Source organism: Manis pentadactyla, chromosome 12 (assembly GCF_030020395.1).
Source record: "Manis pentadactyla isolate mManPen7 chromosome 12, mManPen7.hap1, whole genome shotgun sequence".
Taxonomy (NCBI): Eukaryota; Metazoa; Chordata; class Mammalia; order Pholidota; family Manidae; genus Manis; species Manis pentadactyla.
This window is the reverse complement of record NC_080030.1, coordinates 16,083,581-16,155,294: the sequence shown is the minus strand read 5'-3', so window position 1 is coordinate 16,155,294 and position 71,714 is coordinate 16,083,581. Positions and strand designations below refer to the sequence as shown.

The window sequence follows — 71,714 nt, the reverse complement described above, 5'->3', positions numbered from 1 at the left end:
ACCTTGGCAAGGCTGGTCAAACTTTGTGCTAGACATAAATTGGGCTAAACTGACTAACACAGCGAAGCCCCAAATTTTATGTGAGCTTTAAGTATTACACCCAGTTTGCTCGATATCAGGCCCAGGTGCTGCAACTAATGTTTCCGGCTTCATCTTCCCAGTTACTGAAATATTTAATGCAGTCTCTTCCATTTTTAGACATCACCTGTCCTTGCTCTTTGGACACTGGCCTCTGAATATCAGTAAAGCTTTATTCATTCATCGCTTTCTCATTCCAAACTACACTTTGCACATATTCCTGCTGGAATGGCTCCCTTAATAAAGCCTTTCCTTACTAACATTTTAAGTGGCTTTTTATTTAATTTGACAACCTAATTCTAAACTCCAACTATGAGAAGCAGCTTCAAGAGACAGTACCAAAAATATGGGTACAAAGCCTTAAGGCATCAATGAACTGGGGGAGTTTGAAAAGTATGAAATATCCCTCGGGGGTGAGCTGAAGTCCACCGTGAAGAGCTCATCATGTGATCTTTTCCCAATGCTGTCTTCAGAAACTGCCCACTGGTGGCTTAAAATTGTGGTCTGAAAAATTTAACCATGGAAACGGGCCAGTGCTACAAATCAGAACTTCTACTGATTTCTCAGCAAACCATTGCCTCCAGTCATTGTTTCTTCATCTCCATTATGGGAAATAAATGGAACTTAACTCAGGTTGAAACAATTTCTTGGCTTGTTGCCAGGCAGCTGCGTCTGGGGTGGAGGGGGATCTCTCCCTGTGCACCCAGGTGAAACCTTAACCTGGATGGGGGAGGGTTCTTGACTCTGAATGAGAAAGAATTCTTGAGCAGGTCAGAAGAGTGCAGGTAAGGAAGGAATTTGTTAAAGTAATGAATGGCAGTGGCCTGGCAGGCAACTGAAGGCAGGAAAGTGCAGAGGTAGGGAGCAGAAGCTTGCTGAATTTCTCAGCATAGGGAAGTTTCCCTCACCAGCTCCTGAAGCCAGGGTCACGGGGCTTCCCATGTCCACTTGTATCTGTATAGCATGGGGACCAAACCCTACCACCCCAGGATTTGAGGAGCCACAGAGCATAATATGGAGTGAGATTATATTCTGAAAACATCTAAAAGAAGGGAGAGTTTCCAGCAGGCTACTGCAGCCACAGTTACATTAGGGTCACTTAGGCAATGGGAACTCACAGGCCCAAATCTGATCTCTCAGCAACCCCTCCCTACTTATCAGAGGTAAAGCAGAGATGAAGTGGAGACTTGGAAATAGAATGAAATAGCAAAGAAACGATGACACTTACTACTGGAAAGGTGCAGAGAGACATAATGGAATTAAGCTAAGCAGTGAGAAGGTTTATTTAAACTTACACACTTAAAGAGAGAAAAAGTGTGGGTGTCCTCAGGGAGGAGGCATGCTGAAAGATTTAGGGTGCTCTCATTTAAGCATTTTTCAGGAATGTGTCAAAGGGTTAGAGGTGTAGACTTGTTAAGAGGTCTTAAGGTGCTTATCTCTGGCAAAAACCACCATGTCTCCTTTCCTCTTTATTCCTGTGGCCAGTTCTGCAAAATAAACTTAACACAAGACACGTATGGATCTGCTTCCTCCCCAGGATTGGACCTTCTTTCTGGGAACATATCAAGACCACTTTCCCTGCCCCCCAAGGTGGGCTGAGTTATTGTCTGTTTGCTAAATAATATGTTAGGAATCTTACTTCCTAACTTGCTGCCTTTCAAAATAGAATTTTAGCCTTAAAATGGAATCTCTCCTGTTCTTACTATACTGTTTATATCTCAGCTTGTTTGGAAAAATTAAACATGATGCTTGTCTCAGGTCCCTGCCCTGTATCAGGTTCATACCAGGAACTTTGAATCAGCTCCTGTTTAGGTCTGTGTTAAGCCAGAAAGAGCAAAAACTGACAGTGCTTATTCTGTTGGACTTGTGATTTGCAGAGCAAAGTGAACTTTATTCGAATAATGGCCAGAGCTGTGGATCTCAGTAAAATGGCAGATAAATGCCATCAATGACTAGCACACCATATGGGAGAGCCCCAAAGCAAGACCCCACATCCAGGATGAATATTAGAGGAGGCGACCTGAGCAGATGCTCCTGAAACAAAAATCTAGAAGCTGTAGAGGAGCAATAATTAGTGTTTCCAAAATAGGATGCAGAGAGCTTTTTTTTTTGCCTTTTAGAACTCCATGTATTTGATTTTTTTTTGAAGTAAATTCCTTTGATGGTAAAGTGATTCCCATTTACAGAGTGAATAAAATAATAAATGTGTAAGGGCATCTTCTTTGCTCTTCCCTGATGTTTTTTTTTTTCTTTTTGAGAGGGCATCTCTCATATTTATTGATCAAATGGTTGTTAACAACAATAAAATTCTGTATAGAGGACTCGATCCAGAATCATTAATCTACCCCAAGCATAATTCTCAACAGTCTCCAATTTCTGAAGCATAATGAACAAGTTCTTACATGGTGAACAAATTCTTACATAGTGAATAAGTTCTTACATGGTGAACAGTGCAAGGGCAGTCATCACAGAAACTTTCGGTTTTGATCACGCATTATGAACTATAAACAATCAGGTCAAATATGAATATTCATTTGATTTTTATACTTGATTTATATGTGAATCCCACATTTCTCCCTTATTATTATTATTATTATTATTTTTAATAAAATGCTGAAATGGTAGGTAGATGCAAGATAAAGGTAGAAAACATAGTTTAGTGCTGTAAGAGGGCAAATGTAGATGATCAGCTGTGTGCCTATAGACTAAGTATTAATCCAAGCTAGACAAGGGCAACAAAACATCCACGGATGCAGAAGATTTCTCTCAAAACAGGGTGAGTGAGGTTCTAAGCCTCACCTCTGCTGATCCCCAATTTCTCACCTGATGGCCCCCCTGCGACTGTGCCTGTCTTAGGTTGTTCCTCCCTTGAGGAATCTTACCCGTCTCTGGCTAACCAGTCATCTTCCGGTGCCATACAGGGAAATGTAAAGTTGGTAAGTGAGAGAGAAGCAATATTGTTTGAAAAGGTTAGCTTTTTACGTCTTGGCAGATTTAAGCCCTGTGGCTTCTATGCCCAGCATTTGTCTTGAGGTATCTTTACCACTTGGAAGAATTATGATACTCGGTAATTTCGATATGAGGCATGAATTCTACTTAACGGTTGTAATTAGGAAGGAAGAAGAAAAGCTATAGAAGTAGCAGACAGAAGAAAACATGGGAAGATTGATTATTTCTTTGACATATCTTCTTGTAGAGTAACATAAGCATGGATAGGTTTTAAACTACTAATTAAATTGCATACACACATTAACATAATGGAATACAGCTACATAATCAAAGCAGACCTACAATTACCAGCCATCTCCAGTGAAACCAAAAAAACCAGTTAGGCACCCTAAGCATTTGTGAAAACTTATCAGTGATATGATGGATATTGTCTAACTGAATTTGAATAGTTTGAGAAAAATCAGACAAATTAAAACAACACATTCCTGGGAACTGTTCTCATCCCATATGTTCTTTTAACAGTAGATAGTCTATAGTCACAAGATTTTGGAACGCTGCAACTTGCACTCCTCCTAATTCTTGGTTGAATTCCAACAGTATAGATTCAGTCAAATTTGTTGTTTTACTGTATACACAGGCCAGCTTAGATGTCTCCTTCTTCATTCCATTGGAAAGTCCATGAACCGGTGGGATGAATGCAGCTACAACTGCGACAGCGCCAGTATCTTTGTTGAAGTTTTTTGATGATCATCTTCTGGAATGAGTCTTCCAGAGAATATTGATGTTGGAAGTTCTTCTTCATCGTATCTTAATTCATTTTCTGGGTAGCCAAATTAGGCTTTGATCCTCTGTATAAACACAAACAAACCCTTTGCCCGCACTTTGCTATGCCCTTTATAGCATTGTGAAGAACTTATTGGAGATCACCACACAGGAACTGCTTTTTTTTTTAAGAGAAAGGAATATTATCAGAGAAATGTATTTCCATAGCTGATCATCTGACACCCTTTAAATGATCAAAATTAGGATATTTAAAGCATGCATTAATCGTTGATTTACAGTTAGTTTTATCCTATGAGGGAGTAATCCCCCTTTTCTTTCTTTTTTTTTGGTTATCATTAATCTATAATTACATGAAGAATACTATGTTTACTAGGCTCTCCCCTATACCAGGTCCCCCCCCACAAATCCCTTTACTGTCACTGTCCATCAGCCTAGCAAAATGTTGTAGAATCACTACTTGTCTTCTGCAGAGAGCATTTTAAAGACTAAATGTTAAAATAAGTATTAGAAAGTATATCACCAGCATGCGCACAACAAAACGTCCTTACTTAGGACTGAACTGAGTTAAAAACTCTGGGGGGAAAATAAGATCCAAGCCTGCAGCAAATTACCTTTGAAGCCGAAATCAGTCAAAGAGAAAAATAAAGTGGGAGAGAGCCTTTTATTGCTTAAAAGTAGTCATCCACTTCTGATTGCCTGTGTCTCTTGCACACAGATATAAAAAAGGGCCCCACCCAACCCCTCTGGTCCAGATATGCACTCACTCCCCCTTGTAATTCCCGACTGATATGGAGACAGACTACTTCTCTCCACCCCTTCTAAACACCTATTCATATGGAGATGCACTAAGGTCAGATGAGAGATTCTGAAAATATTGCAATTTTACCCCCAGCCCACCCCTCCAGAAATCTCGCCTCACAATCTACTCATTCCTCATCTTCTGAAATGGCCCCTGTGTGAGAAAACTGAAGCACTGTAACCAGACTACTAGTAACATACAATTGTCGGGAGCTTTTGCCTCTTTTAGGCCTGTGACGGCCGCAGACTGGAGGTTTCCATCCTCCCTCTTACTTCTGCGTTCGTGGCCTAACTAACTTCCCATGCGTGCGCTCTTGGCCCTAACTCTGCCTCCCCACCTAACCCGAAACCTGCCTAAGGACCCTAGTAACAGATGAGATAATCAATTCCCATTGGTTTCTGTTACTTCCTTATCTTCCCCTATATAACTAAGCCTCTGATGGAATAAAGCTGAGTTTTGCTGCACCCTTGAGGTTGACACATCTCCCATCTTGGTGTGGTTTTGTTCTTCCCCGGATCTCAGCGGAGGGTGTCCTAGCCGCCGACACTTTCCCTCTCGCTCAGCCCTGGGGATAACAGGCCGGTCCTGTTTGTCCCCCCGCCTGCTTGTTGCTGAAGAGCAACAACTGGAGCCCCATGTGAGGAATGAGGAACTTCGCTGATGAGCTAATCGGACTATGGGTAAGTGTAATCCCATAAAATATGGGACATTCTTCTTCCAAGCCTGATACCTTTCTTGAATCCCTTAGGGTCCTCCTCTGAAGTAGAGGCCTAGAGCTCTCTGACATCCAAGCTATCAAAACCTGGGAGACCTTAGTTAAGGTCACCCCGTGGCTGCCTGCTAGTAATTTGTTTGACTGGGAAACTTGGGACAGGGTGGAGCAACTCGTACACAAAGCCCAAGTTAATTGGGGTGATATCCCCCCTCTGGGGACCTTCCCCACTTTAGCAGCCCTTAAGAGTTGCTTCCCTCCTCGGCCATCGAAGCCAGCTGCCAAGTACTTAATAGACAGGGAAACCACAGGGTTGAGAGCCCCTTCCCGGGGAGATTCTGATCCCCTTCCTCAGGCTGAGTCCATGCTGGCAGGACAAGAAAGCCATAAAGAGCCAGATGAGAATCGTGGCAATGGCACCCTCAACCCTTTTGATGCCACCCCCTGGCCTCCCAAATCCACGGCTCCTTTGTACCCACCACTTCCTGGTACTAGTTCCTCTTCTAACCCTTTCAAATCATCATCAGCTCCCCCTCCTCCATACCAATGAGCAGGGGTTTTGGCTCCTCTCCCATATAAGGACTCATGCTCTCCCATTGGCTGCCAACCCCAAGAGAATCCATTGTTCCACCAACAACCTAACCCAGGGCCATGTCAGCTATTTCTGGTCAACTTTAATCCTGGAGGTAACCGCCCCGCCCCCTGGTACCCTTGGGAGCCAGGTGACCTTAATGAATTAAAGAAGGCCATTCTTGAGGACCACCCCAATACTCCTTGGACTGAGACCATCCTCCAGGGACTTGCTCACCATCCGTGCACCGCCGCAGATTGGAGGGCTCTTGTCTGGGCGGTTCTCCCTGGCCCCCTTTATATTAAGTAGTGTGCTTTGTATAAAGAGGAATGCCAGCAACAAGCTGAGAGGAATCTGACATGCTCTTTTACATATATATGGATGATATCTTGGGGGCCGCTTGTTCCTGCAAATTAGACGACCTCTTCAAACGGTGCCTTTCCTTGCTCAAAAACTATAACTTTCAGATTGCCCCAGATAAAGTTCAACAGGTAGCTCCTTTAAAAATTTTGGGGACTACTTTGACGTTAGATGTTGTCTCCCCTGTTAAGCCCCAGTTATGTATTCAGGACGCATATACGCTACCACAGCTCCAGAAATTGCTGGGAGAAATCAATTGGATGAGGCCCTGGATTCCTGTACCCACAGCTGATCTTATCCCTGTTTTCAACCTATTAAAAATCCTTGATCTAGCTTCAACAGTGACTTTAAACCCTATACATAGAGATACATTAACAAAAGTTCAACATGCCATTGATAATGCTGCCTTAAAAAGATATGAACCAAACTGGCCGCTGGTCCTCTATATTATGGTGGGAGAGACCCTGCTCACTGCCCTTTTGGCTCAGAAGGGGGATCCCGTACATTGGATATATCTATCTGTGGGAGGGGCACCCCAAGTGTACTCTATAGTGGATCAAAAGGCCGACTGCATTGTCAAGGGACGAGATCTTTCTGTCCCTCTTTTTGGGTGTGAACCCCACTCTTTGACCATCCCTTTTTGGGTCAATGATTTCTCGTGGCTACAGAGAAATAATTCCAGTTTGGCAATGGCCATGGAGAGCTTTCCAGGGATAGTGGACTGTCACTATGGTCCCTATAAGTGGATGAGTTCTTTTAGCCAGTTGGCGTGGCAGCAGCCAGAAATGTTCCTCACTGAGGCAGACCCCTCTTTCCCCTCTGTTTTTACTGACGGGGGTAAACGGGGAGCCTCTATGGTAATGTTCCCCCCAGGCACAAGTGAGTGCCCTCCGGCTGTAACCCTCTTTCATGAGGTACAAGGCTCCGCCCAGTTTAAAGAGCTTTATGCTGTTGTTTTAGCTCTATCTGAGATCCAAGGCCCTCTTAATCTGTTTTCAGATAGCTTTTACGTTGTCAATCTACTGCCCAACCTTGTGGGCACACACGTCAGACTTGACGATAATCCCATCACTCCTTTGATGATTCAAACCCGCAATTTGTTAAAACAGAGACTAGTTCCCCTTTTTGTACAACATCTAAGGGGACATCAAGATTTGCCAAGCTTTTTGTCCAGAGGCAATGCTCTTGCCGACCAACTAGCTTCAGCCTACACAGTACAGGAGGCCACCTCTTTTCATCAACTTACACATGCTAATTGGAGGGGACTACACCATCAGTTCCCTCAGGTCCCTGTCAGAGACTTAAAAAAGATCATTAGGACATGTAAGTCATGCCAGCCTTTCCTACAAGTTCCTCCGCTTCAAAAGGGTGGAGTGAACCCTCGAGGCCTGAGGCCCAATAACCTTTGGCAGACTGATGTCACACATTTTGCCCCTTTTGGGAAGCTTAAATACATATTTCTAACAGTTGATACCTTCTCCCATGCTTGTTGGGCTACAGCCCATATGGGAGAAAAATCTAAACATGCCATAAGCCATTTTCTCCAGTGCTTTGCCGTTCTTGGCCTGCCAGATCAAATCAAAACCGATAATGGTCCCTGCTTTATTAGTAAATCTTTCACTGAATTCTTGAGTAAATGGCAAATTTCCCATACCACTGGAATTCCTCATAACCCTAAAGGACAAGCAATCGTGGAAAAACACAATCATACCCTCAAATGTCAAATAATAAAACAAAAAGAGGGAGCACTGCCCCCCCATGATCAACTAAAGATGGCATTATTTACTCTAAATATTTTAAATTTTGCCAAAGGTGAACACTTCTTGCCCTTGCAAAAGCACTGGACAACAACCGTTACTTATCGGACGATTAGAGCCCAATGGAAGGACCCCCTTACTGGAGAATGGAGGGCCCCAGACACCCTCATTACAGCTGGAAGGGGATTCGGCTGTGTCTTTCCAACCAATGAAAAAAGGCTGATCTGGGTCCCTGCAAGGGATCTCAAGTATTACCCCCCTAAGGAGGGGGAGTTCACTGATGTCAATGATGACCCAGAAGGTGCCCCACCTCCTGAGGATATCTCTCTTCTTTCTCTCTTTCAGGGTCTGCAATGAACCCAATGATGCTGGTCTTCCTGTTAATGGCAATAAATCTCCCATTAGCTAGGACAGGATTTGGAGATCCCGGTCAAGCAAGAGCCATACTACGAAAAACCATTGGAGACCCCTGCACAGTCTGCACTCACTCCAAGGCCCCTCCCACTGCACAGTGTTATACTTCTACCAAAACCTGCCCTAATGGGCAATGGCAGTTACACTTATGCAAGGGACAGAAAATGGATGCCCTGGGAGAGTTCTCTCTCAGCATTGTTGGCCAGGCCCCAAAAATATATCCACCCACCCAAGGGAAACCCCCTCTGAGTGTCCTTGCACCACTTTTCTTGCCTCCGTTCATGCTCAATGCTATCAGGAGGTTATCCCCTGCACTCACCGGAACAAAACATACTGGTATGCAACTCTGATAAAAGGCAAGGATGAATATGCTGACTGTCGAAAGAATAGGGGAGAGAACATCTGCTGGAATAAATTTGCCCCTATAGGTGCCTCTGATTGGGGCAGAGTCCAAGATCAGGCTCGACAGTACCAAAATTAAAAAACTGGTAGACAGGCTGATTGAAGACCAAAATCCCCTGGTTTACCACCCTCTTAGCCTCCCGGAGATCAGGGGAGAATTGCTTCTTGATCCTGAGACACAATCAATCATACAGGCTGCTTTTACCTTACTCAATAGAACCAATCCCAATTTAGCTAAGGATTGCTGGCTGTGCTTGAGGCCGGGACCATTACAAGCCAATTTTCTTTGGACCGAGTTACATGGGTGGTTGCCCTATATTCTGCCTTCCTTGGTCCTATCCTTCTTTTGCTCCTACTTTTCACTTTTGGGCCCTGCATTATTAATAAGATTATCCAGTTTGTCCAAAAAAGAATCAATTCAGTTGATGTGCGTGCAGGTACATTACCAGAGAGTTGCCACAGAAGCCAGTGACCCCTACAATTGCTGTGAACCTTATTATGAGGCCGTGTCCATTAATTCCCCCTATCTCCCCACGCGCCCATGACGGGTAAGATCTCCAAGGTGGAGACAACCTAAGACAGGCCTTAGAGGATGAGTAAACTTGGGACAACCGAAGAACTGCAAGGTACCCAGTGACAGGTAAGATCCCCAGAGGGGGACAACCTAAGACAGGTGCCTTGCCTGCCGGGACATCCCAGAGCATTTATAAAACAAAAAGGGGGAATTGTTGGTACCTTTTGCCTCTTTTAGGCCTGTGACGGCCGCAGACTGGAGGTTTCCATCCTCCCTCTTACTTCCACGTTCGTGAACTAACTAGCTTCCCACGCGCGCTCTCTTGGCCCTAACTCCGCCTCCCCACCTAACTCGAAACCTGCCTAAAGACCCTAGTGACAGATGAGATAATCAATTCCCATTGGTTTCTGTTACTTCCTTATCTTCCCCTATATAACTAAGCCTCTGATGGAATAAAGCTGAGTTTTGCTGCGCCCTTGAGGCTGACACATCTCCCGGCTTGGTGTGGTTTTGTTTTTCCCTGGATCTCAGGGGAGGGTGTCCAAGCCGCCAACACTTGCCCTCTCATTCAGCCCTGGGGATAACAGGCTGGTCCTGCTTGTCCTCCCACCTGCTTGTTGCTGAAGAGCAACATAAAATAACAACAGCAATAAAATCATGATAATCCTCAAGCTGGAGGATTCAGCTACATTCAAAGTCCTATGCAGATTAAGTCCATAGCTTGACCATTCCACAGGCAGAGAAGTCGTCACATGGCAGCTACAGCCAGCGGGTGGGTCCTGACCACAGGGATGGGAGAAGAAAATAACCTTAAGGGCAATAAGATACATGTTTTAATGGCACCAGCATAGACAAATCTTGTCCATCAGATGCATGCAAGAGACTGGTCCTGTGATAGGAAAATGGCAGGAATGGAATCTCATCTTAGTCTAGTATACCAGACATTCATCCCCTCCCTATGGGAGTTACAGATGAGTCAATATATAGGGCTATGGGAGGTACATGCACTGGCCATAAAGATAAAACAAAACTTCTCTGTAAGATACTCTTACCTCCTGGACATTTTGGGTTCACTACCATGATCTTTGGAGGCCACTCTGCTATTACTCCAGGAATACAGAGGAGGCCAGCTTCCAGGCCTTTCCCCCCAGGTGCCAGAAGGGCCAGCCATCACTTGTCCATGTGTCAAAATCTCCAGGGCCATGTCCACTCAACAGTCTCCAGGGTTTAGCAGTAGGGGCTGGCAGCAGGATGTTGCTCTGCTGGTCATATCCTGGCTTCAATAACTCCTCTTTGGTTTGCACATACAGTTGTATAGAAGAGGCAGCAATGTGTGTTAGCATGCCCACAGGGCTCAAGGTTACTTTTTGGGGCTTCTAATTCAAATGCCATAGCACTATCCATAAGCAAACTGACCAGACCCATAGATTATTGGTGTCTGACTTCAAACCAGATTTCAACAAACTATTGTACCTCCCCATCATGCCTGCTCAGGTAGGGTTATGTGGTACATGAAACTTCCACTTTATTCCTAATTTCTGCACCCATTCTTGTAATACATGAGCAGTAAAGTGGGTGTCTTGATCACTCTCAATCACCTGTGGCTGGCCAAAGGCTGCAAAGAGGCACTCTACACCCCTTTTGGGGGTTTGCTGATCTGCATGACATGCAGGAAAAGCAACCAACAGGTCAGTAGGTGTGTCCACACAAGCCATGGAATAGCAATATTCTTCTGATATGGGCAGAGGCCCAATATAGTATATCTGCCACCTGACAAGGGGTATTGGCCCCCATATTATTGTCCCATGTTGCTGCAGGACTCAGTTTAAGTCCCTCTTAGAGCACACAGGCACTCCTTCTGGGCTCTGCTGACTTCTTCAAAGATCAAAGGCAAGCCCCATTGATGGACTACAGCCCAAGTTGTCTTTTGTCCCATGTGCAACAAACGCTGATGTAACCACTGGGCTGCATAAGAGGCAGGCTTTCCTTCTAGCCAGCGCACCTGGGCCAATGTGTCTGTTTCGTCATTCCCTGGGGATGCCAAAGGCAAATGGCCAGTCACATAATATAAGGTAACTGTCTTAGTCTGACCAGAGGCCCATAGGTCTTGCCAAAAATCTAGCCCCAAAAGGGGCTGGTGACCAGTGATCCCGTTGGCATGGTTCCATGTTGGTAGCCACAGGGTCAAGCCCCGATAGACGGCCCAGTTGTCAGTACAGACAACTATCGGGGAAGGCTCCTGGGTGATCATGAGCCATACTGCCTGCAACTCAGCCCCTTGACTGCTCTTCCCCTCTCCACCCTGCATCCATATTCTCTCAGTCTTAGGATGGAAAGCCACAGCCCTCCACCTTGGGGGCTGCCCACACCTGGAGCAGCCTGTGTACCAAGCATCTTCAGGTATAGGGGTTTCTACCTCCTGATGAGGACTCTCGGCTACCAAGGACTGAAAAGCAAGTTTTTCCTGCTTTCCACTGCTATATGTCACTGACCCCAATAAGCATTGGAGTTCTCCACAATTCTAACAACATCCTACTGGGCTGCCCATAAAACCTTTCTTTCACTATCCCGGCCTTTATCAAATCAACACATATATGGGTCCTCAAGACCTTCATGGGGCCTTTTGCTCCTTTTCTTTCCGTCACAACCCATACTTCCTTCCATGCTTTTATTGTTTCAATCTCCCCCAGATCTGCTAATGTATCTTACAGGAGTGTGACTTGTCTTCTCAATACCTGTCCCTCTTTCTTAAGGCATCCCATATGTAATCAACCAGCTGCTCCAAGCAATGCTGAATTGTGTCTCCTGCCAAAGTCTCTCTCTCTTCTTGATAACCCTTACCACTATCTCAAGAAACAGACATCCTACTATCCTGGTTGCTATGTGGCACTCAGGGCCTCTAAGTAGTCTTCTATCTCATGAAGGGCTAATTTTTACAGCTTCTGGTGTCTCCACCTTCCCCAATTCTGGGGAAGGCCCCACCTCTCTAGAGGTGCTTTACACTAAACCAATTCCCCACTAGGGCCTCCCCAATTAGAAACCTCACAGATAGGGGGCTCCTGGGTGAAGCTGCCCCCTCCACTGCTGCAGCCATTGGGGCCTCCCCAACGTCCACAGGGCCAGCCCACTCAAGTGTCACACCTGTGAGACAGATTTCGGGTTCTGAGGTCCTGCCGACTACCACTAGATGTAACTCGGGGGGGAAATAAGTTTCCAGCTCAGGGCAAATTACCTTTGAAGCCAAAATCAGTCAAAGGGAGAAATAAAGTGGGAGAAACCCATTCATGGCCTACAAGCAGTTGTCCACTTCTGCTCGCTCATGTCTCTCATAACCTGGCTATAAAAAGGGGCCCCACCCAACCTCTCCAGTCCAGATATACCCTTGCTCCCCCATGTAATTACCCACTGATGTGGAGACGGACTACTTCTCTCCACCCCTTGGAAACACCTGTTGATATGGAGATGCACTAAGGCCAGGCAAGAGATTCTGGAAATACTGTAATTTTACCCACAGTGAGCCAATTAAAAGTCACTATAAAGACAGAGTATTGACAACAACAATGAAAAAATAATCAGAAATGACTGATGTTTGAGTACTTGTCTCCTGGAAAAGCAGATGATGCCTGATGACAGTGACTGTCTATGGTGTTGGGCTTTCTGATCAGCCCTGGACTATAAAGCTTGACCTCTGGAATGGAACCAGAGCATGTGTGCCCTCACTCAGGGTATTAGCAAGCCAGTAGTTTCCATGTTTATGCCTCAGAATTGGAATGAAGACGCAACAATTTGGCTAATGAGGAGCTTTGGAGATGAGGCCCCTAGGACCAGAAAAACACTATAATTAGACTCCTCGTCCCCTATAATGCAGTTTTCCACATACCACAAAAGAAAGGAAGACACCTTGTCACTTCTTAGAGAATGTGTCTTATCCATAAACTCTGCAAATGAATGTTTCCTGGAAATTTACAAGGGTTAATTTATCTTCAATTATCCACATCCTAGGGAGAAACTGAGCCTACCTACATGGTCTTCTGTGGGATCATCCTGGAGAAACAGAAATCTTTTGTAAGTTCTGGTGGAAAGGGGCAAATTACTACTGCTACTACATTTATTATTATTATTATTATTATTATTCCCACCTGGGGGTAGTCTTAGGTTAATTAAATAGGAAGTCTAAAGCAATGTTTCTCAAAATGTCCCCAGACCAGCATCCAGGGCTGGATTCATGGGTGTGTGATTCACACAGTTGTATAAGATTCCACCATGGATTTGATGTTTTGCCCTTGGTCACCCCTGTAATTACTCATTGATATGGATGTCACCATCTTGAAATTTTTCAACAAGGGGTCCTACATTGTCCTGTTGCCTTGGCACCTGAACCTTATGCAGTCCTGCCATGGTGTCATTACCTGGGGAGTTCTTTGAAATTCACTTTCTTGGGCCTCACCTACAGATGCTGCAACTCCACAGTGGTGCCCAGCAACCTGGGTTTTGAGATCAAAGCACTCCCGATGTTCCATAGTCCCAAGGTCCCTGGAGCTACACTCACACTTGCTTCTGGCTCTGATAAGTCCTTCCTCTCACCCTAAAATTGCAGGAGCTGATTCCCTAAAGGATTCAATACTTCCTGAAATGTTCTAAGGATTCCAGGCTGCCCCGAGGCATACTCATTTATTTTCTAGGGATGGAAAGAGGGACCTGTGCTTCTCTAGCCCTACATTGCAGGCTTTAAATCCAGTCCTTTAGAGGAGACCCTGAGATTCAGGGAAGGAGGTGAGTCTCCCCAGTCAATCAGCTCCTTGGTGTCATCCAGGGTCCTGGTGGAATTTTCAAAATGGTCTTCCCTTGAAACATTCAGGTGTTGCCCCATGGATGTTCTCCTTTATCTTCCTGCTATCCCAACACATGCCACTCAAAGGGAGGAATCATATCAGGATCCTCACAAGCCCCAGGAATGGTGATACAAATTGAACAATGAGGTTGGTCTCAGCTGTGTGCTTTCTCCCCCTCTATTTGCATTCCGGGGATGAGGTACCATATACATCTCATTAAGTGTGGGCACCACCATATAGCTGATGCTTCACTATGTTCCGAACCCTGAGACCTCATCTTGTTTAATGCACATAGCATCTTGTCCATCATTTGAAAGACACAAATCTCCTTTGAACTCTGCTCAACTTCTCTCCCATGAAGAGACTAAAGTCCTTCCTCCCTTGCTTCAGACACCATCCTATGGGTTGTGGTCCTGTCAAGTGGCCTGGATGTTAGCACTGGCTACTTCCCTAAGAGTTCTCTTCATCACTCCGGCCAGTGTAATGGCAGAAGGAGAAATGCTTGATCATCTTCCTTGCTCTCAGGACTCCATCCATCCCATCCTCCATCCACTTCTGTAATGCTTCCAACGCTCCCAGCCTGAGATAGTTTAGTGTTGATTAGAACAGGAAATGACGCATGTTCATGTAGACACCCCAGCAATTAACTTTTCTGTAGTTTAGTTCCTGCTTAAGCTTGATTTATAACCAAAACTAATCTAAGAGAAAAGAACAATATGTTCACTGCTTAAGTTGGATTAATAGCCAAAACCAATCCAACAGAAAGAACCAAGTGTTTATTCCTGGAATCTGGTGTGAGTGGTGAACAGTGCAGAACAGGAGCTGCAGACAGTTCCTGTGATCCTTCTGCAGCAAACCCGGAGGAGGAACATGCTGTGAAACTCACTAACCGGACGACTTGACTTAACACAATAGGAACATAAAAAACAGATCTAGTTCGCAGTTGGTTGATTTGTTGAGAAAGTGCTTTCAATATATTAACCAATGATTATTTCACTGCCTACTGTAACCTAATAAAGACACAGGGGCACGCTGACTCTGTGCTTAGTCTCCAAGGAAGTCTAAGCCCTCTGCATTAAACCTCATTCTGACTCAGTTTCTCATTTTCGCGGTCCCTGACTGCAACATTTTCATTACTCATGGATTTGCATACCAGCTCTTAAAATTAATCACTCTTGAAGATTTCTTGGCCCAATGGTGATACAGAGTGTCAGTTTTATGGGGTGACAGCTGTGAAAAGTACATCATCCTCTATGTAATTATTACATGAGCCAGATGATGGAAGAGGGGTAGATTTATTGGGTAGAATGCCTTTGAAGTGTTCCGTAAGGATGTGCTGGACCTTCGCTGGCAACTTTGGGAAATTTGTTCTGCAAAGATGCACAGCTTTGAAGGCGTTCAAGAGTATTTGGAAGGTGGGGGATATTTTCAAAAACCACTGCCCTGTGGACATGTCCTGGGAAGTGGCTAGCAAAGAAAAATTAGTTGAAGGAACTGTGTTATAAAATGACTGGCTCTCTAAACTTGGTCCACATATCTGGCTCTAAGCTTGAAATGAAAGAAAATTTTTCATAGCCAAAGAAATGAAAGAAACATGTGATTATAAGAGAAAATAAACCAGATGTTCAGAAAAAAAATTAGCCATTTTTGTTTTAAGGGACAGACAACAATTTCCCTATGGGTCTGACATTTTTACATTAGACACCATAGACAGACTCATTCAACTTTTTCTTGTCATTTTCTTATCTGTGACTGGTGACAAATGACAATCACAAAAGCAATTCTAGTGACTGAAACAATTCTTTGAAAATAGATGGTCCCCAATCTAGTGGTTTGATCTAACTGTGTAATACAGAATATTTAAAGGACTGGATTAATGATGTTATTTCTTACATTGAGACAATGATGTAATTTCTCACATTGAGACAGTAGAGAATACATGATTATAATTTACAGGAATACCTGATTCAGTAGAGTTGAGATTCTCTAAGTAAACAAAGCCATCTAACAATGTTTAATGATGAATGAAGAAATGACTAGAGTATAATCCTAGATTTTAAAATGGTATGTGGGCATGATAGTTCCTAAAAATAATAAATAATAATAAAATAGCACTTGCTGTCACTTTTAATTTTAGCGTTAGAAAAATATAGGATACAAAATGCATATCACTCAAAAATTATTGGTGAAGGTAGGAATGAATAAAATGAAGAAGAATTAAAGGAAAGAACTGTTTAAATATCACTAGAATTGAAGACATGGATAAAAGACTTCTCTCCAACAAGTGATGTCTGTGTGTTTGTTTCATTTGTCTATTTTCCAGAAAACTCATCCACAACATGGAATCTGAAAACAAGACAGGTGTCTCAGAATTCCTCCTCCTGGGCCTCTCAGATGATCCAGAACTGCAACCCCTCCTCTTTGGGCTGTTCCTGTCCATGTACCTGGTCACCGTCCTGGGGAACCTGCTCATCATCCTGACCGTCGGCTCTGACCCCCACCTCCACACCCCCATGTACTTCTTCCTCTCCATCCTGTCCCTCAATGATGTCTGTTTCAGCACCACCACAGTCCCCAAAATGCTGCTGAACATCAAGACACAGAGCAAAGCCATGACCTATACAGGCTGCCTCACCCAGGTATATTTTTTCATGGTGTTTATATGCATGGACAATTTACTCCTGACTATGATGGCCTATGACCGTTACGTGGCCATCTGCCACCCTCTGTATTACATGGTCATCATGAACTCCCGCCTCTGTATTCTACTGGTTCTTCTCTCTTTGTCCATTAGCATTGCCGATGCCCTGCTGCATAGCCTGATGGTGTTACATTTGTCCTTCTGCAGAGACTTGAAAATCCCCCACTTCTTCTGTGAGCTTGCTCAGATCCTCAAACTGTCCTGTTCTGATACCTTCATCAATAACATCCTGGTGTATTTAGTGACCAGCCTATTAGGTGTTGGTCCCCTCTCGGGGATCATTTTCTCTTATACTAGAATTGTCTCTTGCATCCTGAGAATCCCATCAACTGGCGGGAAATATAAAGCCTTTTCCACCTGTGGGTCTCACCTCTCTGTTGTTTCCCTGTTCTATGGGACTTGTGTTGGAGTCTATCTTAGCTCTGCATCCACATTCTCCTCCAGGAAGAGGTCAGTGGCCTCAGTGATGTACACAGTGGTCACCCCCATGCTGAACCCCTTCATCTACAGCCTGAGGAACAGGGACATGAAGGGGGCCTTGAGGAAACTTCTCTGAAACACTATCCTGTACATGATTCTGTCATCTGCCTTGGGTGTGGGCTCCTAGACTGGGTAAAAGGGAAGAAAATGTTTGGTATGCTGATGCTCCTATAACTCAATTCTTCTAGCAAAGTGCTTAATCATGGGTTTTCAAGTCAAATATCTTTGTATTATATCCTGATTTCTTACTAGCATCTAGATCTTTGGTGCTTCCAAGGTACATTTTTGAAAATGTGCATACACCACATGCAGATTTTTCATTGTTCAGCTGGAGAGTTGGTTGAAATTTCCCAGCCTACAAGGACCAGCAGCTGAAGTCTGAATACAGATCATTAAATCAATGCTTTCTTAGGGTCTGAAGCTAAATGCTGTACCCAGATAGCTTCACAGAACAAACAGTCTTTTTAAGGAGAAGTACCTATTTCTGAGGTGTGTTCTGGGTGCTGAGAGGAGGGGTGGGAGAATGCTTGTTTGAACAGGGGACTGCTTTTGTCTGTATATAATATTTTTTAAATTTGGTCTTTGTCCATGTTTCTGGCACAGAATTTCTAAAACCCCTGTTATCTCCGGAGCAATAAAAGCACCTTTGGTATGATGGTATGCTAATAAATAACTCTTGGCTAAGTGGTTCCAAGACAGCTTCAGAGGTGGTTGTGGGAAATGCCAAGCTATAATGAGAGGGTTTGAACTTTCAGCCCCAAACCTACCTACAAAGGTAGAAGGGCTGGAGATTGATTCATTCCCCAGTGATCAATGATTTAATCTATCATGCCTATGTAATAGAGCCTCCATAGCTCAAAAGGGTGGGGTTCAGAGAATTTCCAGGTTGGCGAACAAAATGCATCCACTTGCTGGGAGAGTGGAGTGCCCTAAACTCCATGGGGAAGTCCCTGTGCTCAGGACGCTTCTGGACTCCACCCTATATATATCTCTTCATCTGGCTGTTGGTTCCTATCCTTAACTATCCTTTGCAGTAAAGCAGTCATCTAGTAATAACCTGCTTTCCTGAGTTCTGTGAGCTTCTCAAGCAAATTGAAGGTGAGGAGGGGGATCGAGGGAACCTCTGATATAGAGCTGGTTCATCAGAAGCAGGGGTGACAACCTGCACTTGCAATTGGCATCTGAGGTGTGGGGAGGGGCAGTTTGGTAGGACTGAGTCCTTAACCTGTGGGATCTGCCATTATCTCCAGGCAGATAGTGTCAGAATTGAGTTAAACTGTAGGACATCCAGCTGGTGTCCAGAGAACCAGAACTGTTTAGTGGGGGGAAACCCCCTATGGGTAAAAGGGCAATATTTCCAGAATCTCTCACCTGGCCTTAGAGCATCCCCATATCAATAAGTGTTTCCAAGGGTGGAGTGAAGTAGTCTATCTCCAAATCAGTAGACATGATTACATGCAGAAGCACGGGCATATCTTGACTGGAAAGGTGAGGTGGGGTCCCTTTTCTGCAGCTGGGGGCGAGAAGGGGACAACTGCTTGTAAGCAATAAACAAGTTTCTCCCACTTTATTTCTCCCTTTGACTGATTTCAGCTTCAAATGTAATTGCTCCCACCCCGAGTTACAACCCCCTACCTACACAAATACAGTGAGAGATTAAAGGAGACACACAGGGGGAAGTGAGCTGTTGTACAGAACCACAAAGACTACATGGTCCATTATGGAAAAAGTTGGCTTTCCGCCCTTTCCTAGTTCTCAGCGAAAATCTGAGGCCATTCCTTCTGAATTTTTGTAACTGAAATTTGATGAACTTCATAGAAACATCCTATAAGTTTGAGTGGTTGTGTTTCAAATAAAAGGTAACAAACAAATGGATAGTGACTAGTAACTCGGAAAGGGAATCAAGATGCACTTTAAAAACCTTAGAACCTCCTTGTTTTCCACATCTCAGAAGGAATTTAGATGTTCAGACAATTGTTTCCCAGCGTCTAAAGCCCTGGTGCTCAAAAGAGAGGTAGGGTCGATTCCCCCCCCCGCCCCATTCCCCACCAGTCCAGTACTAATCACATTCGCAGCCCCACATAAATCCTTCTTGTGGGGCTGTCCAGTGCATTGAGATGTTTAGCTGCATCTCAGATTCTACCACTAGGTGTCAGGAGCACCCCACCCAGACTTGGATTTTAATTATGGCTAGTAAGGTTAAGATGTCTTAAAGCAAACTAGCCATTTATTTCCGTGGTTCAAATATTAATATATTAATATATGAAATTGATACTGAGCTTTACCTGTGCAGCCGGAAAACCAGGACAGTTAATCTCCCCACTTACCACCCTTTTTGTTCCAGAAATTACTAACTGCAGCCTCCCTCCTCCCACAGTGTGGATTAAGACTCACTGATGACCCCTATTTACTTATGACAGTCAGGCACACACTCTCCAAATTCCCATTCTTTCACAGAACTTCTTTCTCTGCATGGCCTCGAACTTCTCCCTCACAAAGAGGGTACTGTGAACTCCTCAGTGAGGTAACCAACCAATCCCAGACTCCCATTTTGAGAGTATCTTTCCTGGGGCTGATTCTGGGACCCTTATTAAGTCCAAATAGGATTCAGATGACACAATTTAGAATAACTAGAGTGGAGTTTAATACATAAGGCAGTATTTACACAAAGCCCTGGGGCTATTAAAAGGTTTACAGTAGCAGAGACTTTGGTCTAAGGGATGCCTCAGTGGCCTACAGGGACAGAAATAAAAACCGTTGGAGAGGAAAAATTTTCCTCTACCCTTCAGGGTTCTTCTCGCTGGCCTAAGAATTAAATTGATGTGAGGCAGATTAACAGGAGGAAACCAAATTTAATTTTGTTGGTATGGGATCCACACATACATGAAATGTTGCAAGACAGAAAGGTAAAATGAGGTCTGTATACCATCCTGAGCTAAGGATGGAATAGGGGTCTGGGGCTTCACAGGAGAGGAAGGCAATTCCCACGGCATTATGCAGAAAACATTTCTGATAACTAGATGTTTACCCTACCATGTGCATGGTCACTCAGATAAAATTTATCTCTGGTAATAACCCTTTTTTTGGGAAAGACCCCAGTTTAGATTTTTTCAAGTTAGTTAAGGAAGGGGTAAAGGTTTCCCTGAGCCTGTAGGGTCTCAAGTGCCTTCAGCTCAAAATAGTTCACATGCCAAAGTGGGGAGGCTTGCTCTAACCCCTTCAGTACCCAGCCTCACTCTTCTTCCCTCTGAGATCTTGCTAATGTTTCCCATTAGCCCAGCCAGCGGGAGGGCAAAGAAATCTCTTGATGGGAGGGTATGGCATGAGAGCAAATGGAAAATATTCAACATAAGGAAGATGTCACTGGGGAGACTTGAGCCAATGACTGATATGATCCAATTCAGGCTTTGGAAGGATCACTCTGGTAGTTCATGTCAGTGAGTTGTGAACCTTAAAAATAAAAATGTCAATTAATTTTACCAGCCAAAAGAAAAAGGATTTGGGCATAGCAGAGAATTGCAATTTGAACATGCAGGCTACAGCAAAACCATAGGCAAGTCCAGAGAACAAAGGAGAGGATGCTCTTTTACAGAGGAAAAGGTGGAGCTGGGAGGGCTGTCCTAAGCAAAACATCAATTGGAGGAAACTGAGAGTTCTAAGTATCATGGTTGCTCATTGGCTGGGCTGTTGCCAAGTAGTAGGAAACTTTTCTTCCTTCAGCTGGGCTAGTATATAATGTAGAGAGCAGTATCCATCTGCAAGGGGTCTCTTCCAGCTGGGTCCGCAATCGAAGAGGTAGTGAGCACGACAGTGCCCCCTGCTGCTCTCCCAGGACCATGTCAGTGAGTTTTTCTTAATTTTCACAGTGTATGAGGGCAGAAACAGGGACACCAGATAGAAAATATTGCAACAATCAGTATCTCCCTGCCCCCTGGGCAATGACCATCCTAATATCTAACAGTAGGGTTTGTTTTGCCTGTTTTGTACTTAACGTATCAAAGGAATCATACACTCTGTCACCATGTGTCTGGTTTTTTTTTACTCACGACTGGTATATTCATCCACAATGTTTCATTTTCAGGGTATGAATAAGCTACAATTTACTTATTCATTCTACCGTTAAGGGGCACTTGGATAGTTGCCAAATTTGGGCTATCACTAATAGCGCTGTAGTGAATGTTCTTGCACCTGTCTTTGAAGAGCGGACGTGTGGATTATAAGGTATGTGCATGTGCAGCTGTAGCAGATTCCGCTTGTTGCCCAATGTGACTGTACCTAAGTGTCCTCCCACCAGGACTGTGTAAGTTTGGCTTCCTCTTTATCCTCACTGACACTTTGCATTTTAAGTCTTTTTCATTATAGCCAATCTATGCGATGAGTGGTGGTACCTCGTTGTGGCTTAGAAGAGCACTTACTTAGCATTTCTCTCAAGAAGTTGAAAACCTTTCACTTTTACTGACCATTTAGATATCCTATTTTGTGAAGGGGCCAGATTTTTTTTGTGTGCCTATTTTTAAAGTGACTTTTTTTCTTACTGATTTGTAAAAGTTCTTTATGTAGTCAGAATGTGAATTACATTTTAGATTGGTATTTTTTTCTTCCACTTTGTGGGTTGCTTTTTCACTATAAATGATGTCCTTTGATGAGCAGTTCTTAATTATAATGTATTATACTCCAGTTTATCAAATCTCTCTTCCCTTTTGCCTATTTAAGAAATCTGTACCTACCCCAAGGCCATGAAGTCATGTTTCTCTCTGCTCTTTTACCGTTCACATTTAGTTCTGCAATCATTCTGGAATCCTTTTTGTATATAATATGAGAGTGGGCTCAATTTTAATTTTTTTTCCCCATGTGAATAGGCAAGGGACCTGGCCTTACTGAAAAGACAGTCCTGGCCCCACTAGTCACTGATGTCATACATTACTTGATGCTGTAGACATCAGTCTGTTCCCTTGCATCAGTTAGTTTTCTACTCTTGCAGCAATCCCAAAGAAGGGGTTTAATTCTTACATAAAGTTCAAAAAACAGGCAAAACTCTTACTACAATGTGTACAGGAGTCAAAAAAACAAAAATCTTTCCTTCTACCCTTCTAGGTTACTGGCTGGAGCACTGTGACAAGACACATTAACAAGAGAAAAGCATACAAACGTGTGACAGCAGAGACTTCATAAGGAAATGAAGATGAAAAGAAGTGGTCGAACCAGAGTGTTTTTAATGCCAGGTTGACATAGAGTGGAAAGTCATGGAAAATATGATAGGACAGAGAATGTAAGCTAAGGGAAGTCAACTGCGGGAAATTTAGCAATCCTGTTTGTGTTCCTCTCCTTGTCTCTCCATCCTTGGAGATCCATATGCTCCTTTCTTCTGGAGATAAGGGGACACCTATCACACAAGGGTCTTATAACCTGCTTCATAGGAAAGTCAGAGTCCTTCCTGAATGTGCCATTTCTCAAATTCTTTCAGACTAAAATATTAAGGCTGTTGTGTTCAAAAATTCAAAATTTTAATGTATTATATTCAATGTATATATTGAGTGTAATATTCACAAATTTTGTCAACTTTCTCTGTGTTTGTTATACGTCAACAAATAATTTTTTAAGTAAATTAAAAAGTCCTCTTTAACTATCTCTTTCCAGTTTCTCTAGGCAGTGTGAATGACTGACTAAAAGCCATTTACAAGGATGTGGGATTTTCACCCGTATTCATTTGAATTTATCCCCCTACAATAACCATGCCTTTAGAGCAGGATATGTGTAAGGTTTTCCAGCCTTCCAGGGTGTTGTTTACCTTAATAAGATATCAGGGTCCAAGGCAGGCCTCCCCAGGATATGCCACTTAGGTATACTGATTATTTTGAGTTAAAATTACTTAAGAAATGGCCAGCACAGGGAAAAAACTTGGCCCCCACTTTTGTCTTCTGTGACAAATCAAACACAGAAGCGACTGAGAGATTTCTGAGATAAAAGGGTTTATTGAGCCTTTACAGTTGCCAGCCAGATATGAACTGAGTGGTGGGAGAGGAAGTTTCTGTTTCACCAGCAGCAAGGCCAGTTCACAGAAACAATCTGTCCACCAGACTCAAGAAACAGGGAACACTTAGGAGGGGTCTCCAGGAAATAAAATTCACTAAGTTCACATCAGCTACAGATAAGTTGGGCTAATGCAAAGTGGGGAAAGTCCTGGGATGGGTGGTTATTCCACGGAGAAAGCTAGTAGATTGGTGGTTGATGATGGTTAAGACATCAGTCACGTTCAAGGGGACTGCAGTGGTCCTGGCGCCCTTCAAAATGCTTGAAACGACTTCATCCAGGAAAGAGGAGTTTCTGGTTAGCTTGAGCCTGCAGCTTGTCTCCCCTGTCATTCTCTGGTCCTTATGCCACTCAACCAAGGACATTTTTGCCTTATCACCAGAAAGTAGTTAACAATCTCCTGTGTGAAAGGTACCTGTCAAGTATCAGGAAATAAAGATACATCCTTATCACCAGAAACGGAATTCTGGGCTGAGAAAGCTGAATAACTTGTAACTTTATCAATTATGACCCCAGTCCCGAATCCTGTTGAGATTTCCTTACTATTGGAAGCTTCCAAACAAGTTTTCTTTGTCCTGTCAATTCCTCACAGATCCGTTATCTCTTTGTCTGAAATGTATAAAAACTGCCTGCCTTGGTCATTTCTTTGGGTCTCAGTTTCATTATTGTGTTAGGCAGAAAAATAGATATGAGTGGGTGGAGAGAGAATAAGGACAGTAAAGCCCGTGAGATGGGACTCAGAGAGTTAACCAGATAAAACCAGAGAGCCAGAAAGGACTCACAGAGTTAATGCGTCCTCTCTGGATGCAAGCCCTTTGCAGTGTCTTCATTCCACATGCTCTGACCTTGAGACTTGCTCTAGCCAATGCAAGTGAGTGAGGGCAGAGACCTGGGACAAGCAGCGATTTTTTTTCCTAAAAATGCTGAGATATGAATAGCCTAAGAACAGGAGGGCCTTATCTTAAGGCAAAGAGTCCATTTTAAAAGCAGAGCATTCAGAAGCTAGATTCCTGACATATTCCTTGGGTCATCAGCCAACCATCTATCTTAAGTCAAGGCGAGCAGGCTTAACTGGTATGTTCCAAGTGCTTGGGAGAGGAATAAGATCAATAGATTCTTTGTGTTAAATTTATCTTACAAAATTATCTGGAGGACTGACTATGGATAATGATATAGTGTCTCTCACCAGAGACAGACATCATGAGACCACATGATAAGCCTACACCCCTTGACCCTTTCTCCCATTCTTGAAAATCCTTAAAAAGACAGAATCTTCACCTTTTTAAGTGTGCCTCTTCTCTGAGGTTGCCCACACTCCCCTTTCTTTTGAGTGTGCACCTTTTTCCCTTAAATTAAACTTCTCACTGCTCAGTTTATTATATTTTGTCTCTGTACTCTTCCTGTGGTAAGTGTCTTTGTTACTTTGCTATTTCACTCTATTAACCAGGCTTAAGCACAAGTCTTCACCCTGTCTCTGTCCTAATTCAGATAGGTAGGGAGGGGCTTCTGAGAGCTCTGATTGGGGTTTACAAGTTCCTGATGCCTGGGTGACCCAGACAGAACTGCAGCTGTGCGACCATGCTCTTTAGTGGCCTGCCTGAAAATCTCATTTCTTTGCTTTGGGAAGTTCTCAGAAGATAATCTTACTCCATCCAGTGCTCTGTGGCTCCCCAAAATCCTGGGGTGGTGGGGGCTTTGTTCCCATGCTATGCAGATCCAAGTGGACCCAGGATTCCAGAAGACACTGGCTTTAGGAGTTGGCAGATGTGCCCTATGCCAATTAAGAGTTCAATGAACTTCCCTTTTCTTTCTCTGAGACCCAAAGAAATGACTTAGGCAGGCAGTTTTTATACATTTTAGACAAAGAGATAACGGATTTGTGAGGAACTGATGGGACAAAGAAAACTTATGTTTAGAAACTTCCAATAGTAAGGAAATCTCAACAGGATTAGGGACTGGGGTCATAATTGGTAAAGTTACAAGGTTATTACTTACTCTCTGCTGCCTTGCAAGGCAGCTGCCATTCCCTGCTATTCTAACTTAAATGAATTCCTTCCTCACCTTGTACTCTGACTTCCTGTGTCTCCAAACTGAATTCCTCCTCAACAATGGGGCTTCTGGGCAAATTTAATCAAACTGTTTTTTTCCCCTCCTGTTAATCTGTCTTAAGTCAGTTTAATTTCTACACCAGCTAGAAGAGCCTTGAAGAGTAGAGCATTTTTTTCTCCCAAACAAATACTTCCTGCTTTTAGGCGAGTATTGCAGAATTTTTTTTTCCTACTTGTAATTTTGAAGGGGTAAGTGAGTGATATTTCTCCCCTTTGTTCATTGCATCAGTGAATCCTTCCTCTAAGTTAACTAAGATGCAGCATTGATAAAGCAAGCTCAGATACTGACCCAGGATTGCTTACCACTTTCAACTTCCCAATTTCTGTTATGTCCCCAGAGCCTCCCTGAGACCTAAACGAGTATTTTCTATCTTTTCCTCCTCTGTGCTGGTTGAACAGCTGATCCCTTCCCTCCTCCTAAGTTTCCCCAGTCTGGACCCAAACTCTCCCTGCCTCCAGGTCTTCCGCTCTTTGCTCACCTTTCTGCTAAAGTGGATTCGTTCTACCTTCTTCTTGTCCTTGCTGGGCAGAAGTCAGTTATTTGAGTTCCCTATTTAAGCCTCGCAACAACTTTTATATAGAGCAACAGGCTATAGGCAATGTACTCCATTGCCCACCTTTGTGGAGGTGGTATTGGAACTCCTGCTTAGAGGTGGGCATGGGCCCCTCTTGCACTCCCTGTGTGCCCACCTCATCTAGATACACTTTTTCACTGGAAGCCAGGCCACCTTTCCGGCTCGGGTATTGTATAAAACGACTTTTCTGAGTCCCGCTATCACCCCTGTTGATTCAGGAGCAAGGAAAACATTTCAATTAAGTGATCAAACTCTGGGTTGTCCGGCAAGGATATAATTGAACATTCCTTGATGGATGGATGGTTCATACAAAAGCGTGGAGGATGTTGCCAAGGTTAACTTACCATAACCAAGTGGAAAGTGGCTATGACTTGAGCTTGAGAAGGTGAATTCAGGAGTTTCATTTGTGGCATTTTAACGTGTCTATAAAATATCCAAGTGGGATGAAAATGTCTCATTCCGTCCAGAATTCAGGGTAGAGGTGCAGGACTATGCATAAAAATTTGTCTTGAGTGTATGAACAGTATAACAACGGTGAGGTTCTCTGCTACCACAGAAAGAATGATAAGACGAGAAGAAGCCTGAGAACCAACTGCTGGGGCCATTGAACAATTAAAACTTGGGGCAACGTGCTCCATTGACAGAACCCCCGCCAGCAGCGCCGCCATGCCTGTTTATGCTCGGGAACTATATTTCCCAGAAGCCTTTTCGCCCTCTGCTTCCGGGTTAAAGGCCGTCCAGGAAGTCCCGCGAGAATTAGAAGGCGGAAGTGAAGCGGAAGCCATTACTCTCAAGAGGCGACTGCAGCTATACACATGGGCGGAGTGTGTTTCCACAGCCGCTTCCTCCTGGTTGTTGGGGACCCTCGGCATCCCCGCGGAGGACTGAACCTCCTGTGTGAACTTCTCGTCCCTTCGACGGCAGTTTCCGTGACCTCCGGTCCCCCGGTTGCCCCTTCAGCCGTGTAAGCCCCGCTTCCCTCACAACCCTTTACCCGAGGCCTTCCTGAGGACACGGGACGCCCATCAGACATGGAGGAGTAAGGGGGACGGGGACCTGGGGCGGGGCAGCCAGGCAGCCAGGCGAGGAGTGTGTTTTAGATTGTGATCAACGACCTGAAACGCTGGTGTCGTGAGGACTGAAAAAGCTAGGACTTCGTAAGTAGTAGTGACAGGGGAGAGGCACTGGCGATGTGGTTCAAACGAACCAGCCAACCCGAGTCCTTGGCGTGGAAACGGAGAAGCCCTGCCTAAGTGGGTTCAGGGGTCACGAATTGGAGACCGCCAGCATAAGCTCCCTTCCCTTAGCTTTGTGGTCGACTTTGTCTAATATTAGAAGCACACTGGTTTTTCTTTTTGTTACCATTTGTATTGAATGCCTTTTCTGTTTTAGACTTTTTGGTGCACTTACTTGTTTATTTAGTTGACCCTCTTGAAAATAGCCACTAACTGAGTTTAAAAATTCACTTACATATTCTGTTACTTGCGAGGCCATTCATGTTTATTATGGTTACTAACATTTTGCATTGATTTTTACCATCTTTTGTGCTATTTATCTGTGAAAACACTTCACATGTAACTATGACAACATACACAGGCATTCACATGGCATGTTAACTATGAAAAGACACACGCGCACGTGTGTGCGCATTCACTAAAGCAAATGCACAAACCAGGCCAAGAAAGATATTGTTAAACCATAGAAACCTATATACTCCTACACTGCACCCTTCCCTTCCCCCATGATTTTCTGTATGGGTTTTACTGTTTACATTTTTTCCCCAAAATGTGTTTTCTTGTTTTGGTAATTTGTGAATGGACTCACACGCAAAGTATTTTCAGAGGCATTCTTTTTTTTTTTCCATTGATCGTATACTTTTTTAAAGATTTCTAAATATCTTGTAGGTGAAGTATGTACACCAGCCACTCTTTTTAAAGAACCCCTCTGCTTAAATTTTAGTCAGTTTACAAAGTGCATCTATTGAGGTTTTGTTTTCAAGTTGCGTTGAATCTATATATGAATTTTGAGAATATTGACATTATGCTATCACAGTCGTATTATATCTGTTCATTCCCTTTTTCAATAAAGTTATAAAGGATGTAGGGTTTTGTTAGATTCATTCCTAAAGCTTTGTTTTTTGGGGCTCAGAAATTAAATTTTATTTCCAACTGTTTGGTATATTGAATGTGGGCCCAACAGGCTTGCTAAAGTATGTCATTCTCGTAGTTTTTAAGTAGTGTTTTGTATGTTCTTCATAGACAATTATTTATCATTTGTATAGAATAAGTAAGTGAATATTTATATTTTCCTTTTGCATCATACATGCTTTATTATTTGCATCATTGGCTGAGTACTTCCAGTAGCCTTGAGTGGAGTTTGGATAGCAAACTGGAGGCAGTCCCGTTTTCTTTCTGACCTTAAAGGGAATTTAATATTTGCTGGAGGAGGCTTGGTTTTGCTTAAGAGAGTATTTATTAGGAAAGTTGCCTTCTTTTCCATGCTAAAGAGTTTTTCTCCAGCATAGCTGTAGGCTTTTTTTTTTGGTGGAAGTATAGTTTTAGTATTTGCTCATATATATTCTAATTTTTTTACAATGAATGGTGTTTTCTGTAACCAATTATTTCCTGAAGCGATGATGACCTGAATGAATGAAGTAAATGGTGAAGTCCAACTTGGTTTGGTAGTACAGTGTCACAGGGGGAATATTTGAACCCAGACCTCCACACTCTCAGCCCTTAGAGCCCTCTGCTGGACTCCAGACAGATACTTCCGAACTTCCCTGGTAAGAACAACCTAAGACAAATAGTGACTCTGTGGCATCCTACTACACTGATGGACAGTGACCTCAATGAGATATGTGGGGTCACTTGACAACAGTGAATGCAGCAACCACACTGTTCTTCATGTGAAACCTTCGTAAGAGTATACATCAGTGACACCTTAATAATAAAAAAAAAAGAACAGCCTAAGAAATAGGATGCTTTCTTGGGATGCTTAAGAAAACTGTTCATACACATCACACTATTGAATCTGTATAGTTAATAAACCCTCAAAGGTGGTTCTAACCATTGGGATATTTGATGGAGCACTGCATAGATGTAGGATCTGAAACCTCGAACATTTCTTAACATAGTAAGAGTCTGTCATGGACCTGTAGGCTTTTAACAAAGTTATTTTTTTTCAGCATCTACTTTGATACCTGTTTATCGATATATTTCAAGGAGGCCTTGGTGATGATAGGTGCTACTACTGTTTGTGCATCGAATGTGTTAACCTTAAAACTGTCAGTTAACTGGCAAAAATGGGTTTATTAGGAAATAGCAGTGTGAATGGCAATTCTGTACAAGCAAGCTAACTTTTACAGAGGAAAGGTGGGTGTTGGGAAGGGCTCTTATAAACAAAAAGTCCATTAGAGGAAACTGGGAGCTCCAAGTATAGTAGCTCCTCATTGGCTGTTGTGACAGCTTCTCATTGGCTGGGCTGTTGCTTGACCAAGAGAAAACCTTCCTGGTAGGAAAGTATAGGGGAATCCCAGGTTTATGTCTTATTCTGGGTCTGTGACTGAGTGGAGTGTTAAGGTGTGAGCCCTTCTGGCTTTCCAACTCCATTTTAGTGAGGTTTCCACTTACTAATACTCATGAATGAGTGAATATAATTTCTTACCTGACGTGTAGCGAATTAAACCAATTGATTTTCTAATTTATGTGAAATTTGTATTGATAAATAACTTGGAAAGGATACGCATACTATTGTTATTTTGGGTTTCCATTTGCTAATGATTTATTTGGTAATTTGGGTCTTTGAAATTGGCTTCCTTTTTCCGTTTCAGGTTTATGCCCGTGTCATAAAATAGGGTGGGAGGGATTTTCCTGTTTTTGCTTGACTGGAATATTTTGCTTAAGAATAGAATTCATTTGTTCTTGGAAGGGAAACAGAAAAAAAACAAAACATTGGGGTCTGGAGTTTTCTTTGTGGAAAAACTTTAAGCTGTCTTTTAGTTCCTTTAAGGGTCATAGAGCATCCACATTCTTTATTTCATCTTGGTAAAATTTCTTTAGGAATATATTAATTCAATCTCAGGCTTAAATTGTATAGTCAAAGTTGTTAATTGTGTTTTTAATGTTTGCTACATCTTTAATGTTCTCTGGTTTCTCATTCTTATACTTTCATGTTCCCTTTTTTAAAAAACAAATCCTGCCATAATTTTGTCAATTTTATTTTTCTCAAAGAACTTTTGGCTTGACTGAACCACTTTACAGTATGTATTTTATAAGTTTGTGTTCTTCATCATTTACTTTTCTGTTTTGGGGTTGTCTCAGTTTCTAACAGTAGATACCTGTCACATCTCAAAGAATTACATTTCAAACAATATGGCTTCTTTCTCACTTACCAACTTTACATCTCCCTGTATGGCCCCGGAAGATGACTGGTTAGCCAGAGACGGGTAAGATTCCTCAAGGGAGGAACAACCTAAGACAGGCACAGTCGCAGGGGGGCCATCAGGTGAGAAATTGGGGATCAACAGAGGTGAGGCTTAGAACCTCTCCCCCCCTGTTTTGAGAGAAATCTTCTGCATCCTTGGATGTTTTGTTGCCCTTGTCTAGCTTGGATTAACACCTAGTCTACAGGCACACACGTGATCATCTACATTTGCTCTCTTACAACACTAAACTAAGTTTTCTACCTTTATCTTACATCTACCTACCACTTCAGCATTTTATTAAAAAAAAATAATAATAATAATAATAATAAAGGGAGAAATGTGGGATCCACATATAAATCAAGTATAAAAATCAAACGAATATTCATATTTGACCTGATTGTTTATGGTTCATAATGCGTGATCAAAACCGAAAGTTTCTGTGATGACTGCCCTTGCACTGTTCACCATGTAAGAACTTACTCACTATGTAAGAATTTGTTCACCGTGTAAGAACTTGTTCGTTATGCTTCAGAAGATTGGAGACTGATGAGAACTAGGCTTGGGGTTGATTAATGATTGTGCATTGAGTCCCCTATAGAGAATTTTATTGTTGTTAACAACCATTTGATCAATAAATATAAGATATGCCCTCTCAAAAAAAAAAAAAAGAATTACAGTATAGTATTATATTTCAGTTCTAAATATTGAGTATTCTGACTTCTTTGATGTGTGAATTATTTAGGGCTTTATCTTTTAATTTCCATTTCTGTGACCTTTTTCTGGTTATCTTTTGGTTATTGTTTCCTAACTTCACTGCACTGGGATCAGAAATTGGTGCCATTTTCTGAAACATACGTTACGCCGTAGGGGTTGGATTTTACAATTAGGAAATCCTGTTTCACCTTGTTCTATCTGTATATAGTTATTAATTGTCTGAACTTTAGTAGTGAGAGCTCTGGTCATGGCTTTGCCCATTCTCTTCAGAGTTCTGTCCTTTTTTAGTTTTCTCATGTTTTTGAGGTTATGTTATAGTGTTACACACAGTTGACCCTTGCACAACATGGGAGTTAGGGGTGCTGACCCCCATGCAGTTGGAAATCCATGTATAACTTTTGACTCCCCCCAAACTTAACTAATATCATACTGTTTACTGGAAGTCTTACAGATAACACAGCACATATTTTGCATTATGTTATTATGTACTATATTCTTAGAAAAAAGCAAGCCAGAGAGTAAAACTTTTTTTTTCAAATTGTCACATCTCCAAGATATTTTCCAATATATTGAAAAAAATATGTGTAAGGGGACCTGTGCAGTTCAAATCCATGTTGTTCAAGGGTCAACTGTACACACATATATACAGCTTTTTCTTGAATTATTATTTTCATTATGTAAATACCTCAGTTTTCTCTGTGAGCCCTTTTGCTTTAATCCATTCTGACTTACTTCACTTAGCATAATGCCATTAAAGTCTCATCCGTGTCACAAATGGAAAGTTTTTTTTTATGGCTGAATAATGTTTCATTACATGTGTATACATGTATACTCTTTTCTTTATTCATCTATCAATAGACACTTGTTTTTATGTTCTGGATCTTGTAAATAATGTTTCAGTGAACATAGGTATGCAGGTAGCTTTTCCAGTTAGTGTTTTTGTTTTCTTCAGATAAATACCCCAGAAGTAGAATTGCTGGATTACATGATAGTTCTGTTTTTCATTTTCTGAGGAACCTCCGCACTGTTTTCTGTAGTGGCTGCACCAATTTACATTCCTGCCAACAGTGCACAAGGGTCCCCTTTTCTCCACATCCTCACTAAAACTTGTTATTGCTTGTCTTTTTGATAATAGCCATTCTGACCTGGTGTGAAGTGATATCTTTGTGGTTTTGATTTGCATTTCCCTGATGATTGTGGCGTTGAGCATCTTTTCATGTTCTTGTTGGCCATCTGTGTGTCTTTGAGAAAATGTCTATTCAGATCCTCTGTCCATTTTTTAATTGGGTCTTTTGGGTTTTTTTTGCTGCTGAGTTGTATGAGTCCTTATATTTTGGATAATAACTCCTTGTCAGACATGATCTGCAGAGTTGTACTTGGTAATGGATTACCTGTGAGAGTGACCTGAGGCAGGGTCCTAAGCAGAGTCCACAAGTCAATGTTGCCTGGAGATTTTGCCTAAGGAAGACAAAGGCCCAAGATCAGCCAGAACTTGCTGCTCAGAAGAGGGAATGTTAAAAGACAAAAGTCAGAATTGTGCTGTGAACCAAAGCAACAGAGCCTGTGATTACTAATTGTTTATCTCTCACTTAACTACAGATGCCTCCTCAAAGAGTCCCGTGATAGCAGGGGAGTAGCTTCCTGGTGCCAGTTCCCTGTTGTTGAGGGAAACTTCCCAGCATTCTCACAGGATGGCAGCTCTTGCCCTGACTCCCACCTGTGGTAAGTTCTTGGGTTGATGAGGGCCCTCAGAAATCAAGCTTCAGTGGTCCCTCCCACTTCACTGAGGTCAGGGGTGCACAGGCATAGGGAGGGCTCCCTGGGAGGCTGGATGAACTGAAAGGGGTGGGAACAAAGTCCTGAGAGCCTGCCAGATGACTGTGTCTGACCCAGGGTCTTGGGGGGTTTGGTTGAGGGAGGGTGTGGTTAGTATATAACGAAGGACCAGGTAATGTGTAACCTCCATTATTCTACTTATTTTTTTTTTGATAACTCTGAGCAAAGTAACAGTTTTACCTCTTAGAGCTTTAATTTCTTCACTCATAAATTGAGGACATGTGTCACTTCCTTTATAGGTATGTAAGCCCATCATATTTTTTCCTGTCTTTGAGCAAGGTGGCTCTGGCTTGTTTTAGAACATGGTGTGTGAGTGAGGTGGAGGTGTGCACTGCACACTCAAGAGTTTGTGTAGGACCACTTCCCAATTTGAGATTGTCAGGCAGGCTTTAATCTTCATGGAGACCCTACTCTTCTCCAGCTGTGCCCACTCAGGACCCTGCCTATATCCAGGAGTTGGAAATTCCTCTTTCTTCAAAAGACCATTCCAGTCCTCAGGATGTGGACCTGTTTGCCTGCAGTGGCCTGGAGCCTCACGGTTCAGCCAGTGTTGGTTCCCAGGTATAAGATCTCAGGGCCCCTGAGGGTGGGGATCCCTTCCTTAGAATGCCCAGTGTCACATGTTATAATCCTTTTAGATCTTCATCCAGGCTGATGAGTACCTTAACAGGGCAAAAAAGAGCCAAGGAATGTTGCAAGGAATGCTGTCCTGGTATCAGGGACAAAGTGGGGAAATGACTTTGGTACCAGATGTTTCTCTCATAATACAGCTCAGAGTGTTCAGGCCAGGCTGGAAGTGGAGAGGGATTTGGTCCCAAGTCAGTAGCATTTGAAGGATTAGATGGGGTGAGATCACCTTAGCAGAGTCTGAAGACTAATGTGTAGAATAAGTATTGAGACCCTAGAACCCATTGTGAAATCCTGTGTTTGGAGTGTCCCATGCCCTGTTTTCAGCCATCTTTCTGGGAACCAAGATGGGCTAGTTTCTCCCTGACCTCAAATGTGTGTGTTGTTTCAGGAATCATTGACTTTCCAGGATGTTGCCGTGGACTTTACTGAGAAGGAGTGGCCCTTGCTGGATTCTTCTCAGAGGAAACTGTACAAAGATGTGATGTTGGAGAACTATAGCAACCTCACCTCAGTAGGTAAGGATGGAACTATTTATTCATTTGTAAGTCAGGCATTTTTAGTTTAAGTACTTGCTAGGACCTAGGAACTGTGTGGGGATTCAGAATACAGTCGCAGACAAGCTGACCTGGTGCCCACCTTCATGCTGTCTCCCCATGGACGTTGACACCTGTCTGTTCAGTTGACCTTGGAGGTTGTCACATATGTCTGAGCTTGGGCATAGGTTTCTAAATTAAAATATTCTCATTCTTCTAAAGATCAAAATGGGTATTTGTGGTTTTGTGTTTTAGGAAAGCCTTTCACTGTGTTCCTTACAACTTTGGCACCATCGTTTTGCTGCTCTTAAGTCAGATTTGCCTGTCTTCAGGGCACTGAAGACCAAATCACTAACCCCATACCAATAGGGGTTGCCATCTACATGGTCCTCACTCAACATGTATCTTTCCCTATGAGCAGGATATCAGGTGGGCAAACCCAGCCTCATCTCCCACTTGGAGCAAGAAGAGGAGCTGAGGATGAAGGAGAAGGGACCTCCCTGGGACACTTCTCTTGGTAAACACCAGGCAAACACAAGAATATTTGAATGTCTGCTCTGTACAGTGATTGGGGTTGGGGGATGTCCATCAGGAAATGTCACCCAGGGAAATTTGAAAATGCTCCTCCTCTCACCGTCCCTCCATTCCCTTAAGATTCCTTTGGTTTCATTGGTCCTTCATCTTTATTTTTACTTTATATTTGTTGAACTTTAATTGACATAAAACATTAGTTTCAGGGGTACAATATAATAATTTGATAATTCGTCTGCATTACAAAATGATCACCACAATAAGTCTAGTTAGCATCCATCACCACACATATTTACAAAACATTTCTTCTCATGGTGAGAACTTTTTAAGATTTACTCTCTTAGCAACTTTCAAATATGCAATATAATACAGTATTCTTAGATGCAGATTCCATGCTGTACATGACATTCTCAGAATTTATTCATCTTACAACTGAAAGTTTTACCTTCTGACTGCCTTCACCCATTTCGCCTACCCGTCAATCCCCACCTCTGACAACTACCTATCTGTTCTCTGTATCTGTATCTGTGAGCTCAGTGTTTGTTTTTGGTTTATTTTAAGATTCTGCATGTAAGTGAGCTAATACAATATTTCTCCTGCTCCGTCTAATTTCACTAAGCATAATGTCAGAGCCCATCCGTGTTTGTCACAAGTGGCAGGATTTCCTTTTAATGGCTGGGTAATATCCCATTGTATTTTAACCACTCATCCATTGATGGACACTTAGGTTGTTTTGCTATCTTGGATGTTGTAAATAATGCTGCAGTGACTGGGGAGGCAGATGTCTTTTCAAGATAGTGATTTCCTTTTCTTTGGCTAAATACCCACGCCCAGAATTGGTGGGCTTCATATTTAAATCTGACAAGTCCACATGGGGGCTGTCCTGTTTTTTCATAGTCAGCATTCCTGATAACACTCTGTCATTATCAGTGTTGACCTTTGGAGAACTCAGATGAGTCAACTAAAATGCCTACTTGCATCAGTGCTGGGTGTCTAGCACATCCAGATTCTTCCCATTTTTACTTGTGTGTGTTCTCCCCTTTCTCATCGCCCTTTCTGGGAATCAGTATTTGCATTGAAATACCCACTTTTGTCATCATCATCTCACCATTTTCTTTCTTCAGCAAGTTAATATTTTTCCAATGTTTCAGATTGGGAGACTCCATCTAAAAGCAAATGGTCAGTCTTCATGGAAGATATTTTTGGGAAGGAAACATCCAGTGGTGTGACAATGGTAAGATGTCCTGGGGATAATTCCAGTCTTCCATATTGGGAGAAGACCAGGGCAAACTCAGTTAAAAAAGCAGATTAAGAACCAGGACACATAGTATTCCCAGGAGGCAATTGCAGAGACACTGAATGTTGAGAACTTTGGAGGAAAACTCCAAACCTAGCCCCCAATTTTTTCACTTATAGTTCCAGTAAGTAAATATTTCTGTAACTTTGTCTCAGATATTGAGTATTAGAGCTCAATTCAGATTTAAAGTATATGTAAAGAGCTTTGTAAAAGCACACATCAAGTCTCAAGGCACATCATTCGCCCCTTCTGTGTGGTAGATCCCAAACAGGGCAGTAACAGCTCTTACACACATCTCAAATTACGACATCATTTGTCATAATGGTGTGCTTCTATTAATGTCCCTTTAGTGTAACTCGTGATTGTCATAAAGGTGGCAAATGCTTTAGTCAGCACTAATCTCTTAACAGGAAAGAACTAATCTTGGAGAGAAGCCTACTGAGTATGCACATCTGTTTGAAGTCTTCAGCCTGGGCACTCATCTTACCCAGCAGATGGGAAGACTCCCTGGCAAGAGGTCCTGTCACCGCCAGGACTATGGTGTAACTTTCAAGAACAGGTCACATATAACCCAACGCATAAGCATTTACAATGGGAGAAAAATGCATGAATGTCATCAGTGCCAAAAAGCCTTTACCACAAGTGCTTCCCTTACACGGCACAGGAGGATACACACTGGGGAGAAACCCTATGAGTGCAGTGCCTGTGGGAAAGCCTTCAATGACCCCTCAGCTCTCAGGAGTCATGCACGGACTCACCTTACAGAGAAGCCCTTTGACTGCAGCCAGTGTGGAAATGCATTCCGAACCCTCTCCTCCCTGAAGATACACATGAGGGTCCACACTGGGGAGAGACCTTATAAGTGTGATGAGTGTGGGAAGGCCTATGGTAGAAGCTGCCACCTCATCGCACACAAACGCACACATACCGGAGAGAGACCTTATGAGTGTCATGACTGTGGGAAAGCCTTTCAACATCCCTCACATCTCAAAGAGCACGTCAGGAATCACACTGGAGAGAAGCCCTATGAATGCTCTCAGTGTGGAAAAGCCTTCCGTTGGAAGTCAAACTTTAATTTGCACAAGAAGAACCACATGGTAGAGAAAACATATGAATGTAAGGAATGCGGGAAATCCTTTGGCGATCTCTTATCACGGAGAAAGCACATGCGAATTCATATCATAAAGAAACCTGTTGAATGTAGGCAGTGCGGGAAAGCCTTCAGAAACCAGTCCATCCTTAAGACACACATGAATTCTCACACTGGAGAGAAACCATATGGATGTGACCTCTGCGGGAAAGCCTTCAGTGCAAGCTCAAACCTGACTGCACACAGGAAAATACACACCCAAGAGAGAAGATATGAGTGTACTGCCTGTGGTAAGGTCTTTGGTGATTACTTATCCCGAAGGCGGCACATGAGCATTCATCTTGTAAAGAAACGTGTTGAGTGTAGACAGTGTGGAAAAGCCTTCAGGAACCAGTCGACCCTTAAGACACACATGCGAAGCCACACAGGAGAGAAGCCTTACGAATGTGATCATTGTGGGAAAGCCTTCAGCATAGGCTCAAATCTTAATGTGCACAGGAGGATTCACACTGGGGAGAAACCCTATGAGTGCCTGGCCTGTGGGAAAGCCTTTAGTGACCACTCATCCCTGCGGAGTCATGTCAAAACCCACCGAGGAGAGAAGCTCTATGTGTCGTCCATGTGGAAGAGGCTCCATTGACACAGCTATCTTAGGCACAAGAGCTCAAACTGGAAGGAAGCCTCATGGCAGGCAGTAGCCCCTGGTGACCTCATTGGGCACAAAAGAATCCGTGTAACTTAGGAGAAATCGAATTTGTGTGATAATTTGGAAAGACTTGGGGTTATTTCTCTGATAACTTTGGAGATTGGTGAGAACTCACTCTGGGTAAGAAAACGTGTGTCTAGTGTGGAGAAGCCATCAGTGGGTATTCAGCTCTTAAAAAAACAGGAGAGCTTAGGGAAAGAAACCCTATCTTGGTATTTAATGTTGAAGTGAGTAGCATCACCTTGCACCTTCTGGGCACATGTGTAAGCACTGTACGGAGACTAATGTGTAAAATTACTGATTGGCAAGGCTCTCCTGATCTCACACTATTCCTCATGAGAGAAATATTCAAGAGAAAAATCTGTAGTAGGAATGTGGGAAAGTCTACAGTAGGGTCAGTAAACTGGGTCAGTAAACTATGGCTAGCTGTCTCTTTGTGCTTTAAAAATAGTTAACTTCTTAAGAGTAAAAAACATGTGACAGGTAGCATATATGGCCCACAAAGCCTAAAATACTGCTATCTGACCCTTTACAGAAAAACCTGGCCAACCTTTGGTCCAGGAACATCTCTCAACTAGGAGTGATTTTGTTCCCCAGGGGGCATTTGGCAATGTCTGGAGACATTTTTATTACACCTGGGAGGAGGTGCTACTGGCATATAGTTGGAAGACATCACGGATGCTGCTATTTAAATAACTCTATAATGCAGAGGAACCCCCCAACAGCAAAGAATTATATGCCCCAAAATGTCAATATTGCTGAGGTCAAGAAACCTTGGCTAATACCAGGCCCTCAATTTTTGTGAAACATGAGTACTTGGAGAAATTCCTATTTACAGCTTAAAAAAATGCAATGTAATTCTTTCAGGACCCATGTGCGGACTCATGTAGATGTAAGTTCAGCACAGCCCCTTCATGCATTGAGTTAAGAGGATTCACATCCCAATGGGATTTTCCAGTGACAATGGGATTGTGTTGGTCTTTTCATCATGAAAACGGACCTCGCTAATTTTTGGTCTTTAAGGTTATGCTCTAAATAGCCGTTACATTTCACAAAAGGTTATTTTTGTTAATAATTATTGGTATGTGTTCACTTTGGGTAACTTACTTGAGCAGTGGACTATTTAGACTTGTGTTCTGTACCATGTAATGGTTATTTTTAGTACTGTTACCAGTACCTAATTTAAATGCATTATGATCAAAGCATGGCGTCATGTCAGCTGGATCCTTTGGAGTGTTTCTGTCTCCTGCTCAGTCAGAAGTGGCATGTACTTCTATTGCTTCTCCAGTATCTCATCATCTTCCATATCCAGAAAATCCATGTTTTGTCAGATTACTGTTTTTTAAAGTGTCTTACAGGTTTTCTGGCAATTACTATAGTCCATGTCCAACAGTCTAGCTATTAACAAATAAGCAGATATCACTGTATGGGCTGTGAGAAAGCTCTTGCAAAGGGGTTATTTGCCTGAGTTCATCTTCCCCTTTTGTTTTGTTCTTCTCCCTTCTTCTCACCTTGCAAGGAGATGAAGTACCCGAGTGTTAAAATCCATTTTGTGACCATAAGCCTCAGGCAAGTCACAGGCTAAGGAGGATCCTGCAGAAAAGTCACAATGAGCCTGGCCTCCCCAGTGGCTTCTGAGTTTCTACACTAGCCTTGGATTTGTTATTTCCAGACTTACATGAGAAAAAAATAAAACCTAACTATTTAAGTTGCTTTGTATATCTCATTGTTTAATAATTTTTTTAATTAGTGGGAGTTGTTATGCTACACCCAGCTGGACGGATGCTCTCTGTAACCCATACACCTTAGTACTAGTGGGGTTTTGTGTTGTGGATGTAATTTGCTTATACTATTAATTGTTGAGTATGGAATTTTAAATCTTTACCCCAAGTTCTTCAGATCTCTGACATACTTAAGCATTTATTTTCTTAACTTATATTGAAATAAGTGAATTTTCACAAAAGCCCTAAGAGGAAGGTACCATCAGTATTTCCCTCTTGTGTGGAGAATCTGAGGCAAGCAAGCTTGGGCTACTTGTCTGAATTCAACCCATTACCAAGTAGTAGTGCTTAAACTTGAGTCCACAGCCCTTATGTCAGGCTCTGTTCTGTGCCTTATGTCTATAGCAGTGAACTGGGATTTTTGCCCTGATGGTGCTTACATTCTGTATGAGATCAGGAACCTGGTAAACAAATGAGTAAATGTGTATTAGATGTTGGTAAATGCAGTGGAGGAAAAATTAAGCATGGTGATGAGGGGATTCAGCAGAGCCTTAGGGAAAGTAGAGAAAGCTTTTTGTTAAAGGGGACATTTGAGCAGAGATGTAAATGAACTGCGAGTGTGCGCCATATTGTAATTTGGGGAATGACAGCCTTGGCAGTTGGTAGGCCATGAAAAAACTGCTTGGGACAGCCATGCAACTGGAGCATGAAGATGGTGAGGTCGGAACTGCATCAGGGTCCTGATCACAGGGGCATGTTGTGGGCTAATGGGAAGTATCTCAGTGTGATGGGAAGTCTGGAGGGTGTTGAACAGAGGAGTGACAACTGTCCAATTTCTGTTTGAGTGCATCACAGTATCTTATGGGTTGATGGGCTAAGAGGGACTAGGTACAAACAGAAGCCTGTTAGTCATCACAGATCCCAGTTGGAGATCATGGTGGTCAGATTAGCAGTAGTGGTTTGAGAGTCACACAAACGAATGTAGCTTAGCTGTAATTGTGTCAAGAAAACTTCTTGATTGCGATCCTTTGTATTATCCTACAGTTTATCTTTCCTGCAGCTGATGTGCAGTTGGCTGTTTACATTTTTTCCTGTTATGAACATTGCTACTTTGAGAAACTTTGTAAATAATCTTCTGGAGTATGGGTGAGTTTTTCCAGGGCAAATTGCTGGGTCGTAAGGCCTGTACATGTTTAACTCACCAGTATTAACACCAACATCATTTTGACAGTGGTTGTGTAATGATGCCTTGTGCACATGTGATAACATTTTAAACAGGTTCTGCTGAAATGCAGAGAAGTGCTTAACCATACATGTGCAGCATAGTTACTGTATGAACACATGTAATCTCCATGCAACGAAAAGAATATTACCAGTATTCCTCATACCCCTTCTTGCCCCATCCATATAACAAACCCTGCCTCATTCTCCACAGGTAACCAGTATTCTGGCTCAGACAACATGGCTCATACACTTCTTGTGTTCCATTGTTTAACTGTTCCACAATTTAAGCAATTTGTGTTGGTGTACGTTTGGCTTTTCAGTTTGGGGCCATTGTGAATAATGCTGCTATGAGCATATTTGGTATTTTTGATAGTGCACGAGTCTGTGTTTTTCTTGGGTGAATACCCAGGACCGAGATTGCTGGGTCTCAGAGGATGCATATGTTTATTTCTTGTCGATGATGCCAATTTTCCAAAGTGGTGGTGCAAATTTGTCTTCCAACAAGCTATTTTTTTGGAGTTGAATAAGATGATATTAAAGTTGCCTGCCTTTTCCTTGTATATTCTAGATGTGAGCTCTCTGGACGGATATGTTTTGCAAATATTTTCTCCCACTCTGTGGCTTGACTCTTCAGTGTTTTAATTGGTGACTTTTGATGAAATGAGTTCTTAACTTTACTGCCGTGTAATCTTCATGAATACTTCAGTTCCTTTGTAAGAAATATTTGCCTACCCTGAAGGCAAGAATACTCTTAGTTTTCTTCTACAAGTTTATTGTTCTAGCATACAGATTTAGATATATACTTGGAATTTTTTTTTGTGTGTGTGTGTACTGTGTGAGATAAGATTGTTTTACTTTTTTTCCATATTGACCCAGCATCATTTACTTTAAGACTATGTGTTTACCCCAGGGATTTGAGATATCACTTTTGTCATATACTGAATTTCGTATGTATTTGGTCTAATTCTGAACTTCATTCTGTTATTCTCATCTATTTGCTCATAACATCATGCCACACAGTTTAAATTATAAGAGGCTTTGTAATAAGTTTTAGTGTCTGGAATATCTAGTTTCCCTTTCTTTGTCAATATTTCCTAGGTTTTCTCACTTGATTTTTGCATTTTTTAAATAATAATTTATTATTTTGTCCATCTCCATAAAATCAGCTTGATATTTTTATTGAATTGATAACTTGAGAACTAACATCCCTATAATGTTAAGTCATCTTTCTAAGAACGGGCTGTCTTTCATTTGTTCAAGTCTATTTTAGTATTTATCAGGAATGTTCACAAAATTTTCTTAAGTTTTCTACATCCTTTTATTATAAATGAGATTTTTCTGTATCATAAATCTTCTGTTCACAGTTTCTGTATATGAAAGCTACTAATTTTATAACTTGCTACTTCACTGGATTCTTTTATTTTTTGTTAGTTTTATTTTTCTGGGGTTTTCCAAGTATACCACTGCATTATCTGCAAATTGAAACAGCTTGTTTGCCAATTCTTACGCCTCTAATTGTTTTTGCTTATCTAATTGCTTTTGCTAATAATCTCTAGTACAATGATAAATAGCAGAGATAGTGGGCATCCTTGCCTTGTTTTAGAGGAAATGCCCCTTTTGTTTTTCCATTAATTAAGATAAAGTCTTTTAGGACTAAGGCATATATTTATTTTATCATATTAAGAAGATGTCCTATATTCTTGAATGTTTTATCATGAATGGCTGTTGTATTTTGTCACTTATTCTGAACATCTGGAGAAGGTCATGATTCTTTTCCTCTGATTTATTAATAAAGTATATAATATTAATTTCTCAATCAGATCAGTTGGGCTGATGGTGCATGATGGGAGGAGTGCATGGTCACAGGGCTTCTGTCTTCCATTCACCTTCCTGAAATCCCTGCACCCTTCTTTCCACTTGGAGTGCTTCTGTGTAGGTGTTTAGGTGAGTAGTGGAACACTTGAACGTCTCTGAGTGAAGGTGCTGAATGTCCCATAGGCCTTGATCAAAAGTTTTCCTGGCCTGATTAATGAAGAAAAAGCAATGATTGACTAACTCTTGCCTAAGTTCAGGGGAAAAAAATGTCTACCCTAGAGGCCAGACCCAAGGGGAGATGAGCACTTCCTCTTAGCATTGAGAAAAATGGGACTATTTCTTTGATTGGGAGCCTTGGGAATCCAGCAGAGCTACTCCCCATGTGACCAGTTCCTGCATCATGTCAGTCACCAGGGCAGAAGGAAACCTATCTGTACCTCTGGTCCAGAGCTCTTGCGTCTCATAGCACTTCCCACCAATTCTTAGGACAAATACAATATTTTACCAAATTCTCTCTGGAGGGGATTTCTAATTTCACACTCTTAAGTCTTCATGTCTCAATTCCGCTTTGAATTCCTGGGGCTTCTGCAGGAACCAGCTCTACTTATATAATGTTTGGGTAACTCCAGTCCACTCAGGAATTTTTCCCCCTCTAGGTTAACCAATCACTATCAGTAAAGTGCCTCATATACTGAAGTAAGCTTTGGGAAGAGACAGTAAGACATGGTACTGCCCTTAAAGGAGTAAAGGTCCAGGAAGAGAGACAATAAAATAGCTAGTATGGCCAGCAAACCTGTTCAGGGAGTCCCGAGGAGGGGATATTGAACTTGCAGCCACCCAGGAAAGCCACATGGAAGAGGTGTAGCAAGTTACATGTAGTAGGTGTATGAACAGTGTTCAGGCTCAGAATTGAATAAGTATGCTGATTGTGAGCACAAAGGCCCAGGGAGAAAATCACGTTCTCCAGCATGTAAGAGGAGAGATCTTTGAAGTAGGAAATAAAGTTGGAGGGGATAATATGGGACAGATTATATAACACACACACAAATATTTTATGTATCAGTCTCAAATACTGATTGGAAGTTGATGGAAATCCTTTGGGGTTTGATGAGATTTGCAGTGTAGAAAGCTAACCCACACCCTTTAGTAGAATGGAATGAAGGTAGTCTGTTTATATTGGCTGTGCAATAAACTATCCCAAACACTATAGTTTAAAGCCACCACCATTTATTTAGGTTATGATTCTGTTGACAATTTGGGCTGGGCTTGGCTGGGTTCATGTCTGCAATAGGCTGCCAGTTTGGTTTGGGGCAAGCAATTTCACTCAAGATTTCATCCTGCAAAATTACACAAGGCCTGTACACATGCTGGAAGGTTCTAGAAGAGAAAAAGTTCCACTGTGCAAATGTTTTTCAAGTCCTTGCTTGTGTTTGCATGAGCCCTCTTGGCCAGTGCAATCACATGGGTGAGCCCAGAGTGGAAGGGTCCTCAGTTAACATAGAAGAGGTGTGGGTACAGGAAAGGGAAGAAATGGTGGCTGTTTTGCAGTCATCACAAGGCCATTGTTCTATTGCAAGAGTCCAAATGGGAGGAAATAGCTTTATGTAGATGTAATTGATGTTGTTAAGCTGCATGTGCTTAATTTGTTGGCGTTTGGGCTATGTGTGTATTCACAAAACCACCACAGTCAAGATGGCAAATCCCAAAACATTTCCCCTTGTCCATCTGATGATTCCTCCCAGTCCTTCCCCATGCAACTAATGATCTGCTTCTTCTTAGTACAGATCAGTTTGCATTTTCTATAGCTTTATATTATAGAATAATACAGCAGTATTAGTCTTTTGTCTGGCTTCATTCAGCATAAGTACTTAGAGATTCTTCCATTTTGTTGAATTTTGTTAAGAGTCCTTATATTAAAATTAACTTGCCATTTACATGAAGGTGGTCTTCCAGCCTTTGGCTTAGCATTTTTAGTTGTGGAGACAGAATGAGTAGGAATGTTTCACGTTCAGGATTGGACAGTGGGCATTGCAGATAATGTTGTATCAGGTTGATGGTTTCTGTACTCATTATGTGCCACTGTCTTTTTTCAAAGTAGAGATTATAATAGCACCTGACTCATTAGGGTGTGAGGATAAACTGAGTTAAAACCTGTCAAGTGGAATAATGGCCCAGTATACTGTGAGCACAGAACATTTGTCATCACCTTAGAAAGTGTTTATTCAGGTTCTTCCTTGTAATAGACATTGGAGATAAAAGCAGATGTCAAGAACAGACAACGTGCTTGCCCTCTAAAGAATTTTGAGATCACTAAAAATGTTAACTGTTCATTCAACCAATGTATACTGCTGCTGCTATTCCAGACCTGAGGCCTATTCCACCATATAAGGACTCTCTTAACTAGAGGTGAGTATCCTGGCTTGCAGGTCCATTCTATTCTGGGCTATGCATAGGAAAACCAGGGCCTCCCCATCACTTTGTATTTCCTACCTTTTTTCCCCTTGACTCTGGGGTTATAGTAGATCAGTGGTTCTCATCCAGAAGTGATTTTGTCCCTAAGGGACATTTGGCAGTGTCTGCAGACATACTTGATTTTCATAACTGCTGTGGGGCAGAGCAGAGGACCCTACAGGCATTGAGTGGATAGAGACCACATAGATTGTTCAAATTCCTATAATTAATAGGACAGCCTGCACCACAAAGGATTATCTGGACCCAAATATCAAACATGATTCAGGTTGAAAACCCCTGTGATAGAGTCATAGACTCTATACCAGGAACTAAGTAAAAGATGGAGGACAAACTCGTGGCTTCATCTAATTTTGCCAGGTCACCAGGGCCAGGGGCTCCATAGAATGGTTGGAAGCTGAGACTTTATTGCACTGAATACAGTTATTTTTTTTCCACAGGAGCTGTCTCAGCTTCAGCCCCTGCTGGGGAAAAATGGAGCCTGGCAGAGCTTTCTGGGGTACAGGATCCTGCCAACTGACCTTACCTCTTTCGACACAAGATGGAATGAATAATTATGCGCTGTGTTCATAAATATAACTGCTACTTTTTGAGAATCTACATACTGGACACTTAACACTAGTTTTCCACAATCACCCCAACAGTTACTTACAAATGAAGAATCTGAGGCTGCTTAGAGACAGAGTAAATACCCTAATGGTAAAGTTAGGGTTCAAACATTGAAATCTGCCTGAGTTTCAAATCCAGTTATCACCAAGAGGGCTCAGCATTCCCTCAAGTCAACCCAAGACAGTTTTAGACTTTGCTGTCTTGTTCGAGGGAATAGCCCTCATGGAGCTGAACCAGTATAAAGGATGCTTTGCCTCCCATTCCTTGTTGTAGGGAGTCCTTGTCTGGGGCCATGTTCTGGTCCAATCCTTCATGTCTAGATTTAGGGAAGATTTCTCCTGGACTACAATTCTGACCTCCAGCATGCCGTGTTCCTGGGCTGTGCAGAGAGCTTAGCTTTGAACTGGGTCCTCCTACATGGCTTCCTGGGTGCCCTGAGTCAGCTCTGGGGTTGCAGGCAGCCCCATAAAAACCCAGAGCTGATCAAACCCCTCTAGTCAGTTTTTCCAACTTTGCTGTGCTGATAATGGATCCCTCCTCTGACTGCCTACCCTCCCCACACCTTCCCCTGGTAGTGCAAGCTATTGTAGAATAGGGTTAAAGAGACAGAATCCAAGTACCTGGCTGGCTGTTCACAATCTCTTTGCAGCTTTGTATGGCCCTCGGGGATCTTGTGACGGCTGACAATTATGGAGCGCTTATGCCAGATGGTGGTGTGAGCTCTCATGTGTAATATTTAATCCCCACCAGAATTCTTCAGGAAATATGTTTCATCATTATGGATGAGGGCATAGAGTCACAGAGAAATTAAGTGACTAGCACAAGACCACACCATCGGTGAATAGTGAATACAGATTTGAATTCAAAGCACTCAGACACTGTGCTCAACTGCCCCTCAAAATAGGATAAGTTTATGAAAACTGGAACAAGTAGGAGGATGGTGGTCAGGCTAGGCCTCTGAAAAGCTGACAGTTTTGATTTGAAGCCTTGTGCGGAGGATCCAGGCATATGAAGATTTGGCAAAGTCTGGGTCAAGCAAGGAAGGCAGCAGATAGATTGCTTTGGACTTTTATTTCAGATTTGCTGGTATATGTGGACTGACAAAACCAGGATTTTCTTTCTCTTAAAGTAGACACTACCATGAGTTTCCTAAAGAAGTTTCTTATTAAAGTCTAATATATGTCAATGGCCGCCACGAAAACAAGATTCAGTAATTAAAGTTTTATGGAGTGAGGGAAGTCAGTGTGAGACAGCCCAGATGGAGACCAGGGAGAAGCATGGTCCGGGAGGCATGATGCTTGAAGATAGAACATCACAGGGGTAAAGATGAGTCAGTAATGTGTAAACATTTGTTGTCATTCTGGTCCTGTCTTCTCCCCTGCAGCACTTCCTAACTTACTTCCTTTGGTGCTCATAAGAGTCCATATCATTAAAACAATGTACTTTCATGAAAAGTTTCATCATCAGTTGGCCATTCTCTTTCCTTAGTAGATGGTAAGCCTTTTGATGTGCTGCTTCAAGTTTGCCTTTGGTTCAGGAATGTTTTCTTCCAGTATATCACTAACAGTACTTCTTTTCTATTACCTTCAGATAACATCCACAGGAACACCAGTTTTCAGCACTTTGTATCTCTGGTGTCTGTCTTTGGCTTCCATTATCTTATTTGGAATGAACTCATCTGCTGAAAAGTCTCCTCAGAGCCCCTTTCATGTCCCTGTTCCTCAAACTGTAGATGAAGGGGTTCAGCATGGGGGTGACCCCTGTGTACATCACCGAGGCTGCTGAGCCCTTTCTGGAGGGATGGGCTGTTCCAGAAGTGAGGTAGACCCCAAGGCCCACACCATAGAACAAGGAGACAGCTAAGAGGTGAGACCCACAGGTGGAAAAGGCTTTATACTTACCCCCAGCCGATGAAATGCCCATTATGGAGGAGATGATTCTAAAATAAGAAAAAAGGATCCCAGTCAAGGGAATGACACCCAGCAGGCCAGTTACAAAATGCTGCAGGATGTCATTGATGAGGGTGTCAGAGCAGGCAAGCTTGAGGATCTGAGCGAGTTCACAAAAGAAGTGGGGGATTTCTGTCTCTTCACAGAAGGACACTCTCAAAACCATCAAGCTTTGCAATGAAGAATACATCAGGCAGATTAACCAAGAAAGCAGAAGCAGGAGACCACAAAGGTGAGGGTTCATGATGACTGTGTAGCGTAGGGGGTGACAGATGGCCACAAACCGGTCATAGGCCATCACCGTCAGTAGCAGATCATCTAGTCCAGCAAAAATCATGAAAAAATACATTTGGGTGAGGCAGCCTTCATATGTGATGGCTTTGCTCTGTGTCTTGATGTTCACTAACATCTTGGGGAGTGTGGTGGAGGTAAAACAGATGTCAGTGAAGGCCAGGTGGGAGAGGAAGAAGTACATGGGGGTGTGGAGGCGGGGGTCGGAGATGATAGCCAGGATGATGAGCAGGTTCCCCAGAATGGTGACCAGGTACATGAGGAGAAACAGCCCGAAGAGGGGCTGCAAGTCTGTATTTTCTGCAAGTCCCAGAAGAATAAATAATGAAATAGCTGTTTGGTTCCCTCCTTCCATTTAACTTATGGAAACTGCCTGGAAAGAGGCATGAATAATGTTAAAACAACAACAAAAAGGAATGTGCCATACATTTGAAACCAACTACCTGGAGCACCTCTTGAAATTGAGTGTCCCCTGCGTCATCCCCAACTTGTGGCTATTCCACATCTGCTTTGCAATTCCTGTGAAAGGACCATCAGTCTCATGAACATTTTTCTTCTGCCTTGTTGCTGTGGTCTCTTCCATGTCAGGGAAATGTACAGAGAAGAGGTGGATCTCAGAGGGAGTTGCACAATTGAATGATGTTTTTTGCCCTGGTGCCATTTACCAGCATCGTGATGTAGACCATTCTCTGCTTCAAGTTTGACTCACAGAAGGATACTGTGCAATGCAATGGTGTTATAGATAATTCCTCCCTTATTATAGCAGCGTGTCCATTGTACTGTCCCAATTTATCCCTCTCATTGTCATAATGATCTATGTACCATAATATACCTTAATCCCAAAGACCAAATCAGAGCCCCACCATGCACTATAATAGGGCCCTTGCATGTTTCTGTTGTAGTTCTTTAAATTTACTTAGGCTGGGAGAGTTATGCCTTTTCCGTTTCTTTTTTATTTTGTATCCCAAGAACTTAGCACAGTACTTGGTACATACTGGGTACTCTATAAATATCGAATAAATGACAGAGAAATTTTCAGGGTATAATAGAGGAAGCTCCCTAACATAAAATCTAACAGAGAACAAGACACCATTTATCCTGAAGGCTTTTCAATGGAACATACAGAGAATGAGAGAGCTCTCCTTTTATTTCACCTCATTAAAAAAAAAGCCTTAGTTTCTGTTTGAATATTAAGTTTCTGCCATAGGAGGAAATTTCTAAACTCTGAAACAGTTTTCTTCAATTTTATACCCATATAAGAAAATCCTTTGGTGTTGAAATGTGTCTCTTTTTAACATACAATGTCTTAATTCCTCTCTCTGAAGATCATTTCTCTTTTCCATGATACTTAAATATTTGTAGACATCTAAATAATTCTGTGTCTCCTCATCCTTCATTTATTCCACAATTATTTGAGTACCTTCTGCATGCCAGGCACCAGCTTAGGACTAAGCATAGAAAAGTAAGAGGAATGGGCTCTGTCTTCATGTGGCTTTAGTGCATTAGAGGTATCGTTTGTCTTTGACCACTCTGCAGTAATTAATGATTCTGATTCAGACCCTTATCTACTTGAGGAAAGTCATGTAGCTTATTAACTGGTCAAGCTTGAGGAATGTTAACTTGGTTGGAAATCCGAGAACAATGTAAAGAAGGTGAATGATGAAGATGAGCAACTTTTAAAACAGTGTGGTAAATATAAATCCAGAGAGATCAATGGAACAAATTGGATAGTCAAGAAACAGACACGAGCCAGTATGAGAATTTAGTTCACAAATACAGGTGGTATCACAAGTCATAAAAGGTACACAATTTAATGAGTGGTGCTTAGAAAACTTTTTAAAACATCTCAAAATAGATAATGGAAAAGAAAGTGACTAGCAACATTGAAATTAGATTTTTCAGATATGGGAGGAACATAATCAGCACAGATGGAAGATGTGAATTGTACTGCTTCGGAATTTCATGCGTCGCAGGAAGCCAAGCGAGAGGCACTTTACCAGTGGGAATATCAGAGACTCAGACATGCAGTAAGACTTGGGAGTTGGGGGTTGCCTTGGTACTTACCAATAAAGTAGATAAATATGTGCAGGTGGTTATTTAGGGAGAGCCTGACAGTCTTTGGTATTAAAATGGACACTGGACACTTTCTTCAATCATCAATGCTGCTTGGATTCAGGTCCTCATAACCTTCCATCTGGGCTACAGACAGTCTGGTACCCTTCTAGCCCATTGCCCTGGGGACATCCAAATAGTGCCAATCTCATCATTGTACACATCTTTTGGAAGTCATTCAGTGGGCCATATCCCTCTGGGAGAAAGCCTAGGCCCCACTGCCCTCCATGATTTGCCCCCTGTATTATTGTTCTGGCTTCATCTCCCATCCCACTACTCTCTTCCTGTGTCCTAATCCATCCTTTGTATCAAGGAGGAAATTAGACAAAACTTTGAAATTCAGCAGAAGGATGACAGCCTTTCCTTTCATTATCATGCTGAAGTATTGCCTAATGGCTTGCTGACTTCTCCCATTTTCTGGGGGAATGAATGTTCCTTTGCCTGGGATCTAGACTCTTTGAACTTAGTGCTGACTCCTAGGAAAGATTAATAAATTACAAGTGCTTTTGGTTGAGTAGAGATGCACATTATTTTTGATCAGCTAAAATAATTAGCCCAAAAGTTCTTGTATTTTTCCATGAGGGTCATCTCTGTCTGGTATAAAAGATAAACCCAAAGTCTACAGTTTTATTTTCCTATATTTTTGCATCTAATTTGGAAAACGAATTCCATCATTTCTTTCCTATCTGTATAAATCCCTGTTTTTCAAATGCTCTGCAAACTACCTTTACTCTTCTGGCTGTCTCATTAATAAATAAGTCTTTAACATATACTCACTATATATTTATATGAGAATCACAATTTTTTATTTCGGTATCATTAATATACAATTACAGGAGCAACATTGTGGTTACTAGACTCCCACATACCCCACTACAGTCACTGTCCAGCAGCGTAGTAAGATGCTATGGGTCACACTGCTTGTCTTCTCCATGCTACACTGCCCTCCCTGTGCCCCACCACCACATTATGTGTGCCAATCTCAATGCCCCTCATTCCCCTTCTCCCTCCCTTCCCACCCACCCTCCCCAATCCCTTTCCCTTTGGTAACTGTTAGTCCATTCTTGGGTTCTGTGAGTCTGCTCTTGTTTTTTTCCTTCAGTTTTTGCTTTGTTTGTATGCTCCACAGAGGGGTGAAATCATTTGGTGCTTGTCTTTCTTTACCTGGCTTATTTCACTGAGCATAATACCCTCTAGCTCCATCCATGTTGTTGCAAATGATAGGATTCGTTTTCTTCCTATGGCTGAATAATATTCCATTGTCTATATATACCACATCTTCTTTATCCATTCATCTACTGATGGACACTTAGGTTGCTTCCATTTCTTGGCTATTGTAAACAGTGCTGCGATAAACATAGGGGTGCATATTTATTTTTGAGACTGGGCTCCTGCACTCTTAGGGTAAATTCCTAGAAGTGGAATTCCTGGGTCAAATGGCATTTCTATTTTGAGTTTTTTGAGGAACCTCCATACTGCTTTTCACAATGGTTGGACTAGTTTGCATTTCCACCAGCAGTGTAGGAGGGTTCCCCTTTATGAGAATCACATTTTTAAACATCTCTTGGAAAATAATGCATTGACATGTGAAGTCCACGTCTTGCAATGCTAGACACAACCCATGCAGTTTCATAGTTCTGGGCCTTTGCATTTACCCTCACCCAGAGTCCTCATTCTCCCTTATTCACCTGGAAAAGGCCTGTCCCTCCTTCCCCACTCTTTCCTGAGATCTTCACTGGCATCACCAGCCACTTGGTCTTTGGACTTCCTCCATACCTGGTAGAATCTAGACCATACATGGGTCAAGCTACCACATTGCAAGTATGTTTGTTTCTAGATTTTCTTCCTCCCAGGAGAGCAACACATTCTAATTGGCTCAATGTTAGGCACTGGGGAGACACTATGGGTGTGGGAATGTTCCCCCACCCCTGAAAGAAAATATTCAAGTAGGTGGAGAGAGGATTATGGGTAAAGGCCTGGAACTAAGAGGCCATGAAGAGAGACCTAGAGATAGAGGTAGAGACCAGAGGTGTAGTGGGGCTTAGAGAAGCCCTTTGCAAAGCAGGGACTTTTCTGGATCTTCTGGGCTTTTCTCCCTCTGCATCTCTGCATGCATGCCAGGAAAGAATGAAGGGAAAAGCTTTGGCCCCACTTACCTCTTTTCCACCACAGTTTCTGAGCAATGCTAGGACATCACAATGGAATTTCAGAAGGTTTGGCTCTGATATTGCTTCTCCCAGCGGAGGATAAATAAAGACGGAGGAGTAGGAACAAAGAGATAGAATGACACCTGGCAGGGCCCAGGGGCATTTCCTCATGGTCTGGGAAAGTTGAGCCTGAGGTGAAATGCACAGGAGGATTATTGAGGACTGAATCCCTTCACTTCTCATTAAATTGCTGTTTTGATTGCTTGTTTCTGGAGAATTCCTCCCCCTCCAGGGTCAGGGGAGTGATCTCATCTTCCCACTGGAGCAGACCTGGAGCCACATGTAGGATCCATTCTGGCCCCCACTCATGTCTCCTAGCCCCACCCAGAGACCCCACTGGGCCTTTTTCTTCCTAAAACAATTCTCCTCTTGGGTGTGGCCTCTGGGGGTACCCAGCTTCCCTTAGGGAATATCTAACTCCAGGTACAGTTCCTTTACAAGTCTCAGAATCTGGAAACCTCTTTGGTCAAGTCCTGCTAGGTGTCCAGTGCCTTCTCCAAGGTTTTCAGAGATGCCTGCAGCCACCCTTTGAAAAAAAAATCCAAGCAGTGGAGAGGAGGGATGGAGAGGAGAGCAGGGTTTGCAAAGGGTCAGCAGAGTGACTGGGCAATGATCTTGGCAACAACCAGACCCAAAAACTTATAAGGTACCTTGATCCCCTTGGGTATTGGGGAGAGTGAGCCCAAGGTCAAGAGCAACTGAATGACTGGGGTGTCAGGGCCTTCACAAGACTCTGTGGTATGCTTTTCACTCAAAGCAGATGCCCTCTTGTTCATCTAGCATTCAACATAGAAACGTTTTTTGAGTACCTTTCACATGTGATAGAGCAATAAACAAGAGAGCTGAAGACCCCACCTTCATGGAATTTCCTACTGGTTATGGGTGCAGTCATGCAAGGAAACAAATGATAAATAAGTTAACAGGTAAAAGGATTAAAATAGAAAAGGGATACATGCTGGAGCATGCCTGGGGGCTTCTCAGAGGAGGTGACATTTAAAACTTGGACTGAAATGATGAGAAATGCCAACTGGGCAAAAGGCTAGGGCAAAAAAGCACACCTGGCACTTCTGGGAGTGTAAAGAGAATGTGCAAAGGCCCTGAGGCAGGAAATGATTGGAATTTCTGAGTCACATGTCTGTGTTGCTGAACCACAGAGGCCAGTAAGGAAAACAGTGTGAGATATCTATGATCAGAAACCAGGGCCCTGGTCATTCAGGTCATTCCCCAGGTGGGGAGTTTGGGTTTTAGCATGAGAGATGGGAAGCTTTTGGAAGGCTTTGTAGCAAACACGATATGATGTGATGTTCCCTTTTGATCCCTAAGTTTTCTCTGTAAGTGTAGAGAGTGGACTCCAGGCAGAGGCAGACTGAAATAGGGGTGTCACAGTCATCTTCGGGAGCAATGGCATCAGTTCTCATTCCTCATAAGGAGGTTTTAATTGTGATCTGTCCATCCATCTTGATATTTTCAATTGGTTTAATTCTGCCCTGTTCAGCCCAAAGGAACACAATCACATTTCCAAGACTACAAAGAGGCCTAGATTCTAGAAACATGCTAACCACCTAAAGGGAAAAAAGGGAGCAGCCAAATCCCACATCTGACACCTGTTCCTCCTCCTCATGACTGCTGGGGAGAAGGCAGGACAGAGAGACCAGGAAAGCCTGGGAAAGGTGGACAGACTCACGCACACTACCTCTGGCATGACAGCCTCTGCTCCTGCCCAGCGGATGCACACCTCACCCTAATTCTGGTCTCCTCACCTCAGGGAAGACAAAGTGTAGAGAACTTCTTCCTTCCAATCCTCCCAAAGATACATGTGACTTGTCTCCTGACAAAGTAACAAACCTGAGTTGCCTTTAGGTTGGGAGAATTACAATCCCTGCAATTAGGGAGCTTGACCTTAAAATCTGTTAAGTACACATAAGAAGGCTGGGACTCACACCTGGATTTCAGAGTTCTCCTGTGATAAAATCCTCAACTTTAAATAGAGGGTTTATTAGAAAAACAAGGAATTTTAACAGGACACTACAGAATGGAGAGGAAATAAAAGAGCGGGTTCATATACCAGATGTTTTACTGATTGACACAACTGTTGTGCAAGGTTGATACAAAGAACGCTATATAAAATGAAACATTTCAGAAGTGTTTCTTAAAATTCCATTATTGTTTATTCACTGGTAGGTGGTACATAATGTACAATGGTACCTTAATGATCAGTGGTACTGTGTGATTTTGTGCATTTAATTAAACCATATTTATCAAACTTTGAAGTCCATCAAAGCCAAGTTTAGGAGTTATATATTAAATGACTTGTAAAAGATAATCCACATATATAGGTGAACATCTATTTCTATGGAGGAGGGAAATCAGACAACCAAAAACTGATGAAAACCCGAGCTAATTGGTGCATAGAAATGCTTTTGGGTTATGTACATTCAACCTTAATTTAGAATCAAAATAACATGGTCCCAGCTTTTAGACAGTATGTTAAAATATTCTAAATCAAGAGAATTTCTAGCCTTGTATTTGAATAACGTATGGTATGTTTGACTGATTCTTAGTATTCTTTAATTAGAATGTTTCTAAGAAAAGGATATTTCTTGTTCTACGCTGAAAAGGGTGGGCTGTATTTTACTGAATTCATGAATTTTTCTCTAAAATGTCCTTGTTCTGCCCACAATCTTCTGTCAAGTGTCTAAAGTAAGTGTGTCTATAAAGATTTGAATGGCAGAAACCAAAGAGGAAAGAGTTCTAAGCAGGTAGGATTTGTCACTGTAGGTAAAATTGCAGTATTTCCAGAATCTCTCACCTGGCCTTAGCGCAGCTCCATATCAGTAGGTGTTTCAAGGGGGTTGAGAGAAGTAGTTCATCTCCATACCAATAGGTGATTACAAAGGCGGTGGAGAGGGGCGCACACCTGGACCCCAGAGGTTAGCTGGGGTCCTTTTGCAGCCGGGTCATGGGAGACACTCAAAAGAAGTAGTAGACGACTGCTTGTAAACTGTAAGTGGCTTTCTACCACTTTATTTCTCCCTTTGACTGATTTTGGCTTCAAAAGTTATTTGTCCCAGATTGGAAACATATTTTTCTCCCTGCAGTTATACTTTGTGGTCATCAGCAGGACCTGTGAACCTGAAATCTGTCTTCGTGGGTGCGATGCTTGGGCAGGCTGCCCCGAGAGATGGTGGGGAGATACCCACAAATACTCATGTGAATGGTGGGGAGGCCCAGGTGGCTGCTGATGTGGGGGGGTGATGATTCACCCTTCCCTCCAGCAGGGGTGGATGGTGCAGCTTCACCCAGCAACCCCCTATCCGTGGGACTTCCACTTGGGGAGCCCATAGTGGGAAATTGGTTTAGGGTAAATCACCTCCTAGATGTGTGGACTGTTCCCCAGGATTGGGGAAGGGTGGAGACACTGGAAGCTGTGGAGTTAGCCCTCCGTGGTTTGGAAGATTTGGAAGACTGCTTAGTGGCCCTGAGTGGCTGTGTAGCAGCTGGGACTGTGGGATGTTTGCTTCTCGAGATAATAGAAAGGGTTATTGAGGCAAGAGACACACTTTGATGTCTCCTGGAAGAGCTGGGCAATGACCTGTGGGATGCCCTTAATAAATAGACAGTTATTGGGAAAACAGGTCACACTCCTGGAAGGTACATTAGCAGTGAGGGTGGAGGCAGCATGAGAATCCGAGTTGCTGGAGGCCATTGGGGAGGGAGAGGAAAGATCAGTGCCTTCAGTCCTGGAGATGTTAGAGGAGATGTCAGTGGAGAATGAGGGGTGGGGCTGAGGGTGTAACTGTTGCCAAGGCTACCACCTGAGGCACCAGCCCCTCCCATATTTAACATCGGCCTGGTTATAATTAAGAAAATAAAAATGCAACAACCTGGGCACCTCAGGGGGAGGAGCAGCCCCTTCCCCATGTCCTGGAGCACTCCATGCTCCATCCGTGTACCCAGGATGAGCTGGGGGATATGAACATCAGGTTTCAGTAGAAGCTGTCGGAACCTCTGTCTACATGGCTTTTGCATCCTTGGGGTATGGGGGTGGAAATATTGTTATGTTCGGTTCTGAAATTGGTACACTGGCTTCCCTGATAAATCACCCTTCCCTCCAGCAGCGGGTGCAAAGTGCCCATCACACCTCGAGTGTGATCAGCAGACAGCAGCCATCAGGGCAGTTTGGCCTAATCGGGGTGATTTCCCATACTTACCCCCTAGCTGGAAAACATATGCAGAGCTCCAGCAGGTGTTAATGGAAGTTGGGAGTGAAAAATACCATCTGTGACATGGACCCCCAGGGCCTTGATGAGGCATTGTTCACTAGGAATGAGAGCTCTGGCCATGCAGCTGCCCTGTCTTTCTTTGGATCCCCAGTGACTGTTCCTGCCCCCACATAAGGTGACCCATAAGTGAGGCTACTCAGACTTTAGCAGATCTGGGGGATGTTGAATCAATAAGAGCATTTGCACCTCTATGACTGAAAGAAAAGGTGCAAAAGGCCCAGTGAAAGTCTAAAGGATCCAGTGGTGGGTTGATTTGATAAAGACCGGGATAGTGAAAGAAAAACTTGAGAGGCAGCCCAGCAAGATCTTGTTAGAATTGTGGCACCAATTCAAGCCAGAGCAGCAGTTCCAGCTGGAGGTCCAGGACACAGAAGCCAGAGGAAAGCCGCATATCCAGCCTGTGTTCCTACAAGACTTCCTGAGGGATAGTACTTAGCCTCCACCTAGGCCCTCGCCCCCCACAGGAGGATGATTGGGCTTCGCGGTTTGACTGGGGGTCAAGGCCTCCATCTTGTGGGACATGGTGAGGACTGGAGGCCACATGTAGAATTAGCAATTCATTGGTCCCCCATGAATGTACAATGTTTTCTGGTACTGGTGGTCACAGGAGCTGAATGTTCCCTGATTAATGGCAACCCTGAGTGTTTTCCTGGGATCCGTGTTGTGGTAGATGGCTATGGGGATAGGGCAGTTAGAGTGAAGGAAGCCTAAATCCCACTGGGGATAGGGTGTTTACCCCCAAAAGAGTATACTGTGTATTTCTCCCAACCCTGAGTATATTCTGGGGATAGAGAAAGGATGGGCTAAGTGAGCAGTCAAGAACGTACAGGCCTTGAGTGTAATGGACCCATCAAGGCCCTGAGAGCTAGATGTTCACGTAACTGAAGATGATTATGGATGGGGCCTTTGGCAGCGGCTTGAATGGACACGCCAACCTATTGGATTCTGGTCACAGCTATGGAAAGGAGCAGAGGTCTGGGTCACCTTGATAGAGAAGCAACTCGCTGCTATGTACCTCGCCTTGCTGACTATGCAACCCATCACCAGAACAGCCTCCAAACCAGGTAATAACCACCTATTCCATCATGGGATGGGTGGGAGACTGGAACCAAAGGCCACAGAGTGGCTGGCACAGATGCATAAACTGGCCAGATGGGGCACATATGTACAGCAGTGTAGCACCTTTTCCATTATCCCCTTAAGTGGAGAACTCCAGTACTGGTTGGGGCCAGTGACATATACCAGTGGAAAGTGTAAGAACTTGCTTTTGAGCCATTGGTAACCCAGAGTCCTTATCAGGAGGGAAAAGCCCCTGTACCTGAAAATGCTTGGTACACAGACAGCTCCAGTCGTGGGCAGACCCAAAGTGGAGGGCTGTGGCTTTCCATCCTAAGGCTGAGACAGTATGGATGGAGGATGGGAAGGGGAAGAACAGCCAGTGGGCTGAGTTGCTGTCAGTATGGCTCATGGTCACCCAGGAGCCCTACCCTGTCTGAAATGACAGCGGGGCCATCAATCAGGGCTTAACCCTGTGGCTACCGACATGGTAGCATGCCAACTGGATGGTTGGTCACTGGCCCCTTTGGGGGCAAGAGTTGTGGCAAGACCTATGGGCCTGTGTTCAGACTAAGAGTTACCATATATCATGTGACTGGCCATTTCCCTTTGGCACCCCAGGGAATGACGAAGCAGACACATTGACCCAGGTGTGTTGGCTAGAAGGAAAGCATGCCCCTGATATAGCCCAATGGTTACATCAGCATTTGTTGCACATGGGGAAAAAGACAATGTGGGCTGTAGCCCGTAGGTGGGGCTTGCCATTGACCTTCAAAGAAGTCAGCAGAGACCGGAAGGAGTGCCTTGTGTGCTCTAAGAAGGATTTACACTGAGTCCCACAGCAACATGGGACAATAGTAAAGGATCTGATACCCCTTGTCAGGTGACAGATAGACTATGTTGGGCCTCTGCCCATTTCAGAAGGGTATTGTGTGGACAAGGCTACTAGACATTGGTTGTTTCTTCTGTGTGTCGATCAGCAAAAGAGGGGCCTAGAGCATATCTTTGCAGCCTACAGCCAGCGGCAGGTGATTGAGAGCCATTAAGGTACCCACTTTACTGGGCATGTGTCACAAGAAGGGGTCCAGCAATTACAAATTAAGTGGAAGTTTCATGTACCATATAACCCTACCTGGGAAGGCATGATAGGTAAAACAGTTTGTTGAAATCTGGTCTGAAGTTGGACACCAGTAGTCTGGGGCTTGTCAGTTCACCTACAGACAGTGCTACAGCATTTGAATGAGGAGTCCCAAAAAAGAGCCTTGAGCCCTGTGGACATGATCACACACCTTACTGCCTCTCCTATACAACTGTATGTGCAAACCAAAGAGGAGTTATTGAAGCCAGGATATGGTCCGCAGAGCAACATTCTGCTGCCAGCCCCTCCTGCATTAAGCCCTGGAGACACTGTTGAATGGATGTGGCCCTGAACATTTTGACACATAGACTAATGATGGCTGGCCCTTCTGGCATTTTGGGGAAAAGGCCTGGAAGCTGGCCTCCTGTGTGTTCCTGGAGTAACAGCAGAGTGGCCCCCAAAGGTCATGGTAGTGTACCCAAACATCCAAGAGGTAAGAGCATCTTATGGGGATGTTCTGTTTTATCTTTATGGCCTGTTCATGCACCTCCCATAGCCCTGTATATTGACCCATGGGTAACTATCACATGGAGGTGGGTGAGGGTCTGGTGTACTAGATGTGGACATGATCTTATTCCTGCCACTGTCCTATCTCAGGACCACTCTCTTGCATGCATCTGATGGACAAGATTTGTCAATGCTGGTGTCATTAAAACATGTATCTTATTGCCCTTAAGGTTATTTTCTTGTATAGTCCCTGTAGCCCGGACACACCCTCTGGCTGCAGACGCCCCATGGTGAGTGCACTGAACTCCCTACCAGTTTAGCTACTGGCCTCCTCTGGAATGGATGAGCTATGGGCTCAATCTGCACAGGACTTTGAAGTTAGCTGAATCTTGAGGATTATCATGATTTTTTTGCTGTTGTTATTGTATGTTATTAGTCTGGTTACAGGGCTCCAGTTTTCTTGCAAGGAGCATTGCAGAAGATGGGGAGTGAGAAGAGTGGGGGGTGAGATATCTGAAGGGGTGGGCTGTGGCTAAAATCACAGTATTTCCAGAATCTCTTGCCTGGCCTTAGTGCATCTCCCTATCAATAGGTGTTTTCAAGGAGTGGAGAGAAGTAATCCATCTCCATGTCAATAGATGATTGCAAAGGGGGTGGAGAGCGAGTGAGTGTGCACCAGGACCAGAGAGGTTTGGTGGGGCCTGTTTGCAGCTGGGTTGTGAGAGACATGGGCAATTATAAATACATGAGTGCTTGAAAGCAATAAAGTAGATGACTGCTTGTAAGTAATAAATGGGTTTCTCTCACTTTATTTCTGATTCCACCTTCAAATTCCACTGATTTCACCTTCAAAGGTTATTTTCCCGAGGCTGGGAACACATTGTCCTCCTGGAGTTACAGTCACACTGACAAATACTGCTGAAGGCACTGGGGTGTATCACCCCAGATGTATACTGTACTTGTGGATCACCTGAATCCAAAATATAAACACAGTTAGAGCTTCCTGTTTACTGTAATGTTCCTTTTATTCAACCTACCTCACCATTTCTGAAAAAGCATCCAACATACAAAGAACCACAAAACCTAACATGTGTCTCAGAATTCTTCCCCCAGGGTCTCAGATGATCAGGAACTGCAGCCCCTCCTCTTAGGGCTGTTCCTGTCCGTGTACCGGGTCACCATCCTGGGGAACCTGCTCATCATCCTGGCCGTCAGCTCTGACCCCCACCTCCACACCCCATGTACTTCTCCCACCTGTCCTTGGCTGACATCAGTTTCACCCCCACCACTGTCCCCAAGAAGGTAGACAATGGGTGGCCAAGCTCACAGTGGGGTCATCTCCTATGCAGGCTGCCTGACTCAGATTTTGATCCTTTTGGACATATAGATGGTGTGCTTCTGACCGTGACGGCTTATGACTGGTTAGCGGCCATCTGCCACCCCTGCACTAACTGGTCATATGAACACAAGCCTCTGTGGCTTCTTAGCTTTAACATGTTTTTCATCAGACTTCTGGTCTCCCAGCTGCATACTTGGATGGTGTTAAAACCCACCTGCTTCACAAATGTGGAAATTTCCCATTTCTTTGGTGACCCTTCTCAATCCTCAACCTTTCCTGTTCTGACCCCTCTGCCAATATTATAGTCATGTATTTTGCTGGTCCCATATCTGGGTGTCTCCCTATCCCTGGGATCCTTTCTTCTTACTTTAAAATTGTTCCATCCATTCTGAGTGTCCCCTGGGCAGGGGGAAGTCCAAAGCCTTCTCCCCTGGTGGCTCTCACCTGTTAGTTTGCTCATACCTGTTGGGATTCCTTGGGTCAGCATTGTCACCTTCCCCCAGGAAGGGTGCAGGGGCCTCAGTGATGTACACAATGGTCACCCCCACGCTGAACCCCTTTATTTGTAGCCTGAGGAACAGGTCCCATGTGGAGTCTCCTCAGCAAAACAGGTAATAGCACTACCTGGGCAGATTTTTTTGTTTTGTTTTGGTTTTGGTTTTGTTTAGAAGTTTAAAAATTATTTCAAAAGCAAACATCTAGAACTTGTAAGTGTGCTTTTCTGGTCACATACTTTTTGTAGCTCTCATGGACTTCATTTTCTTGACATTTGATATTTGAATATTGCTTCCTTGGGCACGTCTTTAATGGGATTGGAGGAATATTCTGGGATTCTGTATGTGTCAAAACCCCATTGGGTCTGAATGCTACACCACCTTTGGAATCTTCTATATTTGTTACTTCTGATCCAGATACCCTGGTAAAATTCACAACTATTTTTTTTTAATATACTACTATTCTCAATCCTTTCCATAGTCCATGTCTATTTTCCAAAAAATAACTTTGGCATTGATTGAACCTATTGAAACAGTTTATGTGAGAGAACACATGGTTATTGCTGATCTTCAATCCTGGCTTCATAGTGGAAGCCCCGAGTGATCTATGAAAATCCTCTTGCCTCGGTCCAATCACCAGGGATTCAGAATTAATTGGATTGGGGAATGACATGGTGAACAGTGGGAATGGTTGCACAACACTGTGAATGTTTGTAATGCCACAGAACTGGACACTTAAACATGCTTAAGATGGCAAATTTCATGTTATGTGTGTATTTTACCTCAATGAACAAAACTACTATCCAGTACCTACACACACATGCACACACAACACTTTAGTTTCCTGTTGAGAGTACATTTCACTTTCGTAGTGGGTTGTATTGCAGGTCACCTAGTTGGTACAATGAATGCATTAAATTCCAATAGTTTTTTAATGCCCCCAAGGTAACATTATAATGGCTTTATATGACTATAAAGCAAAGTACAAGTTACAGTGATTCTGTGTGAATTGTCATTGAAATATTGAATTATAATTGAAATATTTAACTGTAATACAAAGAAATTATTTTTCCATTTTAAAGAATAAGTACAGATAGGTTTTCAAATTTCAAATTAAGGCATACTGGTGAGTCAGAATTGAGAGAAGGTACAAAAAATAGTATGGTTCCCAGAATATATAAAAAAAAAGAGGCCAGAAGAAGGAATGCCACAATGGATGGCCAGTTCAATATGATGAAACAAGCAAAGTGAAAAACATTTTGTATTCAGATTTTTCAGAAACATTGAAGTGGACAAAATTAAGAGATATTTACAAGAAATAATGAATTTGATAAGAGGTTTCCTGTCAAGAGATTTAAAAAAATGATTAATTTCATTATTTGATATCAGGTGGTGAACATACAGCAGTTTTAAACTTTTTTTTTTGTATTTGTGGTGAAATATATGAATATATATATATGAAATATATATACAGTATATAAACTAAAAGTCACCATCTTAACCATTTCTAAGTTCACAGCTCATGACATGAAGCACATACACACTCTCGTGCAACCATCCCCAACAGCCATCTCCAGAACTTTCCATCTTCCCAAACTGAAATTCTGTCCCCATAAAACACTAACCTCCAACATCCCTTTCCCCAGCCCCTGACCTTACCGTCCACATTGTGTGGACTGCCTATGAATGGAATCAGACAGGATCTGTCCTTCTGTGTCTTGCTTATTTCACTGAGCACAGTGTTTCCAAGGTTCATTCACGTTGTGTCAGAATTTCCTTCTTTTTTAAGGCTGAATAGTATTCCCTTGTGCGCATACACTACATTTTGTTTATCCATTCACCCATCACTGGACATTTCAGGTGCTTCGCCTTTTGGCTCTTGTGTAAATAATGGTCCTGTGAACATGGGTATAAAACCAACAGAAGTCTTAAAACCATTTATAATGGATCTGAGCGTATAACTTTGGTCAGCTATAAAATGGCCTGAAATCTTGCATACTAAATAAATAAAAACATGTTTAGGTAGATGATAAAATGACTTTTTCAGTAATGGAAACTTTGTTAGAAAATTATCAGGAAAACACTTAAGAAAGAATATTTTTTCATACATGAAGATTCAATTCAACCACTGAACATTTGCCCATAAAATTGTTGGGGGAAGAGGTCAGTTCAGAGATGCAGGGAAGTCAGAGTCTCAGGTGAGGAAGAAATTTATTAAAGTGAGAGTGTCAGGGAATGACAGATTAGAATAGTAAAGGAAGTTCATTGAAGTGCTACTCAGCATGAGGCACGACCCCTGCTAACTCCTTAAGCCAGTGTCACCTGGCATTCAGTGTCCGCTTGATCTGCACGGCGAGGGAACTGAGTCCCTACCACCCCAGGATTTGGGGGAGCCTCAGAGCACTGGGTGGAGTGAAGTTATGTTCTGCCAACTTCCTAGAGACAAAGAAAGGAGACTTTCAGTCAGGCTACTAAAGAGCAGGACTGTCAGCTGCAGTTCCATCCGGGGCACCCAGGCAATGGTAATTTGCAAGCCCAGATCTGAGCTCTAAGCAGCCCCTCCTTACTTATCTGAAATAGGACAGAGGGAGTGAAGGTTTGAGATTAAATTTGGAGAATTAGAATGACAAAGAAAAGTAACAAAGACACTTACCACCAGAAAAATGCAGAGACAAAATGTTATAAGTTGAGCAATGAGAAGTTTATTTAAAGCAAAAGGTGCACACTCGGAGAGAGGGGAGTGTGGGTGACCTCAAAGAAGAGGCACACTTTAGGGTTTAGGGTCTAAGATTTTATAGGCAGTTGAGGATTTTCAGGAATGCAACAAAAGGCCAGGTGTGGACCAGCCAAATCGCCCCAGAATGTTCATCTTTGTGAAGACATTAAGTTCCATTTTTTTTTTAACTTAACATAAGAAATATACTGCTTTGATTCCTTCCCAGGATATCAGCTTCTGGCTGGAAGCATATCAATCAAGACTGTCTGCCCTGCCTCCAATGTGGACTGAGCCACTGCCTGATTAAAATGCAATCTTAGCTTTAAGGTAGAATGCTTTGTGAGTAAGCTGGGTCTTTTAGCAGGTGCTAAAGTAAATCTTATAATGGTTTATTCTAATTGACACAGTGAAAACATAGGCTATGCTGAGATACTTTTCTTTATCTGGGGAGCATTCAAACTTATAGGTCAAGTTGCTCCTGGCCTTCTGAGCTTTCTATTTCTAACTGCTTAACTTTCTGAGTCCCTTCTAGTGGACTTACTGACCTTATTCTCTTTCCACCCTGCTCATATCTGTTTTCCTGCCTAACAGAATGAAGACTTTTCTTAGAATATCAGAACTCAATTGATTCAAAATTTGAAAAAATGCAAGTACTTTTCTTTAAATGAATCTTGCAGTATGAGACCCTATCCAATTAATCTTTTGATATACTTTGTGTCAAAGAATTCCCAAGTTTATTATGAAATGTGTTCAAAATTCAAAACCTAAAAGTATGAACTCATGGAAGAGATTTTTAAAATTTTCACATAATGGAGTTGTTGCTCTCTAAGACCATTTACTAAAAGGGATGAAGGTGTTTCCTGTATAATATTTGAAGTCTCATATTTATAAATTCAATGGCTCTTGGCTTAGACCATTGAGATTAGAAGTTTTTGTCAAGTTATATATATGTGGTAGAAAGCTATTCTTAAGGAAATTGCTTCTACTTACTAAACTTGTGTTAATAACACATCCAACTTTGATTCAATGGTTCTAGTTTTAATTTATTCAAGTAATTAATGATACATTTTGCTTAGAATTAAGAATAAATAATTTATAAAGTAAATGATTCAATCATTTAAAAATATATGGAATTACTCCAATACAATAAACTAGTATCCGTTTAGTTTCCTACAATCAAATGGAACATTTCCTCTTCCATTTAAATGTTTTCTCATGTCTGAAATGAGAAACTACATCTTACGGTACAACCCTCTCTATTTTCTTCTCACAACCAAAGTTCTTGGCAGAGTGTCCTAAACTCATGAAGTCCATCTCCCCATGGCTACGTCACTCCCAAGCCCCCTACAGACCTTTCCCCATCACTTCATTAACATTTCTTTCTATTGTTTTCCATGTCTTCGAACCTGAGGGATATTGTTCAGCCTTTTTTTTTTTTAAATAATTATTTTTTATTGAAGGGTAGTTGACGCACAGTATTACATTACATTAGTTTCAAGTGTACAACACAGTGATAAAACATTTATATACATAATTCTAGGTTCCAGCTATCACCCTACCAAGCTGTTACAATATCTTGACTATATTCCTTATGCTATACATTACATCCCGGTTACTTATTTATTTTACCATTGGAAGTCTGTCCTTTTTTTTTTTTTTTTTTTTGTGAGGGCATCTCTCATATTTATTGATCAAATGGTTGTTAACGACAATGAAATTCTGTATAGGGGAGTCAATGCTCAATGCACAATCATTAATCCACTCCAAGCCTAATTTTCGTCAGTCTTCAATCTTCTGAGGCATAACAAACAAGTTCTTACATGGAGAACAAATTCTTACATAATGAATAAGTTACATAGTGAACAGTACAAGGGCAGTCATCATAGAAACTTTCGGTTTTGCTCATGCATTATGAAATATAAACAGCCAATTCAAATATGAATACTCATTTGGTTTTTATACTTGATTTATATGTGGATACCACATTTCTCTCTTTATTATTATTATTTTTAATAAAATGCTGAAGTGGTAGGTAGATACAAGATAAAGGTAGAAAACATAGTTTAGTGTTGTAAGAGAGCAAATGTAGATGATCAGGTGTGTGCCTGTAGACTATGTGTTAATCCAAGCTAGACAAGGGCAATAAAACATCCATGTATGCAGAAGATTTCTCTCAGAACAGGGGGGGTGAGGTTCTAAGCCTCACTGCTGTTGATCCCCAATTTCTCACCTGATGGCCCCCCTGCAACTGTGCCTGTCTTAGGTTGTTCCTCCCTTGAGGAATCTTACCCGTCTCTGGCTAACCAGTCATCTTCCGGGGCCATACAGGGAAATGTGAAGTTGGTAAGTGAGAGGGAAGCCTTATTGTTTGAAAAGGTTAGCTTTTTACTTCTTTGCATTATTTATGCCCTGTGGCTTCTATGCCCAGCATTTGTCTTGAGGTATCTTTACCACTTGGAAGAATTATGATACTCGGTAAATTTGATATGTGGCACGAATTCTATTTAAGGGTTGTAATTAGGAAGGAAGAAGAAAAGCTATAGAAGTAGCAGGCGGAAGAAAACATGGGAAGATTGATTATTTCTTTGACATATCTTCTTGTAGAGTAACTTCAGCATGTATAGGTTTTAAGCTACTACTTAAATTGTGCACACACATTAACATAATAGGAGTATAGTTACATAAACAAAGCATATCTGTAATTACCAGCCATCTCCAGTGAAACCAAGAAAACCAGTTAGGCACCTTAGGCATTTGTGAAAACTTATCTATGATATGGTGGATATGGTCCAACTGAACTTGAACAGTCTGAGAGAAATCAGACAAATTAAAACAACCCATTCCTGGGGAATGTTCACATCCCTTATGTTCTTTTAACAGTAAATAGTCTGTAGTTGTAAGATTTTGGAGCGCTACAATTTGCACTTCTCCTAATTCTTGGTTGAGTTCCAACAGTATAGATCCAGTCAAATTTGTTGTTTTACTGTATGCACAGGCCAGCTTGGATATCTCCTTCCTCATTCCCATGGTAAGTCCAGGAACTGGTGGGATGAGTGCATCTACAGCTGTAGCAGTGCGTGGATCTTTGTTGGGGTTTTTTGATGATCATCTTCTGGCATGAGTCTTCCAGAGAGTGCCAATGTTGGAAGTTCTCTTTCATATCGTATCTTAGTTCATTTTCGGGATAGCCCAATCAGGCTTTGATCTTCTGTATAGACACAAACAGACCCTTTGCCTACACTTTTATATGCCCTTTATACCCTTGTGTAGAACTCATTGGAGGTTACCACACAGGAACTGCCCTTTTTTTTTTTGCTTTGTTTTTGGTATCACTAATCTACACTTACATGACGAATATTATGTTTACTAGGCTCTCCCCTATACCAGGTCTCCCCTATAAACCCCTTTACAGTCACTGTCCATCAGCATAGCAAAATGTTGTAGAATCACTACTTGCCTTCTCTGTGTTGTACAGCCCTCTGTTCAGCCTTTTTTTACTTGACCTGGTGTCATCATTTTACATGGTTAACTCTCCCTCTAGTGAAACAGAACTTTGTATACACAGCACGATCAACACTGCTTTGTCTACACAGTCCAAAGGGATTCAGGAAGACACACGCTTCTCTGTTTTCTTATATGTTACTTTGAGACCCTAAGTACTGTGGCTACAGGAGGTGGGTCTTTGCAGAAGAGACACACACATACTTGTGGGCTAACTCTTTTCCTCAAAGGCAAATCTATAGTGAAGAAAGGGAGCTCTTCCCAGAAGGAAGAAGCCCATGTGGCCAGACATGCACCTGGTTCCAAAGCTCCCTTCTGGAAAACAAAATTAGCATATGCATTAGTACTGCCGTTTTCAATTTCCTCCAAGGAACTGAGCAACTCCAAGAGTGGAATATCAGAAGAACAATTTTTTAAATGAGGCACAATGGGAAATCATGCCCCAACCGTACTGCCTCTGGGCTTGAGAGTCCATAAATACTTCCCCAGCATCCCTCACCCAGACTTCAGTGATGCCTGGGGACCTCTCACAGACCTGACTTTGTGATAGGTTCCTTCTCCCTTGGTAGAATGGGTCTTCAGCCTCCAACAGCAAGAGGAGAAAGGGGGTGTCCACACATCTCTAAATAATGCAGCCCAGTGAGCTGCACTGTCCCAGTGAGTACCCTGTACAAGAAGAGGGATTGAGAAATGGTAGATTGCATATAATTACTGAGTCACTGTGTCGTACATCGGAAACCAATGTGGTGTTGCCTATCAACTTTATTCCAAAAAAAAAAGTGGTAGGGGAAGGAGGCGACTCAGTTATTAATGACCCAATTTTCTTTTTTAATTTCTGGAATTTATTACCCTGGTCATTTATATCTTTCTTTGATTCCATTGCAGCTGTTTTCTTCCACACCCAGCTCTGATGGAAACCAGGACGTCATTCTGGAGGCTAGTGGCTTTCTCAGCATCAGTAGCAATGGCATTCTCTCAAGTATACTCTTTTCTTGAGAATTTCCAGTCTACCTGATAACATCTTGTCCTCTAGTAGTTCTCAAGAGTGGAGTTCATGGCACGGCAGCCTGGGTGCTTGTAAGAAATGAAGATTCTCAGGCTCTGCCCAAGACTTGCTGATAGATACTCTGGGGGTGAAACCCATAAATCTATTTTAACAAGTGCTCCAGATAATTCTGAGGCCTATTGTATTGGAGAATATGCTCCAGCAAAGTATCTACTTCTCCAGCCTGCCCCCTTCACTTAGTTTCTATGTCACAGACACTCCTTTATTCACCAGACACATTCTAAATGCCAGGTGATGTGTATATAGTGGTCATTGCCATTGTGAATGGACCTTTTATTTTATCTTCGCTAGTGATTGCAGACACATAAACAAGTTATTGACACTGATTAGTTGCAGTGGTGTTAATTTGACTTTCTTTGATGTTCTAAGCAGGTGATCATATCATCAGCTGCGTGATCAGTTTTGGTATTGATTTCCTAATACTATATCTCATTTGCTTTTCTTGTCTTATGGGATTTCTTTTGAATTAATAGAAACAATGTTAAATAGTTATAGTAACAGCAGACATAATTTCCCATTTTTGCATTTTGTTTACTTGTTTTCTGTTTTAGAGTTTAATGATGTGCCATGGATTTACATTTGGGTTAACATTGCTATTCTTGATCAAGTGCACCTATCCATGCTTCATCTTTTTCAGGTGGTTGCATCTATTATCATTGTGAGATGAGCTGTAAGATTTCTGGTTTCTTTTATATATGATCATTTTTTTGTTTCCACCTTCATTTGACTTACTGTGCTATTCAAGTACAAAGCACTGGGGATACAGGATGAGTAAGTTGTAAAACATGTGATCTGAAATCGTGTGGCATATGAGTCAGTAAGGGGGACAGGTATTATTTTAATAATGCCATAGTATATACAAAAGTACAACTATGATTTGTGCAGTGCAGAAAAATACAGGGGAATATAAAGCAGATGACAGCTCCTTCCATAGCAGAATTGGATTTGCTTCTGCCTGGCACCTAGAGAACAATCTATCCAGCACCCGTTAGACTAAATTCCTCCAGCTTGGGGTTTCTGGGTGAGTGTGGACATCGGCTCGAAATCTGGGAGCAGTCCTGCCAGCTGCACAGCTCCTGAAAGTCTGACTTCTCTGATAAGATCTCATGGATGGGTTTTCTTCCTATTTTCCACCTGGATGATTGGCACTGTGTGAAAGTGCCACTTCATAACTTTAATTTCGACCTCATTTTAGATTTACGGGAAAGTTGAAAGAACAATGTAGGTAATTCCTATGTATATCCTTTACCAGATCTGCCAATGTCCGCATTTTTATCACATTTACTTTCTTCTCTCTCCACGTTTATCTTCCTTCCTTTCCTTTGTATGTATATTTTCAGAGTCCTTGAGAGTAAATCACCTCTTTACCTGCCAGTAAGATACCTCTTTACCTCTAAGTCATCAGTACTCCGTAAAAACAAGGACATTTTCCTCATATAACCAGAGCACAAAGATCAAAATCAAGAAGTTAACATTGATATTATGCTATTATAAAATTTACAGAACCTTTTCTCATTGTGACAACCATTCTAATAACATAACCTTTAGCAAAAGAAGATTCGAGGCCACATATTACATGCAGTTGCCAAGTTCCTTTCTAGCCTCCTTCCATCTGTAACAGCTCTGACTTTATATCTCATGACGTTGATTTTCTGAGTGTGCAGCTCAGATGATGTGCAGAATGTCCTTCCATGTGCGTATGTCCAGTGCTCTGTAGCCTACAGCTTGGATTCCTACATCTTTGGAAGGAGTCCTACAGAAATGATGTGTCCTTTTCTGTGCCGGGAGGCACGTGATGTCTGTTCATCCCATTTTGAAGCCCTTTGACCCTCCAATGGGACTGTTACAAAAGAGGTGGTTCAGACAGGTGGTTGGGGATTCTAGACTCTGTTTCTTAGGATTCCATTTTGGTTTGGTTGTCATAAAATGCATACTTTATGCAGGTGTTTTGGGATGAGAAAATCCATTCTATACAGTTCCACTTAGGAGTGAAAGGATACCCGACTTAGACAAAGGGACTGACTTCATAAAAACCTTGAGTGAAAGCTGTGGTCAGCATTTCCATCAGATGGGGGGCAACAGTTTTCTGTTAGTTCATATTGCTTTTGCCTCCTCCTTCTTAGATACATCAGCTACATGGAAACAGGAAACCAAACGCGAATTTTAGAATTCCTCCTCCTTGGGTTCTCTGAGGATCCGGAACTGCAGCCCTTCATATTTGGGCTGTTCCTGTCCATGTACCTGGTCACCGTGCTGGGGAACCTGCTCATCATCCTGGCCATCGGCTCCGACCCCCACCTCCACTCCCCCATGTACTTCTTCCTCTCTGTCCTGTCCTTGGTGGACATCTGCTTCAGCACCACCATCGTCCCCAGGATGCTGGTGAACATCCAGACAGAGAGCAAAGCCATCTCCTATATGTACTGCCTCACACAGGTGTATTTTTCCATGTTGTTTCCTATCCTGGACACTCTACTCCTGACTGTGATGGCCTACGACAGGTTTGTGGCCATCTGTCACCCTCTGCACTACACGGCCGTCATGAACCCCCGCCTCTGTGGCCTCCTGGTGTTTGTTACCTGGTTCATTGGGTTCCTGACATCCCTCCTTCACATCACCTTGATGATGCATCTGAGCTTCTGTGGAGATCTCGAAATTCCTCATTTCTTCTGTGAGCTGACCCACATCCTCAACTTGGCCTGCTCGGACACCTTCCTGAACAGCACATTGATATATGTCATGACCGTTGTGCTGGGTGTTTTTCCCCTCATTGGGATCCTTTTCTCCTACTCACAAATCGCTTCATCCATAAGGAGGATGTCCTCATCTGGGGGGAAGCAGAAAGCATTTTCCACCTGTGGGTCTTAACTAACTGTGGTTTCTTTATTTTATGGGACTGGAGTTGGAGTCCACTTCACTTCTGCTGTGACCCAGGCCTCCCAGAAAGTCTCAGTGGCCTCAGTGATGTACACGGTGGTCATCCCCATGCTGAACCCCTTCATCTACAGCCTGCGGAACAAGGACGTCAAGGGGGCCCTGGGAAGGCTCCTCGGCCGCGCAGCCTGGTGTCTGTAATGGACCCACCTGGGCTGAGGTGTCCTGTGGGCCCCCAGGGCAGGAACTGATTCTGAAGTTCTTCCTCTCGAGTCTCTCAAACTCTCTTACTTTCCTCCAGTCCTGAAGGACCTGTGAATTCCTTCTCTCTTAGATTTTACATACTTTTAAAACAACTAAAATCCCAGGAATTCCTTTGATGATCTAAAAATTTTGTCCTGAGTCTTCTTTATTATTTCCATTCTAGTGAGCTCTGAACTTTGATCTGAAGCATTTAGTAGAGTGCTGGTGTCTCAGATGGTGGCCTAGAAGGCATAAACTGTTGATCGCTCTCCTTAATTTCTATGTCTTAGATTGTAGATCTGTGTTGTTAATGTGTGTGTATCTCCAACATTGTT

General features: G+C 42.6%; 4 protein-coding genes across 6 annotated transcripts; 3 read left to right on the top strand and 1 right to left on the bottom strand.

Moving 5' to 3' along the window:
• Nucleotides 1-16,496: 16,496 nt before the first annotated feature.
• LOC118921864 (olfactory receptor 7G3-like) lies at nt 16,497-19,371 on the top strand. The gene has a single exon (XM_057490108.1). The coding sequence runs from the start codon at nt 16,511-16,513 to the stop codon at nt 17,426-17,428; it is 918 nt and encodes a 305-aa protein (XP_057346091.1). The 5' UTR covers nt 16,497-16,510; the 3' UTR covers nt 17,429-19,371.
• A 7,472-nt stretch (nt 19,372-26,843) lies between these two features.
• Nucleotides 26,844-39,533, top strand: ZNF317 (zinc finger protein 317). Of its 3 annotated transcripts, XM_036903907.2 has the most exons (7): nt 26,844-27,029; nt 32,802-32,924; nt 33,460-33,599; nt 34,057-34,183; nt 34,623-34,718; nt 35,884-35,966; nt 36,440-39,533. In XM_036903907.2, exons 2-7 carry the CDS (start codon nt 32,894-32,896, stop codon nt 37,757-37,759), a joined length of 1,797 nt encoding a protein of 598 aa, XP_036759802.2. In that variant the 5' UTR covers nt 26,844-27,029; nt 32,802-32,893; the 3' UTR covers nt 37,760-39,533. The 3 variants fall into 3 exon arrangements, with proteins under 3 accessions (XP_036759802.2, XP_036759812.2, XP_057346089.1); XM_036903917.2 differs by lacking the exon at nt 34,623-34,718; XM_057490106.1 differs by lacking the exons at nt 26,844-27,029; nt 33,460-33,599.
• Nucleotides 39,534-43,041: 3,508 nt separating this feature from the next.
• LOC118921829 (olfactory receptor 7D4-like) lies at nt 43,042-49,293 on the bottom strand. Its single transcript, XM_057490107.1, has one exon. It carries the CDS (start codon nt 48,256-48,258, stop codon nt 47,338-47,340), a length of 921 nt encoding a protein of 306 aa, XP_057346090.1. The 5' UTR covers nt 48,259-49,293; the 3' UTR covers nt 43,042-47,337.
• Nucleotides 49,294-70,377: 21,084 nt separating this feature from the next.
• Nucleotides 70,378-71,337, top strand: LOC118921817 (olfactory receptor 7D2). Its single transcript, XM_036903928.2, is given in 1 exon segment — nt 70,378-71,337. A coding segment is annotated over 1 exon segment (939 nt). The 5' UTR covers nt 70,378-70,398.
• The last annotated feature ends 377 nt before the right edge of the window (nt 71,338-71,714 follow it).

Bases quoted from the DNA above. Each gene is read 5' to 3' on its own strand.
- LOC118921864 (XM_057490108.1), top strand. From the start codon at position 16,511: ATGGAATCTGAAAACAAGACAGGTGTCTCAGAATTCCTCCTCCTGGGC.
- ZNF317 (XM_036903907.2), top strand. From the start codon at position 32,894: ATGGCAGCTCTTGCCCTGACTCCCACCTGTG. The intron at 33,600-34,056 runs GTATAAGATCTC...GTGTTGTTTCAG, and splicing joins CAGCCAGTGTTGGTTCCCAG to GAATCATTGACTTTCCAGGA. The intron at 35,967-36,439 runs GTAAGATGTCCT...ATCTCTTAACAG, and splicing joins CATCCAGTGGTGTGACAATG to GAAAGAACTAATCTTGGAGA.
- LOC118921829 (XM_057490107.1), bottom strand. From the start codon at position 48,258: ATGGAAGGAGGGAACCAAACAGCTATTTCATTATTTATTCTTCTGGGA.